This window comes from Triticum urartu, chromosome 1, assembly GCF_003073215.2.
Source record: "Triticum urartu cultivar G1812 chromosome 1, Tu2.1, whole genome shotgun sequence".
Lineage (NCBI taxonomy): Eukaryota > Viridiplantae > Streptophyta > Magnoliopsida > Poales > Poaceae > Triticum > Triticum urartu.
The window spans coordinates 540,549,604-540,620,250 of record NC_053022.1 but is presented as its reverse complement, the minus strand read 5'-3'; the positions used below and the strand labels follow the sequence as shown (position 1 = coordinate 540,620,250).

At 46.7% G+C, this 70,647-nt stretch overlaps 6 protein-coding genes and 1 pseudogene across 8 annotated transcripts; 4 read left to right on the top strand and 3 right to left on the bottom strand.

Moving 5' to 3' along the window:
• Positions 1–171: 171 nt before the first annotated feature.
• On the bottom strand, positions 172–814 carry LOC125538235. Its single transcript, XM_048701512.1, has one exon. The coding sequence runs from the start codon at positions 713–715 to the stop codon at positions 473–475; it is 243 nt and encodes an 80-aa protein (XP_048557469.1). The 5' UTR covers positions 716–814; the 3' UTR covers positions 172–472.
• Positions 815–5,552: 4,738 nt separating this feature from the next.
• LOC125538225 lies at positions 5,553–6,230 on the bottom strand. Its single transcript, XM_048701501.1, has one exon. It carries the CDS (start codon positions 6,083–6,085, stop codon positions 5,843–5,845), a length of 243 nt encoding a protein of 80 aa, XP_048557458.1. The 5' UTR covers positions 6,086–6,230; the 3' UTR covers positions 5,553–5,842.
• A 2,440-nt stretch (positions 6,231–8,670) lies between these two features.
• LOC125538214 lies at positions 8,671–9,299 on the bottom strand (annotated as a pseudogene).
• Positions 9,300–17,819: 8,520 nt separating this feature from the next.
• On the top strand, positions 17,820–23,203 carry LOC125538201 (putative disease resistance protein RGA3). The gene is made up of 4 exons (XM_048701484.1): positions 17,820–17,955; positions 18,278–19,342; positions 20,139–22,274; positions 22,429–23,203. The coding sequence occupies exons 2-4, from the start codon at positions 18,308–18,310 to the stop codon at positions 22,774–22,776; spliced, it is 3,519 nt and encodes a 1,172-aa protein (XP_048557441.1). The 5' UTR covers positions 17,820–17,955; positions 18,278–18,307; the 3' UTR covers positions 22,777–23,203.
• A 420-nt stretch (positions 23,204–23,623) lies between these two features.
• LOC125527814 lies at positions 23,624–33,970 on the top strand. 3 transcript variants are annotated; one of them, XM_048692332.1, is made up of 4 exons: positions 23,624–24,012; positions 25,970–27,480; positions 27,665–27,690; positions 33,228–33,970. In XM_048692332.1, exons 2-4 carry the CDS (start codon positions 26,046–26,048, stop codon positions 33,828–33,830), a joined length of 2,064 nt encoding a protein of 687 aa, XP_048548289.1. In that variant the 5' UTR covers positions 23,624–24,012; positions 25,970–26,045; the 3' UTR covers positions 33,831–33,970. The 3 variants fall into 3 exon arrangements, with proteins under 3 accessions (XP_048548289.1, XP_048548297.1, XP_048548284.1); XM_048692340.1 differs by lacking the exon at positions 23,624–24,012 and adding an exon at positions 24,020–24,747 and having other exon boundaries at positions 25,970–27,360; XM_048692327.1 differs by lacking the exon at positions 23,624–24,012 and adding an exon at positions 24,021–24,747.
• Positions 33,971–38,839: 4,869 nt separating this feature from the next.
• LOC125527804 (CRM-domain containing factor CFM3, chloroplastic/mitochondrial-like) lies at positions 38,840–43,462 on the top strand. The gene is made up of 9 exons (XM_048692318.1): positions 38,840–39,716; positions 39,845–40,322; positions 40,418–40,548; positions 41,175–41,519; positions 41,760–41,916; positions 41,998–42,290; positions 42,378–42,437; positions 42,819–42,896; positions 42,991–43,462. The coding sequence occupies exons 1-9, from the start codon at positions 38,988–38,990 to the stop codon at positions 43,051–43,053; spliced, it is 2,334 nt and encodes a 777-aa protein (XP_048548275.1). The 5' UTR covers positions 38,840–38,987; the 3' UTR covers positions 43,054–43,462.
• A 17,509-nt stretch (positions 43,463–60,971) lies between these two features.
• Positions 60,972–62,871, top strand: LOC125538192 (adenylate isopentenyltransferase-like). Its single transcript, XM_048701477.1, has one exon. The coding sequence runs from the start codon at positions 61,287–61,289 to the stop codon at positions 62,454–62,456; it is 1,170 nt and encodes a 389-aa protein (XP_048557434.1). The 5' UTR covers positions 60,972–61,286; the 3' UTR covers positions 62,457–62,871.
• The last annotated feature ends 7,776 nt before the right edge of the window (positions 62,872–70,647 follow it).

Below are 70,647 nucleotides of genomic sequence, written 5' to 3'. Positions count from 1 at the left end.
TTCCAAATCTTGCCTCCTGAAAATTAACATCGCGAATCCACTTCAGTCCCAATATGTGTGCATATCAAACAGCTTAGCTACACACCAACACTACATTGGTTTCATCTCAAGAATCAAATGACGGCGACAACGTGAGAAGCACCAGTGCTGAGAGTGTATTCTAGGGCGGCATAAACATAAATTGCTGAAATCCCATTCCATTGTGTCAAGTGACGGCTTGCAGACTACATAGAAGCACATAGATACACTGTCATTTCGTTGGCAGTTTCAGGCTTTCAACACTAAGCAACTAGTGTACGAACAGTACTTTCTAATACTAGTACACTGGGTATTTTCCAACTCAACTTTTTTTACTAATACACTGGTAGCTGAGCTAGAGGAACAAATCACCAGCCTCGAGCCGTGCTCCAGCCGGGCGGCAAGTAGAATTGAAAAGAAGAAAAAGAAGAAGAAGAAGACACTGCGGGTGTTGCTAGAGGCGGTGGGCAGGGACGAGGCCATCGTCGAAGTTCTGGGAGTAGCTCTTGAGATCGTACCCAAAACTCACGGCACGGCGCTTCGGCCGCAGCACGGCGCGCCTCATCCTCCAGAAGAGCTGCCTCACGGGCGCCGGCGCCTGCGGCCACGGCCGCAACCCGCCGTGGCTCATCCCCTGCGTCATCTTCCCGCTGCCAATGCTTCTCGTCCCGCGCAATGATCCTCCCAAAAACGCCATCGGTCGTTGGTGAGTGATTAAACACGGCTCTGGTGCGCTCTTCTTTCTTGATTTGGTTGCTCCTGATCTGAGATGGATGGTTTGCACAATGGGGCTCCTCAGCAGCCGTTTTATAAGCTCGCAGATTGGACGGGGCTCCAACGCCGACGGTGACGACGGCCAGGCCCGCCACCACCCATGCGCACTCATGGCTAGCTGACGAGAAAAGTCCACTTTACACAACGGTCAGCCCATGGCAAAATCACATTTCGGACATCTTTTCCCGTTGTGACCCTACACTACACACGTGGTGATGAAATCTCTCTCCCATAGAAGGCAAAGGTGCAGTATCCTAGGAGCGAGAGGGTCGGTGGAAGCCTCGTGCCGTGTCAACACAGATGCATACTCAAAAGTAATTTCGCTTGAGCCATCCATAGACAACCGTTGGTGCTTGCCATACCCATAACACGACCAGTGTTTTTTATAGTTCTAAATAGTGTTGTATCAAAAGGTCACAAGGAAGAAGCACTGGATCGCATGCTGGTCTCAGGTTCGGGTATCTCCCGATTTTAATTTGGCCGTCCACATTACCGGAAAGATTGGCACGTAGGAAAATACTCTTTATGTGTTAATAAAGATACGATGGAACCATGTGGTCTTGGTTAGTGACAATCCATTATCCACAGTAAGCACTTTCTACTTTTGTACAGACGTACCACTTTTAACTTTTGTACAGACCTAGCAATCGACGTAAAAAAACAGATATTCTAACAGCACTGGTACCTACCGGCACATCTGTTGCCCTTCGTCTCCGCGTCAAGATTGTTGTGCTGAGTTGCAGTATAAAGGTACCAAATTTTTTGCTGCAGAAATACATTGCAATACACTCCGATAGAAGTCCATGATGGTAGTTTTTCGTCTGGTAAAGGTAGAGAAAGACGGAGTGCTGCATGCACATACTCTCTCTCTCTCTCTCTCTCTCTCTCTCTCTCTCTCTCTCCACCCATAGAGAAACTAGCTTTTCATTTTTCTTGTGAAATACTAATTCATTGATATCTTTTGAATAAAAAATTATTCAAAAATCTTTTTAAATATTGGAATTCCGGGCGACGAGATCGTTAAAACAAGATCAGATTTGAATATATTTTAGATGATTTAAAAATTTCATGAAACATATTTCACTCCTTTCTTAAAAAAATAGATTTCATTCATTAATTAAAAACACTGATTTCATTTCAATATTCAGAACACTGATTTCATGTCAGAAACATTGATTTCACCCACTTCAACAGAATTGTTCCATTTAATTCAACAAGAATAATTTCACTCATTTTCAGAAAGACCGATTTCACTAGTATAAAAATACATATATCATTCATTTTAAAACACCGATTTCACTTTTTTAAGACAACATATTTTACTCATTTCAAAGACAAAGGATTTCACTACACTAGTTTATGAATCATTGTAATTCAAAGTAATTATTTCACTCAACTCAAAAAATAATTTCACTTATTTCAAAGAACCGATTTCACTATTTTTAAACAACATATTTCACTCATTTCAAGGGAAGAGATTTCACAAGTTTATAATCATTGATTTTGGTTAATTCAAAGTACTGATTTCAATCAACTCAAAAAATTATTTCACTTATTTCAAAGAACCAATTTCACTTCACATAATTAAAAGAAAGATACCAATGTACAGTCTACGTTCCTCAACTCCTCTTTACTAGTAGAGATACCTGTTCTAGGTTTGATAATGTTGGTCCCATGGTTCGTACAGGAAATTGATGGTTTTAGTAGTCATTCCCAAGGTTTTTGTGATGAGACGTCTCTGATATTGCTTATACAAGCTAGATATCATCATGTCGTGTTGGTGTGCATCTCTAAGTTCATGTTCATCGCCGTTGGGTAACTGGCTCTCCTGCGACTGCTCCTGATTTGCTTGGTTGGACTGGACGAGCTTCTTGCCTTCAGGTGGTTTTCTGCATACTTCTACTAAAACCGCCCGAGGAAAAAATGGAGGCCAACTGAAAGTTGGAGGGGCAAGTGATGACAACCCGATGTGGTGGCAATGTTGTCGTTTGAGAACTATTCGACCCTATATGGTCTTGAAGGAAATATGCCCTAGAGGCAATAATAAAGTTATTATTTATTTCTTTATATCATGATAAATGTTTATTATTCATGCTAGAATTGTATTAACCGGAAACATAATACATGTGTGAATACATAGACAAACATAGTGTCACTAGTATGCCTCTACTTGACTAGCTCGTTGATCAAAGATGGTTGAGTTTCCTAGCCATAGACATGAGTTGTCATTTGATTAACGGGATCACATCATTAGGAGAATGATGTGATTGAAATGACCCATTCCCTTAGCTTAGCACTTGATCGTTCAGTTTACTGCTATTGCTTTCTTCATGACTTATACATGTTCCTATGACTATGAGATTATGCAACTCCCGATTACCGGAAGAACACTTTGTGTGCTAGCAAACATCACAACGTAACTGGGTGATTATAAAGGTGCTCTACATGTGTCTCCGATGGTGTTCGTTGAGTTGGCATAGATCGAGAATAGGATTTGTCACTCCGATTGTCGGAGAGGTATCTCTGGGCCCTCTCGGTAATGCACATCACTATAAAGCCTTGCAAGCAATGTGACTAATGAGTTAGTTACGGGATGATGCATTGCGGAACGAGTAAAGAGACTTGCCGGTAACGAGATTAAACTAGGTATTGAGATACCGACGATCGAATCTCGGGCAAGTAACATACCGATGACAAAGGGAACAACGTATGTTGTTATGCGGTTTGACCGATAAAGATCTTCGTAGAATGTGTAGGAACCAATATGAGCATCCAGGTTCCGCTATTGGTTATTGACCAGAGATATGTCTCGGTCATGTCTACATAGTTCTCGAACCCGTAGGGTTCACACGCTTAAAGTTCTATCACGATCGGTATTATGAGTTTTTATGTTTTTATGTACCGAAGGTAGTTTGGAGTCCCGGATATGATCATGGACATGACAAGGAGTCTCGAAATGGTCGAGATGTAAAGATCGATATATTGGACGACTATGTTCGGACACCGAAAGTGTTTCGGGAGGTTTTGGACATATACCGGAGTACCGGGGGTTACCGGAACCCCCGGGGAGTATATTGGGCCTAATGAGCCCTAATGGGAGAAGAGGAGGGGCGGCCAGGGCAGCCGCGCGCCCCCTCCCCCTCTAGTACAAATTAGACAAGGAGGGGGCGGTGCCCCCCTTTCCTTCTCTCCTTCTCTCCCTTCCTTCTCGTCTCCTACTCCTACTTGGAAGGGGGGAGTCCTACTCCCGGTGGGAGTAGGACTCCTCATGGGGCGCGCCATAGGAGGCCGGCCCCCTCCCCCTCCTCCACTCCTTTATATACGGGGAGGGGGGCACCCCTTGGAGACACAACAATTCATCATTGATCTCTTAGTCATGTGCGGTGCCCTCCTCCACCATAATCCACCTCGGTCATATTGTAGCGGTGCTTAGGCGAAGCCCTGCGTCGGTAGCTTCATCAACACCGTCACCACACCGTCGTGCTGACGAAGCTCTTCCCGGAAGCTCTACTGGATCGTGAGTTCGCGGGACGTCACCGAGCTGAACGTGTGCTGAACGCGGAGGTGCCGTACGTTCGGTACTGAGGATCGGTCGATCGTGAAGACGTACGACTACATCAACCACGTTGTTATGCATCACCATGATCTTGCGTGTGCGTAGGAAATTTTTTGAAATTACTACGTTCCCCAACAGGTCTATATGCAGAAATATGGTGAGGTGCATATTTTCGGGTGATGCTTTGGTAATATCAAATGGAATGACATGAGAGAGCAGCGGTGATGAGTTAGTGCTTCGGTAGTTAGTCAGGACCGTCCCATCAGTTCTATGCTTTGTCTGTAGCTTTAATTGGGTATCTTGGTCTATTTATCTTGGTTGTCATTGGCCTGTCGAAATAGTTTAGTTCAGCTTGGGAACCAACGAGGACCCAATCTGCTTGTGTGCATGAAGTACGGTTGTATGTGCTAAAGGTTGTTCTTTCAACATTAAATCAAGATAACAGTTGCATATGTATGCCCCTCTTAACAATCAAGCAAATAACTTGTAGAATATGTCAGATTTTCTTTCGAAGAATAATATATCTTGGTTTAATCAGAGTTTCCAAGCTATTTGCTAAATCTCACGGTGCAATGAGGCGAGCATAACTTTGACGTTGTAATTCAATGGTGCAGCAACACACGCTGATGCTTCTTGTAAGGATGGATCTCGGCCTAAATGACCAATTATCTACCAAATGGAGCTTCGAGGGGCCTGAACATTCTGGTTGCTCTCCGGCGGGAACCATGACCGCAGTGGTGGCTATACCTCTTGGTCGTGTGGGCGGCAAGAACACAGCTGCGGGTGGCTTAGGCGAGCCCTTTGTCTTGGGTGGTGCGGCGCCCCGATCAGGAGCTGGGGACCTGGACTCGTCGTGCCTCTCTTCAAGACCTCATGGTGGCATGAGGGAGTTGCTGAGCGCATGTTGATGCGTCTAGTAAGGATGGATCTCAGCGTAAACGATCAATTATCTACCAAATGGGTGTTTCGAGGGGCCTGAACATTCTGATCACGTGGAATACATTATAATGTTTCATAATAAAAAGGGTGAGTTTTAATCTCACTGTTGATCTACATACAGAGTCGTAAAGGGGGGGGGGGGGGGGTCCAAATCATGCCTCCTGAAAATTGACATTGAAAATTTAGTTCACTCCCAATATGCACCCATATCAAACATGAGAGTGAAAGAAGCCCCGGCGCAGAGTGTATTCTAGCACGTGCGACATAAACATAAATAGTTTATATCCCATTCCATCGTGGCAAGTAACGGCTTCCAAACTGCAATAGATACATTGTCATTTCGTTGGTAGTTTCAGACTTTCAACAGTAAGCAACTTGTGCACGAACAATAATGTCTAATACTATAGTACACTTCAAACTATGTGCAGTACGAGGTGACCACGCTTGAAACTCTCTAGCCTCAGGCCATGGTCCGGCCAGGCGAGAAGAAGAAGAAGAAGAAGAAGAAGAAGAAGAAGAAGAAGAAGAAGAAGAAGAAGCCCCCGCGGGTGTCATCTACAGGCGGTGAGCAGGGACGAGGCCGTCATCGAAGTTGTGGGAGTAGCTCTTGAGGTCGTATCCGAATCTCACGGCGCGGCGCTTCGGGCGCAGCATGGCGCGCCTCACCCTCCAGAACAACTGCCTCACGGGCGCCGGTGCCTGCCGCCACGACCCCGGCCCGCCGTGGCTCTTCCCCTCCATCATCTTCCGGCTGCCGATGCTCCTTGTGACGCGCAATGATCCTCCCAGAAACGCCATTAGTCGACCTTGATGAGATGATGCGGACAGGAGCTCACGATTGATTAAACACGACTCTGCTGCTCTTCTTTCTTGATTTATAGGGTAGATGGCTTCTGATCTGAGATGGACGCACTGTCTGCACAAATGGGGCTCCTCAACAGCCATTTATAAGCTCGCCGAATGGGCGGGGCTCCGACGACGGTCGGGCCCGGCACCACGCCCACGTGCACTCATTGCTGACTAGGGGAATCCACTTTACACAACGATTATCGATTAGGCCATGGCAAAATTACATTTGGAACATCTTTTCCTGTTGCATCATAAAAGAAATTTCGCTTCAGGCATCCATCCCATGTTTGCTCATGTTCGGATATCCCCCACTGCCCGTTGCGGCCGTCAACATTACCGGAAAGATTAGCACGTAGGCAGTACTCTTTATGTGCTAATAAAGCTACGTTGGAACCATGTGATCGTGTTTAGTGATGACTCATGTCCGATCACGAAGATGTAGTTATTTGGGACAAATCTTCATCATAAAAGAAACAAAAAGAAGTAGAAGAAGAAAGACGATGACTACATCGTGACGCTTTACACGCACGATGGCCGTGCCACATATATCTATTGTTCAGTTAAGTTTCAAGATACGGTGTCGGCTTCAAGTTCGCGATTGCAGTTACACATGCCACAACACAGAGCTTCCAACAGTAAGTACTTTCAACTTTTGTATAGACCTAGTGAAAAATCCTCATATATAAGCAGGTTAAAGAAATACGGCAATAAAAAAGATAGCGAAGGCCGCCGACTCAACGCCGCGCAAAATTATAAAAAACGCCACACCTAACAAGAAGTCACCGAGACTACCGAACAAGAATGAAACAACGCCGACTTGGAAACCCACTAAACACCATTGCACCGAACACACCAAACAGTCTCAGAGAACCCCTGATCCTATCCTGACATAAACAATGTAAACAACATTGCACAAATAATGAAGAGCAATGAAGGAGAGCTCCCAGCCAAGGTTCGTGTTTGGTGGCACTCGTTGACTGTGGACGCTCCTGAGTTGTGCCATGAGGCCCGGTATGCACGCCTGTGCGGTGTGTTAGACTGCTTGCAATGTTTTGACATTGTGATCCCTCGACGACACCTAACATCTAGGAGTGTCTTCTGTGGCGATGGCCCTTCCGTTTGCTAGCTATGTGTGCCTTGCATGGGCGTTGTTTGTATAGTTTTCAGCCCGACTTTCCTCAAAAACGGGGTCAATTTGTTTAGATTTTTTATCCGGTTTTCCTTGTAAACTAGATCAACGTTTTCTTCGAATGAGATTAAATTTAAGGGGGGTTTATCCCCCCCCCCCCTCCCTCCCCAACTCCCCCGATGACTGTTCAAAATCTATGATGACCTATCTATCTTCCAGGTTCAAACATCCTGGCTAAGGAGTGAAATAGTATGAGTGAACATATTATGTAAGAGCATCTACAACTGGAAGTATCAAAATCCGGTCCCGAAACTTTTGCGGATGCGCCTACGGATAGTGACCGGACATCACACAAAAATTGCCCACCGCAACCATGTACCTCAAACATGAAATCTGAAATCCATACTAACCATGCAGTTAAAAGAACCTACATACTACGTACATATGTGGACTACTCATCACTGGAGATGTCCACTATCTCCGTCCCTAGCTCCGGGTAGATAGGCGCATGTGGCAGCTCCGGCTCGTTTTCATCCAAACTAGAGGCGAAGAGCTCGTCAATCTCCGCCCTCTACTGCCGGATGAAGTGCCGGTTGGACTCCACGCCGCATCTTGGATGGATTCGATGATGGCGGTCTGTTCCGCTATCTCCACCGCCTGGGCGACCTCGAACTCCGCCAGGGAGTCCTCCATGCCAAAGCCTGCAGCAGGCTGCTCCTCCTCCAGCTCCGCCACGTCGTCTGCTCCAGATCCTCCTCCTCCACCGGCTCAAGCAAATCCGGAGGCAGCCCGGCACCGACATGAGCGGCGCGCTTGGACTTGATCTCCTCCTCTATCTGCAACCGGCGTTCCGGCATCAACATTGCATAGGTGGTGATCCTCTACGGGCCATGGTTGCGAGGTGGTGGGAGGAAGAGGGAAGCTGGCAAACAGCCTAGGGTTTTGTTGCCGCCGTCCGGCTTAAATAGACAGGCTTGCTCCCTTGGGCGGCACGCCAGAGCGGCGACACACGGTGCCATGAATGCATCCGCTCCAAGAACCGAAGGAGGCGCCCGTTGGACCGCCGATCTATGCGTGTGACCGCGAGGGCCCTAGCGGTCAGTCCAACGTGGCGGGCATTCCCGGGGCGTCTAGGATCTCCCCATATATATCCGCCCCCATATATGGGCTAGATATGGGGTTTACGGGGTTGCCGGTCAGTCCAGGCGTTTGGGCCGGGTATGGGGACCTCGGTTGCGTGCGTTTTTTGTTGACTAGGCAGCCCGTCCAGGCGTTTGGGACTAGTATGGGGTCCGGTGTAGATGCCCTAACAACGGTAAGATCTAAAAAAAAGTAGTTGATAAAAAATATTTGCTCCCACCATCTTCGCTAGCATAAACAGAAATAAATGACAGATAGCACGACATGAACAGAAATAGTTTAAATCCCATTCCACTGAGGTAAGTGACACGGCTTGCAGTCTACGTACATAAAAGCACATAAATACGATGTCATTTCATTGGCAGTTTCAGACTTTCAACAGTAAGCAACTTATGTATGAACGGTACTACTGTATAATATACACTCGTAGCTGAACTAGAGGAGGAGCAGATCACAAGGTGACGACGCTTCAAACTCTCCAGCCTCGGGCGATGGTCCGGCCAGGCGGCAAGTAAAATTCAGAAGAAGAAGTAGAAGACCCTGCAGGTGTGGCTAGCTAGAGGCGGTGGGCAGTGACGAGGCTGTCATCGAATCGAAGTTCTGGGAGTAGCTCTTGAGGTCGTACCCGAAACTCAGGGCATGGCGCTTCGGCCGCAGCATGGCACGCCTCACTCTCCAGAAGAGCTGCCTCACGGGCGCCAGCGCCTGCTGCCACGACCCTGACACGCCGTGGCTCTTCCCCTCCATCATCTTCTGGCTGCCGATGCTCCTCGTCATGCGCAATGATCCTCCTAGAAATGCCATTGGTCGACCTTGATGAGATGACAAGGAAGGGATCGAGCTCACGGTTGATTAAACACGGCTCAGCTGCTCTTCTTTCTTGATTAGGTAGCTTATGGTTGCACAAATGTGGCTCCTCAGCAGCCGTTTTATAAGCTTGCCGAGTGGACAGGGCTCCGACGCCGACAGTAACGACGGTTGGGCTCGCCAGCACCCATGCACTCGACTCATGTCCGACGAGAAAAATCAACTTTACACAACGATTAGCCCATGGCAAAATCTTATTTCGGACATCTTTTTCAGTCGGCACCCTACACTAGCTACATCTACGGTCAAAGACCGACACGGCATCATAAAAAGGCAAGGTACGACATCCAAGGAGCGAGAGGGTTGATCGATGGAGGCCTCATGTCGTGTCGACAGAGGCAGTTGCATAGTACCACAAACAGAAGTATTTTTGCTTGAGGCATCCATCGGCAAGTGCGGTGCTTGCCATATTTTGGCCCCAAGAGAGAAGCACCGCAAAGGCCAATGTTTATCTTGGTACTCATACTAAAACGGTTGTACGCATTTTTTGTTGATGCAGAAGTCGGGAAGGTAAAATCTATCTCATTTAATGTAAAGGTTTTGTTTTGGCAGTTATATTGGTGTGCAAGTCTCGGTGAGTTCGACCCGACCCTCGCGCCGTCTTGCCAAGGCCGAACACTCGCGCCGCCAAAGACCCTTGCGCTACTACTTCCCCATCTGCCGGCGCCGAAGGAACCGGGATCTAGACAAGGTGGTGATCTCCTGGTACGGCTGGAACATGGCCGGGAGGGAGTTGCGGGCAACGGCTAGGGCGGCGCCCTAGTCGTGCGGTGGCCGCGCTACCCTCTATGACCCGCGGGATCTGAGGTCTCCGGTGATGGTGGGCATGGCGGCAGGCATGGATCTGGATCCCACCCAGATCCGTCGTCAACTCTTCATGTGGATGGTCAGCGGCGCGATGAGGGCTCTGGTGAGGGGATGGAAGACCTTCGCTGGAGAATCGGTGGCGGCATACGTCTTCATGGCGAAGCTCCACGCAGTTCCAACCAGCCGTGAGATCGGGACAACGCGGCTTCCGATGAAAATCACGCCTGACTGCGATCTTGGCGAACGATGGCGGTGTCTTTGACACCGTTTCCTTCTCGAGACATCTTTGTTGCAGGTCACGTCAACTCGATCAGGATGTTCTGGGGGAAACCCTAAATCTGGGTCTACTGGATCAGATGATGACAAAGCCTTTGGTGTCATTCTCCACCCTGGGGGCATCATTTTGGAGCAAGTGCTGGCTAGATAGGACAAGAGGAGGAGCGGTGTTACATCTATCGCAAGTCCGACGGCGGATCCCGGCGGCATTGGCGATGTGGAGTTTCGGCGACGGGCGTGTGTGGATGGATACGCGCAGGACGGTGGTGTCGACGGCGGGCCTGGCAAGGTTGGTGCGTCAGTACCTACTCTGGAGATGGGTCGGTGAAAGACGGCGGCGCGCGGCGGCCTCTGAGAGTGCGTCAAACCCATTTGTGACCCAGTCCCGGGATTATGGTTTGGCTGAGGCATCCGGCTTTACATGTTAGACTTTGGTGCCAGGGCCGGGCCCATAGTGGTGCCAAATGTGCGGCCCGCACAGGGCCCATAATTTTGAGGGGCCCCAATTTTTTTATATAGGCCTAGTATTTCTGGAAAAAAAAACGTAGCAGCTGCAGCACTAGGCCGGTAGGCGCTGGAGCTGGGCCTAAGTCGAGGCCATCGAGCGCTGGAGCTCGTCGGCTCGTCGCTTGAATCGATCGATCTTTTCCAAAGAAAAAAGGGAAACTGCTCTCTAGCGATGAAAACGGAATCGTGGGTCAAAAAAAGGGATCGCTATACCAGTCAATCAGGATTGCCTCGATCTGGAAACTAACAGGCCAACGACAGTCCCGTCGGCGTCGCTACAGGAGTCAGGAGACGAAAAAAAGAGATGAGATCGTCTCGTCGGTCGTGGTCTTTGCCCCATCAGAGCGATCGGATTCAGGCCGCTGCTGTTGGCTTCGTGGCTTCCTCTCCTAATTTTCAGACTCGTCGTCTCATCAGATCAATCCGTGGCCGACTAACCGACTCCAGCCTCCAGGTGCTTAGCGAATCCTTCATTTCCTATTCCTAAATTCTAATTCTTAATTTAACTTTTGGCGGGGATCGTTACTTCGGTAGAGATTGGTTCTTACCTCCTCAATTAAAGATCACAGTGTAGCGGTTCAACTGGACAGTGATAGTGCCTCTGGATCGATTAGGCTAGATATTTCGGTGGTTCTCACCTTCTGCTTGTGGCTCGAGGAGCTCCTGGTGCTGGCCATGGTGCCAGTGCCGGGGACGGCATTGAGTAGTGGTGGAGGTGGAGCTTCCATCGCTTCAGTGCCCCCCTCTGGATCGGATAAGGTTAGGAATAGGGAACGGTGGCGGTGACGAACCTCGTACCATGTGCCCCTGGTCCCTACCTCCTCTTTATAGCACTGTGCGATAGGGGCCCACCAACCTTGCTTGGGCTGGACGCCCCCGATCAGGGCGTGGGTCAAAGACCCAATGAGCCGTTGGGCCCATTGGTGGAGAGATCAACCTAACAGACAGGACCCAAAACTAGGTGAGTTAGACCATTCATCTAATTGCAAAACATTGATATTATATTATTTACATTATAAAAAATTTCTGTGAGATATATATACTTTTCATTATAATTGCTCGTTAATTTTCCCTGCAATTTTTTTTGCGTGTTAGTTCATTTTTTTAGCGAGATAGGGCCCAATTTTTTGTTTCGCATAGGACCCCGGATTTTGCCCGCCCGGCCCTGTTTGGTGCGATGTCTGTTTGATATTCGGTTCGGACATTTGACACCCCTTCATCAAGGGAAAATGAGTAATGAAAGGTGTTGCCAACATAGTGGCTTCAGGCTTACTGATCTACTCCTATTACTTTGTAAGGTTTTTATAAATAATTGATAAAATGGTTGTATGCATCACCCATATACAGAGGCAGAAGTATATCCTCCTTTTTCTAGAAGAGAGGGAGAGAGAGAAGCACTGCATCACATGCTGGTGCTCAGGTTCGGATATCCCCGTTGCCCTTGTGGCTACGCGTGCGTATCCCAGTCTTTGGCCGCCCACATTACCGGAAGATTGGCACGTAGGCAGTGCTCTTTATGTGCTAATAAAGCTACGATTGGAACCATGCATGTGGTCGTGTTTAGTGACTACTCATATCTGATCATGAAGATATTGTTTTGGGGGACAAATCTTCGTCGGCAAAGAAACAAAAAGAGGAGGAGAAGAAAGATATTGACTGCATCGCAAGGCTTTACGCACATGGCGGTCGTGGCACATCTATCCATTGTTCAATTAAGTTTCAGGATATGGTGTCGGCAGCGAGTTCGCGATTGCAATGACACATGCACACCGCAACACAAAGCTAGCAGCAGTAAGCACTTTCAACTTTTGTACAGACCTAGCACTTTCAACTTTTGCACTGACCTAGCGATCGACAAACCTCTTCGTCCCGAAACAGTCTTGGTGAAGAAATTCTCATATAAGCCGGTTAAAGAAAAACGGCAACCGAAAAAATAGAGAAGGCCACCAACTCAACGCCAAGCAAGATTACAAGATCCGCCACGTCTAACAAGAAGATGCCGAGACTACCGAACATGAATGGAACAACGCCGACTTGAAACCCCATTGGACACCATTGCACCGAGCACACCAAACAGTCACCAGAGAACTCATGATCCTATCTTGACATAAACAATGTAGACAGCATTGCACGAATAGTGGAGATGAACTGGCAAATTAAAGCTCTTGCGGTTGCGGTGGAACAAAGCTTCAACCTTTTGATTCTGCTTTAGTTCTACCTACGGGCCTATAGCGATGGTAGTAACATTACATATAGGATATAGCACTATCTGCTCAGCGACCAACTTTTCGACGTCCTACTAACCTCGTCTCGAAAATAGAGAGTTAAAGACAAAATAGTAGTGTTTGAACTGATATCTATAGGAAGCTGCCCACCCAGCATAATTCAATTGGCTAATCGACACATCACGCAAAGGACGAGGGTTGTTGGTAGTATGGGATGGTGGTGCATATATCCAAGTCATTTGTGATCTATGATGACCAGTCTTCCGAGTCTCCTAGCTAAGGAGCCAAATAGTACGAGTGAACGTATTCTGTAACATTTGTAAGATCTAGAAAAAAAATAGATGATAAAAAATATTTGCCCCAAAAAACTGCTCTAGACTATTCTATATATGAATTTTGAGTTTGCCAACCACATGTCCCATGCGGTTTCTCTAGACCATTCTCTTATTATTGTTTATCTATTAAAACCGTGCAATTTCAGCCCGCAAGACTAAAACTTCTAGCGACGACAAGAACATGTAGAATCACCTTTCAATTAGCAATTCTCATGGATTTGATAACCTAGGTCACCTATAGAAAAAAAAAAGGGGGGGGGGGGGGGTAGGACTATCTACACCCGAAACCGGATCAAAGGTAATGAGAATGCCTTGGGCATCCCCAAACTTGAACCTCAAACCCTTCTGACTGCTTGTGATTGTGATGGCATCCCTAATGAATTTAACCTCAAATACAAAGTATAGCTCAAGGTAGCGGTGAGTCCGCCTTAGTCCATAAATAATATAAAAATGTTCTATTTGTTGTATGTAAGGCATGGCAATATGGTAAAACATTAGCTAAGTAAAGAACACAATCATATGCCCACTTGATCAAGGAGGACCCAAAACTATGCAATTCTATAACAATTACAACAGTTGCACAAGAATCTATCAAAACATATCAGTAGGTAGACCCATATGTATTTGATGTCTACTTTTATTTAATGCAGTTATACATTATCCATATATAGAAGACATATTTTTGTATACACATTTATCATTTTTAAAACACATCATTAACATTTTTAATGCATGTTTGGAGGTTTACTTTCTTTTCATACAGATTGTACATTTTTCGTATGGAGTAGGAACATATTTTATACTCTTTATTTTTTTCAAATACATGGTTAATATTATATATATATATATATATATATATGTTTTGATGTCTAGTTTTTTCGAACAGATTATACATTTTCCATATACATAAGAAACATATTTCATATACACATTTAACATTTTTTAAATACATGATTAAATATTTTTCTAGATATATGTTTTGATGTCTATTTTTTCATACATATTGTACATTTTTTGTATACGTAAGAAACATTTTTCATATATAGTTTTAACATTTTGCAAGTACATGATTAACATTTGTTTAAATATACATTTTAATGTACACATTATACTTTTTATACATATAAAACATATTTTTATAGACATTTAATATTTTCAAATACATGATTAACTTGTTTTCATACACATTGTATATTTTCGTATGCACCTTAAACAATTTTTCATACACATTAAACATTTTTCCAAATACATTATTAACACTCTTTTGAATGGTATGCATACTTTTGAATGTTTGAACAGTTTTTTTTTTGAAAATTTCAACATATATAAGGAAAAAACAAATAAACAAACGACAGAAGCAACCGGGCGAGCGACCGAGCTGCGGAAATTTTTTGGGCTAAGCCCATGTACTGTGAGCTTGAATCGAGTGCTTCTTCCAACTGCCGGGCACCCCTATTTCTCGCTTTAAGCGAGCAGCGCTAGTTGCTCAATCCGTTGCTTGTTCGGAAGAATCCGCAAATGAAAATATTCTTTATTTCCTCTCGGACAGGCCCTCTTTTCATTCGAATGTACATCTTTTTCGGTATTGATCATCTACAACTGAAAGACTGACGTCTTCCTCTACTCAATCCTGACTTATAAAATCTCCCTCCACCTCAATTTTTATGAGCCTCACGTTGGGGGAGACCAGATGGGCCGGCCCAGCCTCGCCGGAGGCCGAGGTCTATTTTTTTCTTATGTTTTCAGTTCTCGTTTTTTATTTTTTTTATATTTTTTTGTAATTTAAAATATTCTACATAAATGTACACAAAAAATAATCTTCAAAAAACATTTAAAAAATGTTCAACAAGTATTTGAAAATCTTAAATAAGTACTAAAATGTTGAACAAGAATTTGAAAATTCTAAGTAAGTATTAAAAATGTTGAAAAAGTATTTGATAAATCTTGAATAAGTGTTAAAAATTGTTAAACGAGTATTTGAAAATTTTGATTAAGTATTTGAAATGTGGAATGAGTATTTGAAAAATGTTGAATGTGTATTAAAATGTTGAAAAAGTATTTTAAAATGTTGAATAAGCATTGAGACAATGTTGAAGATGTATACAAAAAATGTCGATCATTTATTAAAAAATATTTTTGACATATATAAAAATGAGTGAAAACATAAACAAACATAAGAAAATCAAAAAAAGAACAAAAAATGGATATGAAATGCAAGACGTGAGTTTGAAAGATATTGTTGACATATACAAAAAATGTAGAATAATAACCAAAAGAGCAAAGAAAATCGATAAATAGAAACAAAAGAAAAAAGTAACAAAATCCAAAAAAAATTAAAAAATAAAGCGATCAGCAGTCGCCGCGCTTCTGACTCACCTCAAGCGAGACGTAGCGCTGCCCAGATATGGAGACTTCGGCCTTAGTGGCTTAGTGGGCCAATTGGAATGCCCGGATATGGGGGCCTTGCTGCATTACCCCAGTACGAACGACCGAACGAAAAAGAAAATCCTGTCAAAAAAAATCCCTATCGCTAGTTTCAGCAGTCAGAACAGCAATACCGCCGCCGCATGCCCGCACACACCGTCGCATGCCTGCGTCCGTGCCGCCGCACGTCCATGTCCGCGCGCGTACGCGTGGCCGTCGAATAGATTTCTTTGCTCCCCTTTTGGGGCTTTTCCTTTTAGAAATGTATGTATACACCGCATTGATTTCTTTGCTCCATGGCCATGTTATTAGAACTTTAGAGCCTAGGACAGAACTAGAATTTATAATGTAGACTAATTAATTCAATGTCAAATTTTGATGTTGTCGAAAATTCGTCAAGTTTGTGTCCCTCACGTATTTAATCTAGCTAAAGAGAGGTCTTGGGAACAGGCTAGGTGATGATTGGCTCAATGATCTGATGGCCTACTATGTTGAGCGTGAGATATTTGCAAAAATCGAATACAAGCAGATTATGTTATGGTTTCATGCTTTGAAGAATCACCAATGCAATCTACCTTGACAACCTCGTGGGGGGTCTCTTTTTTTCTTGCAGGGACTCTACGACCTCGTGTTGTTGGATCGACTACAATTTAATGGTACAATATTATCTTACTGGAAGATACAAATATTATTACACTTGTGTTAAGATTTAGATTCATTCATTCATAATTGTTGTTGCCTCACATATTGTAGGCCTCACTTGGAATTTTGGGATGACAACATTGGATGCAAGCGCATTTGCACGACACACATGAGAAAATGTTAGTACTTCCTAAGTCTTTTTTTGTGTGTTTTCTCATGCTCTAGTAATTGTATTTGATGAAACTTTTTGTGAATCATTTGTTTGGTTGAGTAGACTTGCACTGTGCCTTACAAATTTAGACCTTAAATGTTCGCCCCTGTCCGGCTTAGCTCAAATCCTGGCTTTGACATGGGTTATTGGGGAAGAAAATGAAAAGGAAGGAAGAAGAGGGGTCTGTTTGCGCAAATGCCCAACGGTGGACGGGCACTATGTGAACTTAAAAAAAACATTTTCCGCAATGCAAAAAACAATCAAAAAAAATTGTACATACACAAATACACATATAACAGTTCAAGAAAATTTTCACAACAATATACTTTCGTATGTGGCGTAGACAAAAAAACAAATATGTACAAGAAAATGCCAAAATGGGCCAATCTTTTTTTATTGCTTGGCCGGGATTTTTTTTTTGCTGCATCTTGCAAATCATAATATTTTTGAACGGAAATTCACAGATCCATCGTGAATATGTCTAAGTTTTCACAGTTTTTTTTTGGTTTTTTTTAAACTTGAACATATGATTTTTTGAATCATTTCAAAAAAGAGAGCCAATGCCCTCGTCCACCAAAAAGTCGCTTCCGGCCTGTTTGAGCCTACTCTCCATTTTTCTCCTAGATTTGCCACTGGCCGGCAAGGGGTTTGAATAAATATGGTAAAATTCGTCGCACGTGTTTGGCAAACAAAATGACCTCGCTGGATGTCCTATTGTCCTGTCTTCAATACAGTCACTTGAAGTTTAGGCAGCTCTTGCTCTCTCGATTCAGGAAGGAAGCAGCCATGATGTAATGAAGAGGCGACAATTGTCCAATCACTAGTTTTGTATTCAATCAATCTGGCGTGCCAATTAGGCTTGCTAGTATGGAGAAAATATGCACCAGTTAATCTGATGCTTGGACAGACTCACTTCCTTCAGAGAAAGAAAAGTTTGATACCATGTCGAACCAAACAAGCACATCATCTAATTAAGAACGAAATTACAGACGCAAGAAGGAAGCAAGGAACTAATTCCTTTCTTGCCCTGCCAAAAAGGAAAAGGAACACATCATCTTTTGCCTTGTTCAATCCAAGAATCCCTTTCTTGCCCAGCCAAAAAACGAAAAGGAATACATACCCAGCCATGACGCCCATTTGTGAAAACAAAGGCATCATCTTCTGGATTTGTTCATCAAGCTAAATCTGGAGCTTCCACATGCAGTTTAGCCTACGGGTAGTTGGTCTGGAGCACTGAACTCCCCTATCGATTCAAGGTAATTAATTTCAGCTTCGCTAGATAACACTAGCTTTGTTGCTGCTTCGTAGCTATTTTTAGTGTAATGCAGATGGTGCCCTCTGTTTTATTTCGAGTAATCATTGTGATGTTCATTCGTGGTTCAATTTTGTTTTCACGTATAGCAATGCCATTCTTCTTTGCAAGCCATATTTTTCATTTGCAAGCTATTCGCTGGTGAGTGAATCCACAGCACGTTTGTTTTCAACAGTGAAATGTATGAACCAACTTTTAGAATGTGATTGTTGAATTAAAAAGTTGTTACAAAGAGGAGTAATTTTACTTGCATGCACTATTTTCAGTATAGCAGCTGCCCGGGCAAATCCTGCGATATGGCGGTGGTTTTGGGTGCTTTGGCATCGTACGTGACCAACATGCTCGCCCAAATGGCAAGCGAAGACATAGCCATGATGATCGGGGTCTCTAGTGAGATCAAGGAACTAGGCGTCAAGCTCGGGGATCTCAAGAATGTTCTTGCCGATGCCGATAGGAGGACCATCACCGACAAGAGTGTGCGGGGGTGGGTGGAGGAACTGAAGCGTGCCATGTACCAGGCCACCGACATCATCGACCTATGCCAGCTCAAGATCATGGAGCAAGGTCCATCCACGGACATGGGGTGCCTTCACGCGCTCCTCTTTTGCATCCGAAATCCCCTGCATGTCCATGATATCGGCACCCGCATCAAGAACCTCAATCAAAAGTTGGATGACATCTGCAAGTGGGGTGGCAGTTTCAATTTCATCAAGCTAGAAGCCTACCAAGACCGGAAGGCAACTCGATCTCTTGCCACTGATCGCAAAACAGATTCATTGATGGAGAGGTCAGGTGCGGTTGGCGAGAAGATCGAGGAGGACACAAGAGCACTTGTGGAGGTGCTTACAAGGGAGGTAGCTGGTGACAAGGTTGATCACCTCATGGTGGTCGCCATTGTTGGTGTAGGCGGGATTGGCAAGACCACTCTCTGCAAGAAGGTATTCAATGACGAGGCTATTGAAGGCAAGTTCGCTAAGAAGATATGGCTTAGCATCACACGAGATTTCAACGATGTTGAATTGTTGAGTACGGCCATCACTGCCGCTGGGGGAGACTTGCCTAGAGTGGGTGGGGCTCGAGACAAGGCCCTACTTGTCGTTGCTCTCATGAATGCCATCAAGGACAAAAAAATCTTTCTTGTACTAGATGACATGTGGGGTGTCAGCGAATGGGACAAACTGTTGATGACTCCCTTTAGCTATGGCGGCCCAGGTAGCAGAGTCCTCATCACCACAAGACATGACACTGTTGCCCGGAGCATGAAAGTTGTGTATTGCCACCATGTTGACAAATTAGGTCCTATAGATGCATGGTCATTGCTCAAGAAGCAGGTCAGTACTTATTCATACTCGTTATAACACTCGTATTTTAGCGTCACACTGTTAATTTGATTTTATATACACTTACATATCACCACATTGTTAATTTGATTATATATGAACTTGCATACGACTACCACAGAAGATTCCACATGTTTTTTGAGGAGGGGTGTGTCTGTGTGTGGAAGGGGGGAGGGGATATATAACATCCATTCATTTATCTAGCATTGTTCATTACAATCTAAGTGCGCACATGTTGCTATGTTAACTGGTAGAGGGTTCCGCCAAATGGCAGCCACTCCATTAAGTTGGGAAAACTCCGCTTTCTTGTGTGCAACATTGTTGTTATTTCTTCCCATCTTGTTCATCTCAATTAACTGTATTCCTCTACAAAGATCATCAATCTCCATGTAATATCTCTATACCCAACATGTTTTATTTTATTGACTTAATGCTCGTGATCACCGTCGAGCTTTAAAGTCCATATAGTTTTATTGATTTTTGCCTTAAAAAAACTGTAAAACGAGTTCACCAAGATGATAAATGTAAAGGAATGAAAATACATCGCAAAATATTTTGGTACGCCTTCATATGCATTATGTAATCCTTAGAAAATCAATATGAAGTTGATTCCACACGTATGTGTGGCAATCTAATTTATCGTAATGCATGCCTTTTTTATTTATTAGCTTATTTTCTCGGTGATCTAGTGCACTGCTTGTAGTAAATAAAAAAAAGAGCACACACCTAGTCATTGCCAACATATTATGCACCGCTCATTAACTTTATATGTTATAACTGCTTGCAGGTACTCACATCAGGAAAAGATGAACCCGAGCTTGACATGCTAAAAGATATTGGGTTGCAAATTATAGCAAAATGTGATGGTTTACCACTTGCTATAAAAGTTATGGGGGGGCTCCTATGCAAGAAGGAGAAAACACGACGTGATTGGGAAGACATCTTGAATGATGATATATGGTCAGTATCTCGAATACCAGAGGAGCTAAACTATGCAATACATCTTAGCTATGATGATTTGTCCCCTTGCTTACAAGAATGCTTTCTGCACTTCTCCCTTAAACCTAAAAAGACAATACTAAGTGTCAATGAAGTAGTGTCCATGTGGATTGGTGAAGGGTTGGTTAATGGAGGCTCGGGTATTCTAGAACTTGAAGGAAAAAGGTACTACAATGAGCTAATATTAAGAAACCTTATTGAGCCAGATACAAACTATCCTGGCCAGCTTATTGGAAATATGCATGATGTCATTCGCTCATTTGCTCAGTTTGTGGCTAGAGATGAATCGTTGGTAGCTCATAGTGGAGCTACTGCTAAAAACAAACTTAGATCACATAGTTTTCTTAGGTTGTCCATAGAAACCAAAGGAGCTGAATCAGATGAATTTGAATGGAGAGATTTAACAGGGCATAAATTATTGAGACTACTAATGTTATCTGGGAACTTCAAGATGCAACCCGGTGATTCCTTGGTTACCTTCTCAAGCCTACGAACTCTATTTATAGAATCCGCAAATTTTGCAGCATTGCTTGAATCTGTGTGTCAGCTGAAGCACTTGAGGTATTTGTCATTAAGAAGTTGCACAGATATATCTAGACTGCCAGAGAACATCCACGAGTTGAAATTCCTCCAACACATTAACCTTGAAGGTTGTGGAGGCATTGTAAAACTTCCTGATAGCATTGTTAAGCTACGAGGATTGAGGTATCTTTCAACTAATGACACCCATGTAAACAGTATTCCTAGGGGTTTCCGTGCTCTAACAAATTTATGGGTACTATTTGGATTTCCAACATATATGGATGGTGATTGGTGTAGTTTGGAAGAGTTGGGGCCTCTTTCTCAGCTTAAGGAGCTTGGATTAAAGAGTCTAGAGAATGTATTAGAGGCCTCGTCCATTGCAAAGGCTAGAGTAGGTGCAAAACAATATCTTACTGCACTTACCTTAGAATGCAGCAGCAGACTAGGAGATGATGGGTTGCTCAAAGCCCGAGTCTCTAACGAGGAACAACAAAAAATTGAGGTGGTGTTTGATGTGATATGCCCTCTGCCTTGCTTAGAGTATCTTGACATTAAAGGGTATTTTGGGCGTCAACTCCCAAGATGGATGATGTGGACAACAAAAGTACCACTCGAGAACTTGAGGACTCTATGGATGACAGATCTATCTTGCTGCACCCAACTCCCCGATGGATTGTGTCGACTCCCGTGTTTGGAGTTTTTACAGGTCAATCGCGCTCCGACAATCAAGTCTGTCGGTGATGAATTCTTGCAACCCCGAAGTCAGCGTCACCATCATTCATCTCAGACGATGGTTGGCTTTCCGAAACTGCACACACTGATTTTAAGTGGAATGCTGGAATGGGAGGAGTGGGGATGGCAGGAGAAAGTTCAAGCTATGCCCGCATTGGAGGAGTTTTTTCTGAAAAACTGCAAGTTGGGTTATATTCCTCCGGGTCTTTCCACCCATGCAAGGGTTATGAAAAAATTAACCATAGGTGGCGTCCAGTGCCTCCAGTCGCTGAAGAACTTCACTTCCGTAGTTCACCTCATCTTGTATGACTTACCTGACCTGACTAGCATGTCTAATTTTCCCAAATTGCAAAAGCTTTGGATCAACCACTGCCCAAAACTTGAGTTACTACATAAGATGAATTCACTCCGGAGGTTCGCGCTAATAGTTAACTACAACAAGAAACAACTCCCGATGTGCCTACGGACTATACAACCAAGTCATTTGTTGCTGGACTGCAGTCCAGAGGTGCTCGCTTCCATGGCTTTGGGGAAGTGTGGCCCCGAGTGGGATAAGTTCCGTCATATCCAGCATGTCGAGGCTTATGCAGATGATGAAGGGATTGAAAAAAGATGGCATCTATTTTACTCAAGTAAACCGTACAGCATGGAGACAAACATCGATATGCAGGTAATACACATTGTTGATCGTTGCTCTTTTCTAATATATATATGGTTAATCTTTGTTTTCTTAATCTCTAATCATCTTCCATTCCATTCTAGTAGTTCATCGCTATGCTAGTGCCTAATATATACAATCCCTACCATTTCATTTTGCTTGCCAGGAGTGGTCGCCCGGCGTGGCCGCCATCCAAGCTAAAGCCGAAGCAACGGAGAAGGAACGAGTTATGGCCACCGCCCGCGCTGATGCCAAAGCAGTGGAGGAGGCGCGCGTCGTGGCCACGGCACGCGCCGAAGCCATCGCCCTTGCCAAAGCCAGAACAACGAAGAAGGGGCATGATGCGGCCGCCGCCCGCGCTGAAGCCAAAGCAGTGGAGGAGGCGCGCGTCGTGGCCGCGGCACGCGCCGAAGCCATCGCCGTTGCCAAGGCCAGAACAGGTGAGAAGAAGCACGGTGTGGCTGCCGACCGCACTGAAGCCAAAGCAGTGGAGGAGGCCCGCGACACGTGCTAAAGCCGAAGCAGCGGAGGAACAACACGCCGCGGCCCGTGCCAAAGCCAAAGCAGCGAAGGAGGAGCACGATGCGGCAGCCTCCCGCGCCAAAGCCAAAGCGGTGGAGGTAGAACAGGCCATGGCCGCCGCCAATGTCGAAGCCAAAGCAGCGGAGGAGGAGCACAACGTGTCTTTCACAGACGCCGAAGCGGAGCCGACACCTTCAAAGACCACGCCGCCGCGCCGCCGACCGATGTATAAAGAGCCTCGCCTTTGTTAGCCAGTTAAACCATGTATAAAAGATGTCGATAAGCAATTTTTACCCTGTGTAGTTTAGTTCAACCATCTAAGTGTCGTGTGCCTGGCATTTTATCGTGCAAGTCCCATCTTGTCTATACATGAAGTGCGTGTAGTTTTCAGTTCTAAATTTGAAATTGCTGATTTGCAATGATGTCAAATGTCAAATTGTTGTGATGTACTCCCTCCATTTCAAAATATAGTGCGGCCGTGCTTTTCGAGGTCGAACTTTGACCATAAATTTAACGAACGAGACCGACTGCAGTGAGAGAAAAAGTTACATAATTAAAAACTTTTTTTGAATACGAATTCACTGATATAACTTTTGCTCCCGCCGTAATCGGTCTTGACAGTTAAATTTATGATCAAAGTTGAAGCACGTATCACTTTGTTTTGTTTTAAGATAAGAAAAACACGTGCGTGCTCGGCGGCACAGCGGCCGCCACGGAGAAGCCACGAACATCGCTGGGTAGGAGAGAGGGATCCGTCGATGTACAGGGACGACGACGCCGCCGCCATTGACGCGATTATTGGCCAACAGCCCGAAGGCCCCAGGGAAGTGAGGTTCGTCCGCCGATCGCCAGTCGCCATCCATCCATCCATCCTCATCCTGGGCTCCCCGGAGAGCGGCACGCCATGTGCTCCTCCGCGAGCCGCCTTCCCTCCCTCTGATCTACACGCACGCGTGCACTGTGCTGCACTGTGCACTGTACTCCCCACCGGAACGTGTTGACTACGGCTCGACAGCCAGCCTGCCAGGTGCCCCCTCCACGCCTCGCCCATTTCTTCTCCCAACTGGGCATCTGGCCGCGAGGGTGTGCGAGGAGTGGGAGCCCAGGAGGAGGAGGACTGGAGGAGGGAGAGTGCTCGCGGAACCCCCCCCCCCCCCCCCCCCCCCCCCCCCCCCCCCCCCCCCCCCCCCCCCCCCTCTTCTTCCTCGCCGTTGCGCGAATTGCGTGGGTGAGTGCTGTCTGCTTGCTCCCAAAATTTCTAGTCCTGGGGAGGATGCTCTGCCCTGCTTTCTGAAGATTGTATGTACCCTCTGTTCTGTTCAAAGCCGGTTCGGCCGCTAGATCTGCTAGATTTGTGTCGTCACTTTCAGCAGCTCGCATCTGAAACCATGGAGGAATTCCCTTCCATGCCTAGGCACACTCACCGCACATCACGCTGTAATAAATCGTGAGATAAACCCGGATGTGTCTATGCCTAACTCAACTACGGTCCTTCAACTGACGTTGGCCGACTGAGTGAACTACGTACGGTCCTTCAACCCTCATCACAGAAATTCCAGCTCCGCCAATCACCAATTCACCACAGTACCTTTCCCAAGTAAAAATCCGTTGCTTTCACATATAATTCCTGACCCTGAAATGTTTCTGCCACACCATCCACCCATACCATTGTTCTCTGCATATGAACAAACAGGACAAATTTATCAGTTCAGTGTCCGGACGAACTTTCCTTTCGTGCCTTTTTGGACCCAATTCCCCAAACCATGCCGCCTTTTGGGCTTTGGCAAGGAAGTAGTATACAAGTGCTCGTCGACGACGACGATCATATCTAGCAGGCTGGTACGTACGAGAGAAAGCATTCCTCCTTCACATCACAAGGAACATTCTATGGACGCCTTCTCTGGTTTTCTCAAGATCATCTTGCCCCGGGGTGTTTTAATATAGGAACTTCATTTATTACTTGGTAAGCTAACACTACTTTTGCCAATTTAAATCACCCTTTTGAGCTTGTAGTATGGGGTTCTGGTTGAATTGCTCTTCTTTACTGGTAACTGCTTAAAGTATATGTTAACATGACATGATATAATATTTTGGGACCCTTCCTTTATTCTTTGGGTTCAGTCATGTCAATTATAATATCCGATGGTCATGGTTTGATCCTAGTTACGGGTTCACCATGGTTTGACTGCTAAATTCTATTTCTTGCTTTGGAACTGTTTCTAGTGTGCTTCCCCTTTCTTCCAAGAGATTTTTAGTTTTTTTTATTTATGACAGCAAAGAGATTTTAAGTTTTAAACTTTTAATACAGCATCAGGAAACAATAATAGGTTCCTTCAAATCATCCTGTCCGCTAAAGAAATTAATTTCCGTTAAATTTTCATATATCTTTCCCGTTTAGAAGGGTTCGTTATGTGTATTCAACCAGACTGTTGCTGTTCTTGTCACACTTTCTCTGGTCAGAATGTTTTTTACACCCTCTTTTTCAGATATCCAAACTAATATAATAGCAATTGTACTTTCACCCCTTCTTTATGTGTATTTGTTACCGATGTGTGTATCATTCTTTTGCAAGGATTTAGGATTTAAATGTGTAAACTCATATATATCTCTCATGACTTGCTATGATATCTTGGGGACCCTTTCTTAGCTGAGTTCAGTCATGCCACATATAACACCCAGCTATCATGGGTTAGTCCTAGTTAGGTTTAACTAAATTGATTACTAGATGTTTTTGTTCATTTGCAAAAAGTTCTAGTATATTTATTTTTTCTATGAGATTTTTAAGTTTTGATGGAGCATCCAAAAAAAAGACTCCTTCAAATCATCCTCGTCTGTGGAAGAAACTCATTTTTGTTAACTTTTCAGATATATTTCCCTTTTTATAAGGGTTCATTGCATGTATTCAACGAAAGTGTTGATGTTCCTGTCACACTTACTCTGGTCAGAATGTTTCTAACACCCTATTTTTCAAATATGGAAACTAACATAGTTGCAATTGTACTATGATCCCTTCTTTATGTTTCTTTTTTAATGATTCGCATTCTTTTGCCAGGAATTAATTAGTACTCCCTCCGTAAAGAAATATAAGAGCATTTAGATTACTAAAGTAGTGATCTAAATGCTCTTATATTTGTTTACAGATTGAGTATTTCATTCTGTAAACTCATATTTATCTTTGCTTTCAGACTTTTGCAACTAGTACTGTAATTCTGTAAAGTTGTGAAGAAATGCTACTTGAGTTGTATACCCAGTAACTCAATCATGTCAGACTGCGCCAGGAATAGATTCAATGAGGAAGAAGACTTCCAAGTTGTTTTGGGCAAAGGAAATCCTGGAGAGTCATCTTGCCAGCAACATACCAAGTGGATGGCACACTGGACCAGAGCAAGCAGCAGTCCATATGGCAAGAGCTGTAGTCCTTTGGAGGATGCCAACAATAGCAATTGCACAAAAAATTCTGAGACTTCACCTTTTGAGCTTAGGAAATCCACCGTGGCTGAAAGGCTAATGTTGGGAAGAAACCATGAAGGAATTTCAATGAAGAATGTGCCGCGATTAGACCCTAACATGTGGGGCGTGGCGAATGATGCTTGGCAAGAAGCTGAACAGACCAAAATTGAATGGCGAGATGGGCATTTTCAAAGCTGTAAGATCCAGATGCAGAAAGATGAAAATTTCTATGCCAAGAGGGTAGTATCAGAAACACTTTCCGTTTGCAGGCTTTCAGACCTACCATTGAATTTTCAGAAACTTGTGAGCTCAGAAGAGAACCCTGATGATTCACATTGTAACCAGATTCCTATGTTGTCATTCAATCAGAAAGTGGAAAGTATAGTCAGCCCAAAGCGGAAGTATGCGACCGGTACTGTGTTCGATGATCTCTTTGTGCCACAACAAATTCCGAAGCTAAACGTTGCTCCATCTCGAATGACTGACATGGTCATGGATCGTTGCAAACCTTCGGGGAGCATCAAACATCCCCTAGAAGACCCTACCTGCCTCGTTTCTGATCATTCAGGGAAGAAATTAAAAGTTGACAATAACTCATCGTCAGATTGTCGAATAGATGAGCAGGATACAGTTCACTATTTTGCAAACCCAAATCAGGAGCCACCCAGCAGATGTGGTGAAAAGCAGTTCAATCTTTCAGAAAACAGTGACAAGGGCCAAACAGTTGGAGGTGCCCCTCAGAATCACAAGTCAAGAACACCTACTAGACTCAGAAAACATGAAGTTGCTGCAGGAGTCATGCTTTCGACGCCAGTACTTGGTAAAGAATACGAGACCATACCAATCAATTACTTTATGAACAGCAAGCAGGATGATGAGGATTTTTATGTTGCAAGTCATTTGATATCTGATAAGCACCATGATCTGAATACCCACAGAATGGAATATGCAGCGAATGTAACGGACTCCTGCATGTTCCCTGATCCAGCTGCAAGCATACTGGCAACAAATAGTAAGGGTGGCGCAGTGACCCGTGAAAGACAACCAGTGGACAGATTTACAGATTCTGTTGAACAAAACGGTCCCTGTTTATTTGAAATGCTGACAATCCCTTCCAAATCACAAAGTACGTACCCGATAGATTTGCTGTCTTCTTGCAGTCCTTTATTTGGAGCCCAGAACCAATTCTCACCTAAAGCTAAAACAATGCATGGAGATTCACAACATGTGTCAAAGTCCTCAGCAGGTGAGGGATTATCCTCAAATAATGTAATATAATAGTATTAACTAAGAGTATTTCTTTGGTACACAGTGATAGCTCAAACTCGTGTCAGGTCATTTTTGCTGTCATAATGTGTTTGTTGGTAATATTGAAAATTGAAGTATCAGTCAAATAGTATCGCTCAGTTTCTTGTTCTGGAATTTTGCAGGCACCGATTCATCGTTGATGCAAAAGGTATCAGTGCTGCACTTGCATATTGTTGGATGAATGGCAACTAACATTACTGAGGGCCAAAGGCCAATACATATACATGTGTGGTGAAGTGCAGTAAACCCCTTATACAATGGGGATATACCGAAAAGAGACTATACACATCTAACACCCCCCCCCCTCAAACTCATGGTGGATCAACAACACTGAGTTTGGAGAGGAAAAAGTTATGCTGCGCTCGAGTCTGTGCCTTCGTGAAGAAGTCAGCCAACTGTAACTCAGAGGGCACGTAGTGAAGAGCGAGAGTCTGATCCTGCACAGCAGCACGCACAAAGTGGGCATCCACACCGATGTGCTTGGTGAGCTCGTGCTTCACCGGGTCACGTGCAATACTGATAGCACCAGTACTGTCTGACAGTAAGGGAGTCGAGGTAGTAGCAGACACACCAAAATCCTCAAGTAACCATCGTAACCAGATCACCTCAGCTGTCAACATAGCCATGGCACGCAGCTCAGCCTCTGTGCTCGAGCGAGAAACTGCAGTCTGTTTCTTGGTCTTCCAGGCAATAAGAGAGCCACCAAGAAAGACACAGTAAGCAGACAGTGAGCGTCGATCAGAGGGATCACTAGCCCAGGTAGCATCAGAGTAAGCCTGGAGCTCAAGAGAACTAGAGCGGGGAAAGAAAAGGCGCTGAGAGAGCGTGCCACGAAGATATCGTAGAACACGGAGGAAGTGACTACAGTGGACAGAGGCGGGGGCTGAAACAAACTGACTCAGGATGTGAACGGGATAGGAGATGTCAGGACGCATAACAGCAAGATAGACAAGGCTACCAACAAGGTGATGATAGCGAGTGGGATTAGGAAGGGGATCACCATCAGAGGCACGAAGCTGAACGTTGAGCTCCATAGGAGTCACAACAGTGTGGTCATCACTGAGAGCAGCTCGAGCAAGAAGATCCTGAATATATTTCTCTTGAGAGATGTAGAAGCCATCGGAGGTCGAGGAGATCTCAATCCCAAGAAAATAGCGAAGAGGACCAAGATCAGTCATGAGGAACTGGTCATGAAGGCGAGCCTTAACAAAGGCAATGTAGTCGGAGTCGTCACCAGTGATGATCATGTCATCAACATAAAGAAGGAGAAGAGTCCGACCACGAGGAGACGTGTGAACAAACAACGTGGGATCATGATCACTGGGCAAGAAACCAGCGGCAGTCACCACAGAGGCGAAACGCTCAAACCAAGCGCGAGGGGCCTGTTTAAGACCATAGAGGGAGCGGCGAAGTCGACAGACCATACCATCAGGAGCATAATACCCCGGTGGTGGCTGCATGTAAACCTTCTCACACAGCTCGCCATTGAGAAAGGCGTTCTGGACATCAAGTTGAGAGATAGACCACTGACGAACAGAAGCCACAAAGAGTGCGGACAGTGGTCATTTGAGCCACAGGAGCGAATGTCTCATCATAGTCGCGTCCCTGCTCCTGCTAAAAACCACGGGCCACAAGACGAGATTTGTAGCGCTCAAGAGAACCATCGGAGCGAGTCTTAATCTTGTAGACCCACTTGCAGGTGATGGGACGAACACCGGAAGGGACGGAAAAGGAGGGAAACCAGCTCCCATGTGCCAGAGCGCTCAAGGGCAGCAAGTTCTTCGGCCATCGCAAGCTGCCATTCAGGTTGAGTCATGGCAGTCTGATAGGAAGTGGGCTCAGAAATGACAGAGAGACCATACCGATCAGGAGAGTAGCGATCAGGCGGGGGGCGAGGCCGAGCCCGGAGGTTGTGAACCGGGGGAGGCATGAGAAGAGTTGCACCAGAGGTGGAAGGCACGTCAGATGAGACATCCTCAGGACGAGGGCGACGAGTATAGTGGAGAGGAAACGGTGAGAGAGGGCGACGAACTGGTGATGATGGTGAAGAGGTGGATGAGAAGGATGGAGAAGGTGGGTTCGGTGGTGAAGGAGAAGGAATGAGAGATGGCGGAGGAAGAGATGACATAGAAGGCACATAGCAAGCTGTATCGGGAAGGAGAAGGAAAGAGAGATCATCCACAGAGAAGATCGAGGATGAAGGACGTGGGTAGTAGGAACGAGACTCGTCAAAAGTCACATCACGCGAGATGCGCAAGCGACGACCCACAGGATCCCAACAGCGATAGCCCTTGTGCTCATCACTGTAACCAAGAAAAACACACTCAACCGACTGAGCAGTCAGTTTGGTGCGTTCTCGGGGGGCAAGAAGAACATAGCACACGCAGCCAAACATACGGAGAGCGGAGTAGTCAGGAGAGCGACCGGTGAGACAGTCCAGAGGAATACCACCCTGCAAGGCAGTCGATGGCTAAATGTTGATGAGATAGGTGGATGCAGAAACAGCCTCAGCCCAAAAATGGGGTGGAAGAGAAGCAGCAATCATCATCGCACGAGCGGTCTCAAGCAAATGACGATGCTTACGTTCAGCAACACCATTCTGAGCATGGGCTCCAGGACAAGAGAACTGGGCAAGAGTACCATGTTCCGTGAGAAATCCACGCAACAGCTGGGAGATAAATCTCTCCAGCGGAGTCAACACGAAAAGTACGAATGGACATGGAAAACTGGGTGTGAACCATGGCAGCAAATCGTTTGTATATAGAGAGAACCTCACCACGAGATTTCATGAAGTAGAGCCAAGTGTAGCGAGAGAAATCATCAATAAACAGTACATAGTAGCGATGACCACCTTTCGAATTAAAGGGAGCAGGACCCCAAACGTCAGAATAAACTAAGTCAAAAGGACACTGAGATACCGACTCACTGGTGGGATAAGGTAACTGTGTCTGTTTGCCCAGTCTGCAACCATTACAATGTAAAGAAACATCTCCAGATACAGACCCTAAGAGGCCCTGACGGACTAAGGAAGACAAGCGAGAGCCACAGAGGTGACCAAGGCGATGATGCCACTGTTGGAAGGACGCAGACGAAGAGGCAGCAAAAGCATGGGAGCTGGCAGCGGAAGGAACACAAAGCCAGTCGACCTCCCAAAGACCCTCTGACTCACGGCGCCGAGGGCCAGCACCAACCAAAGCCTTGGTGCGACGATCCTGAATAGAGCAAGAGTCGGTATCAAGAATGACACGACAACCAGAATCAGTAAGTTGGGCAGCAGAAAAAAGATTCATGGTAAGACGAGGAACATGTGAAACACTTGGAACCGAAAAGGAAGGAGTGGAAAGAATGCCACGACTAGCAACAGGAAGAGGTGTGCCATCGGCGGTAAGAACATTAACAGGCGAATCAAGAGATCAAAGAGAAGATAGAGTGGAAGAATCAGAAGACATATGAAAAGAAGCTCCAGAATCAAGAACCCACGAAGATGTACCTGACTGTGTAGGTGGCTGCGATGGTGATGAAGGGGATGCAGTCACTGCAGCAGCAGAACCAGTCGACGAGGAGCCGGATGAAGCAAGTAGACGCTTGAGTCGTACAATGTCCTGATCAGTGAGGGACGGAGTCGAGGAAGACACAGGAGTCCCGCCGGAAGGGGAGCGCCTCTGGTCTCGCTTCTTCTGGCGACAATCAGACTCTGGGTGACCTGACCGGGAGCAGTAACCACAGAAGGTGTCACAGCGCGACGGGCCCTTCTCAGCATAAGGAGGATGGCTGACCCCCCCTGGAGGAGTAGGCAGGAGCGGTGGAGCAGTGAGGCGAGCAGACGACACAGGAGCTCGGGCGGCCAGCACTGACGGAACTAGAAGCAACCCAGCAGAGCGAAGGCGAGACTCCTCAATACGAAGCTCGGCAAGTACCTCCGAGATAGGAACACGACCACGAGCAAGCAAGTGAGCACGTCAAGGTTCAAACTCAGATCGGAGACGAGATAAGAACTCATGAACACGCTGAAACTCCAGATCAGACCGAGTAGTCTGACAGCAATGACAGATTCCACAAACAACTGTCCGAAGAGAATCAAGCTGGCACCAGATGGCAGAGCACTGTGAATAGAACTCATCAACAGAGGAATCACCTTGCTGAAGTGCATGCTCCTGACGCACCACAGATAGGTAGAGAGCATCACCAGAGGGCTGATAGCGCTGACACAGATAAGACCACATCGCTGCAACCGTGTCAAGTCCCATGAACTCCGAAGCAAACTGAGGGAGAACACTCGCAGTGAGAACAGCAGCCGCTCGAGCATCATCATTGCACCACTGAGTGTAAGCAGACAGATCATCCCAGTAGACAGAAAGAGCATCAGAATAGGCAGATACCTGCTGATCATAAGTATCAACTGCAGCATCATCAAGAGTCTTGGCTGCATCCCGATCAGCCTGAGAAGCATCAGCAGCAATCACCGACGGTACTGGCGGAACAGGCGCCACCGGAGCAACAGGGCACGGCGGATAGGGTACCTCGCCAGAGAGAACACCCCACAGCAGGAGGCCGCGCATATGAATACTCATGAAACCGGCGAACTCAGCATAGTTGGTGCCATCAAAGATCACCGAGCAGCGAGGAACAGCCACATAGCCCGAAGATGACATACTGAGGTATCCTTTTTTTGGAAGTCAACGGGTACAGGACAACCCAATCTGGATCGAGGGAAACACGAGCGCTCGCTCACGCCTCGGGCCAGCGACTCGAGCTCGAGCAGAGCCGACGGGTTGGGGACCCCCCCCCCCCCCCCCCCCGGGAAGCAGAGCAGCAGCTGAGCCAGCCCGATGGAACAGCACCCGGGCGGAGAGCTCAAGCGGCGGCCGGCCTCGAGCAAAGCCGAAGCAGAGCAGTGGAGCAGCAGCGGCCCCGGGCAGCGGGGAAGGCCGGGACGGGCAGAGCCGCGGCGAGTAGGTCCGGGGCGACCAGATTTGCCGAGAGGAGAGCCAGGACGGCCGGAGCCCAGCGAGAAGGTCCGGGGCGGCCGGATTCGCGGAGAGGAGAGCCGGGACGGCCGGATCCGCGGGAGGAAGAGCCGGACCTGGCAATGGGCGAATCGGGGAAGGAGCTAGCACGGAGTTACAGCGTGCGGGAGAGAAGGGAACCTAACATCTGATACCATGTTGGATGAATGGCAACTAACATTACTGAGGGCCAAAGGCCAATACATATACATGTGTGATGAAGTGCAGTAAACCCCTTATACAATGGGGATATACCGAAAAAAGACTATATGCATCTAACACATATCACACTCATGGCCTGTCTTGGGCATAAAAATGAATCACGCTGAATTGTTTTTGCTTGGACCTGCTGTTATACTGTTATTTATTATATGATGAAAACTCATAAGACTTTTATCTTGCATGCAATTTTTCTGCATCCTCAACTTTGCTTCTTAGAATTAGCACTTTGGTCGAGTATATATCACAACTTTCTGCCTGGAGTATAATTCTACTTGCTTGGACTGTATCATCTTGCACCTTGTATGCTTGCTTACGTATTACCTCATATGGTTCAATATGTCAATTCCTCAAAGGCGGTGTACTTCTCTGTAGTTTTGGACCTCTATCAATTAATTCACATTGGAAGGGTTACCTTTTATTGATACTGATATTCGCATTATGAACAAATGTACTACAGGACAATGGGTGCGCAGAAAGAGCAAATGAGCAGCTGGCAACTCTGTCCATTGAAGGATCACCAAGATACAACAAAGAAAACATATTTCGCAAAGTCAATGCCAATCACTCGATGCCGGAAACAGAAATCATGGACTTGGACCCCCCGCTGTTCCAAAGCAGCACAAGAAATCAAGTCCCCAACGACACGGATCGATTGTCGGCGGGTGCCGATCCAAGCGACAAATGGCTCAAGCGCCTGCTCCATAACACCACAGACCCTCATGTCCACCGTTCCAAGAGGCCCAGAACCGGAGACTATCGTCCGGTTGGAGGAGCAGGTGGAATGTCCGGCACCTACATTGCCGACCATGTTGAAGCAAGGCGTGTTCGCTGCTGGATAGGAAGATTGTGCCGGGGTGGCGTCGCCCCTGTTTCGCACGGAGGACCAGGGCAGGGAACAAGAGCAGCAGCGGAGCCTGACGTCGCGGCCAGGGAACTTGGAGGCCATTTCCCGAGCATCAAGGCGATGGCGATGATCGGGCGGATGATGAGCAAGGTCCGGCCATTTGATTATGAAAGGAAGGGACCTTGTGTTATGTGGAAGGCAGAGGAAGGAGCCTGAGTGGCTGGCTAGCTTTTTACTTCTTCTGTTTTGTGTGGTGTACTGGTGTAATATTTGCCGCTACATGTCATGTGGTTTGTTCTAAAGATTGTATAAATAAAGTGTATATATGTATGTGTAATGTCAGCTATAGCTCGTCATATGACCACTTGTTGTTATTTTCTGAAGGGAGATCAGTTAGTAGAAGGCAAATTGGGTAGTGCTCCCTCCATTTCTTTATTCAAGATCAGCTCGTATTTTGTGTTTATCTTTGATCAACGAATTGATCAATAAAATATAAGGTATATGCTACAAAGAGTATAATTGTGGACTCACATTTAAATAAAATGTGAATCATAGACATTTTAGTGCATATAACTCATATTTTGCTGGTCAAATAGATAGTCGAAGTTAGACTCAAAATACGAGGTGGCCTTGTAGTGGAAAAATAGGAGTAACAACTCAGGGCAAATCCAACGTTAATCATGATATGGACATCATCAAATGTTAGCAGACACATCCGGGTGTGTCCATGGATAGGCGGGTGGGAAGTCTGCCATCCAACTGAAGTCACCAAAAAAGGGACAGTGATTTTTCATTCATTTTTTGAATTAATTTTTACATAGCAAAAAGGATCCTAAAAACAACTAAAAATCCTAGTCTACTCCTCTTCGTCGGAGGTGAGCTCAATGGGTCTTGTGGTGGACTCTGGGTGCCCGGGGTGTCAAGTGGGATAAAACCCACTCCAGTTCTCCGGGGATCCGGTCTCATCAAGAGAACCGACCACTTGTGCCAGAGGTCTGCGATTGCGAGTCCAGGTGCCCGGGTGACCAGAACCATTCTGACCACTCCAGGTGCGAGGTCTCTAGGCTCCGGGGACTTGGGGTCCCAACACTAGCACACCTTTACCAGGTCAAATCCCTTCTTTGAAGATTTGAAAGGTTTGGGGAAAAAGTATATGAGTAGGTATCATGTTTCCCAAGTTGTCAAACACCTCGACCCCTCTTCTTACTGTGGTTGTTCTATGACTCAAATAAAACAAAAAAACTTTCGAGTCTTCAGAAAACTCACGCCTTTTTCTTTTTCAATTAGGGGTCACCCACGTCCGTGGACGATCGCCAAGAGGCCAATATCCTGACATAAACCTGATAACCGATATTAAACCTCACTGACCCTATTGTCACCAACACCAAAATATCATTGGGGAAGCAATGCACTTCTAGTACTAATGTTGATATTTGGTATGATGCTGGTTATGCGCTAAATATGTTTGAGTGCTCAACACGGGATCAATCTAGGTCACTGGATTGACATGGTTCGATAGACGAGATTAGTTTGATATGCCCTTTTGGGTTTTTTATATTGATATAGATACACAGAGATCCAGTCTCAAAGATATGAAGCAAACAAGGTCGGACCCCCCCCCCCCAAAAAAAGCAAAAAATAATGTTGAAAGAAGACAAACCGTATAAATTACTAGCTTTTTTTAACTACCCATGTATTGCAACAGTGGATACTTATTTTGGTGATCCTCCCGTGAAACGCTGAATGGTATTTTCCATAATTACTGTGATCCTTTCATCAAAATAAGGATACTCTCCCATTCAAAGAATGATACTCTACAATGTGATCCTTTCGTCCAATGCTTGATGATATTTTTCATAATTAACAAAATCTCCCTTCAAAAGAATGATATTCTACATAATTAACGTGATCCTTCTGTCCAAAGAATGCTAGTACATAATTAAGGCGAAACAACAAATAAAAATTTGGGAAGATAGTTGGATCCCACAATCTCCCACCAGGAAAGTAATCTCTGTTAGAGGGAATCATCTCCTTTCTCGGGTGTCAGAGCTTATAGATCCAGTGTCAAGTGACTGGGATTCGGGGCTGATAAACCAAACATTTTGCAGTGTTGATGCTCAGAGAATTCTTGCAATTCCACTACCAATATATGAAATGACAGACTTTTTAGCTTGGAGTTTCACTAAAACAGGCGGGTTCACCGTAAGATCAGCATACCACGCTATCTGGGAGTCAAAGTTTGGGCACAATCTGCAAGGTGCAGCGAGTTCTTCCTCGCCAACACCTACATGGGATTCGGTGTGGAGCTTGAGCTGCCCAGCAAAGGTAAAAAATTTTGTTTGGAGAGCACTTCTTAGTGCTGTTCCATGCCGTGCAATATTGGCGGATAGACATATCAAGATCAAACCAAATTGTCCCGTATGTAACAAAGGACCGGAGAGTATCCGTCACCTGCTTTTTGTATGTCCAGTTGCGATTCAGGTTTGGAAACTGCTTGGAGTGTGGGATGTAATACAGAGGGGATTGGCGATGAATACTTGCGGGGAGGTTATGTTGGATTATCTTCTTAGCCTACCGGACGATCATATCCATGTGCTAAGATTGCCAAAATTGCGAGAAACGGTGGCTACATGCTGTTGGTACTTGTGGTGGGAAAGGAGAAAAATTACACATGGAGGTGACCCACAAACGGCGCCACAGATCAATCTTGCTGTACGCTCCTTGGCAGAGAACTTTATAGCAGCGAATTCACCACGGCCAAGAGTTCATTTGGGAGGTTGGATGAGACCAAGGACCGGGTATGTCAAGCTAAATGTGGACGCGAGTTTTGATCAGGACTTACTTGAAGGTTCAGTAGGTGCTGTCATTAGAGACCACAAGGGCAAGTTTATAGCTGTAGCAAATGAAAAACTTGGAGTCTGTTATGATGCTTTTACTGCTGAGGCAATTGCAATCAGATTCGGCCTAAATCTTGCTCGCACAACTGGATGTAGCAAAGTTGAGGTGAATTCAGATAATTCGGACGTGGTTGAAGCGCTGAGAGAAGGCTACTCAGCTTCGGTAGCCAGTGCGATTTTTGATGACTGTTATTTCATGTCTTTAGAATTCAGTCATATTGTTTATGAGCATTGTTTTAGAGAGAATAATAAGGTAGCACATGAATTAGCTAGTCTAGCTAGATTCAATCCTCCTGATGTATGGTTGGATGATCCCCCGTCGGCTATCATCCCCTTAATTGTATCAGATGCTACTATTGTAGCCAATTAATAAAGGAGGTGTTTATCAAAAAAAGGTGAAAACAACAAACGTACGAAACAAAACCAAACTTACCATCATGACCAGAGACTCCCCTTTAAGAGTAGAGATGTTTTGTTGTTCTTGTGTTCGAGTCATGGAACTACTGTGCAGCCGATGCTCATTGCATGATGAGTGGACGATGCTTGATCTGGCGGATGCGCTCCATCTTGTGCCATGCATGCACGGTTGGATCGATAGGATCGTCCAAAGTTCGGCTGCACCTGTCGTGTGTATAGCAGCGCTCTATTAGGAAGGGATACCCAAAGGATGATGTGTGGGAATCAATAAACCTACAACCTATATGAAACCTTGGCACACACATAGATCCAAGGGAAAAATCCAGTTGGTAGACCCACATGGGATATGCTGGTTTGCCATTGAGTTGGCCCAGAAGTGAATGGAGCTCATGTTTTGTGGGCTGAGACTCTCGAAGACAAAGGCGAGACTTGATGTCGCGTGGTGCTTCAGTTGATTACCACCTCTCCAACAGAGATTAGCATCACAACGGGCGTGGACTTCGGTATACATCTCGCATGTCCTTTACTTTAATTATTTCCTTTCCAGAGTCTTATACTGTGGTCCTTATTACTTGTTGAACAAAATACACTAATCCTAAAGCCATTCGAGAGGTGTCAAGTTAGTCCTAATACTATGAAAATGCACACATGGGTCCTAGAAGGGTGCTAAGTATGTCACCCGTAGTCCTATTCGCTCTGCTTCAGCTTTGATTTGCATGGGTGGCAGGTTGACCATTGCCATGTGGCAACTTTTTGCACAAAACCACCCCCAAAGGTCCTCTCATCTAATTTTGTGGCCCTCTTCTTTGCACAAAACCTACGCGGATAGGGCCTGGCCATCATTTTGACCAAGCCATCCATCCTAATACCTCGATTCTCTCCCATGACCCATTCATCGCCATCCCATCTGTGTTTGTCGTGGTCCCTCTCTCCCACATGAGGGCCGGGACACCCTCCCCACACAACGGCGCTTACCTTCCCCGAAGAGGGCGGCAGCAGTGCACGCGGGAGGGCGGCAATGGTAGGAGGCAGGCTTCAGGCTCAGTCCTCCTCCTTCCATCCTGGCACGTAAATCTGGATGGCTCCATCCCTATTTACCTCCCAGACCAGACGATCCTTCCTGAGCGGCGAAGGTAGATACATTAGAGCGGTTCTAGTGTTGTGCCAAAGGAGTTCATCACGCTCATGATTTTCGGGCGCTGAGGTGGACTGTAGCCGTTGGAGGTGGAGAGGAAGGCAAGAGAGAAACTGTGTGCAAGGAGGAGGGCCATAAAATGAGAAGATATGAGCTTTGAGGAGTGGGGGGGAGGTTGTCACTCACACCAGTCAACGTATCCCTATGCAAGTTAAAGCTCATGCAACGTGGATATGTGTGTGGATGACACACTTGGCAATCTTTTATGACTTATATATATGCATTTTTTATAGTATTAGGACTAAGTTGACACCCCTCTAATAATTTCAGCACTTGTGGTGTATTTTACTTTTACTTATTTGCCTGTTTACTTTGTATATCTAGCTAGTGAGCTCACCATTTTAGAGTGTTCCACTTAATTGCACTTTTAGAGACACTATTATTTAATAACTCCCTAAAAACCAACCGAGAAATTTAAAATTAGTAGTCGCGCATTTACTCATCCCTTTGATATCCTTTGGCGTGCGTCGTGTTGTAAGTCTTCAATGCGAGCATCATGCCTGAAGCCTAATCCCTCGAGCGTAAAAGCGATTCACAAAAAAAACATGAAGTTTTATATATAATCTTACAAATCAAACGATCTTTACATGAAACAATTCCCAAGAGTTTATATCCTGAAAGTGTAATTCAAATTCAAATCAAAGAGCCGTCCACTCCTTTAGGTGCTCAAATCCGTTTAAATCCACAACAAAAGCCCAAACCCGCTAAAAAAATATCCCCGCCCTGTTTCCCTTTCCACCTCCACCTTATCCGCCGCCGAGCCAAGCCGGCCCAAAACCTCCCACCCCCATCCATGGCGCCACCGCGCTAGGCCAAACCCCCACCCGCACGGGTCAACCAACCACCGCCACCACCTCCGCCGCCATGGCGCTCTCCGAGCTGCCCCTCCACCACTCCTTCCGCCTCTCCTCCCGCCCGCTCCTCCCGCTCCGCCTCCTCTCCCTCTCCCGCCCCGCCTCCTCCTCCGCCTCCCCCACCGCGGCCGCCGCCGCGCCCTCCTCCTCCGGCCGCAACCGCGCCCCTCCCGCCCCCAGCCGCGGCGGCGCGCCATGGATGCAGAAGTGGGCCCCCGCCGACCCCTCCGCGCCCGCGCCCGCCCCCTCCCCGGGCCACGCGCCCTCCACCTCCATCGACCGCATCGTCCACCGCCTCCGCAACCTCGGCCTCGGCACCGACGACGACGAGCCCTCCTCCTCCCCCGCCGACGCCCCGCTCGACGGCAGGGAGCGCCTCGGCGACCTGCTCGACCGCAGCTGGGCGCGCCCCGACCGCCAGTTCGCCGCCTCCGGCCTCGACGAGGCCGTCCTCCCGTGGGAGAGGGACCGGGAGAGCGACGGCGAGGAGGCGGACGGGGTCAAGAGGAAGCGGGTCAGGGCGCCCTCCCTTGCGGAGCTCACCATGGACGACGTGGAGCTGCGCCGCCTGCGGGGCATGGGCATGACCCTCAAGGACCGCATCACCGTGCCCAAGGCCGGGGTCACGCAGGCCATCACGGAGAAGATCCACGACGCCTGGAGGAAGTCGGAGCTGGTCCGCCTCAAGTTCCACGAGGACCTCGCCAACGACATGAAGACTGCCCATGAGCTTGTCGAGGTACTCTGCCCCTGCATTATCAAATAATGCAGCACTAGGAATGTTCAGTCTCATTATTGGTTGTCGCAATTGGACCTGCAATCTTCTGTTTGTTCCAGTGAATTTGATGTCCAGTCTTTATTGGTCAGAGACGAACAGGAGGATTGATCATATGGAGGGCAGGGAGTGTCATGGTTGTCTATCGCGGGAGCAATTACACGAGGCCTCTGAAATCTCAACCTTTGGACGGTACCTCGTCACTGAGGAAGGGTGAAGATAGTACATTGTTCATCCCCGATGGCTCGAGCACTGCTGAGAGTGATAATCAGGGGAAGGATCTAACTGCTCAACATGATAATGCACCCATATTGGATCTGCACAATACAGAGGACATGACGGAAGAAGAGCTGGAGTTCAATCAAATGCTTGATGAGCTGGGCCCTCGTTTTGTGGATTGGTGGGGAACAGGAATTTTACCTGTGGATGCCGACTTGCTGCCTCAAACAATTCCAGGTTATAAAGCGCCATTTAGAGTTCTTCCAACTGGAATGCGTACAAGCCTTACCAACTCAGAGCTCACTAATTTGCGAAAGTTAGCAAGGAACCTCCCTTGTCATTTTGCTCTAGGTATTGCTTTTCGATAGTGCGAATATCATTCCCTCATCACAGCTTTTACTGCTGGCATTAAACAGCTGCTTATTGCTTCCTAACCTTCATTGAAGGGAGAAACCGGAATCATCAAGGCTTGGCCGCGGCTATTGTTAAGCTTTGGGAGAAGAGTTTGGTGGTGAAAATAGCTGTCAAACGTGGAATCCAGAACACAAATAATAAGCTGATGTCAGACGAAATAAAGGTTTGGATACCATCTTATTGTTGTTCCCTCTCATTGATAGGCATGGCTACTTTGTAAAAGTTGCATCAATGGACCTTGGAAACTCTTGTTCTTATCAGACTGTATTTTGTCCTTGGTAGCTAAGCTGAGTCCCAACTGAATATCATCTAAAGACTTTTAATGCATGAATAAGTGCAACTAAAAGACTGTCCCAAGACAAGTTTCTGGTTCAATCTCTTATGAAATTTATCTTTTTACTACCAAAGCAATTAGCAATATCAAGAGTTCCTAAAAATCACCACCAGAATTCAGCTCAAGTAAACATGTAGAAAGGATTAAACCATGTCCAGCACTTACTGAATCATAAAATATTAGCAGCAAAAGTGTGTTACACATAATAGAACTTGCTTCCTGGATCCTGTACCAATAAAATAGGCTTGCTGATGAAGTGTTCTGATAGAGCGTCATGCATCAATAAGAGCATCTTTTCTTTAGGAACTTGCACAATTTAGAATTATATTCCCATGTTAGTGTTTACATTGAGTTCAAAAGCATGTTTCAGGAGATCATTTTCGTCCTTCTATAATTTTTGTAACCTCTACAAGCTCTGGTGCATTTGCTAATGTTTCCCAATTTTGTACATCCAGAATCTAACAGGGGGTACCCTGCTTCTTCGAAATAAATATTACATTGTAATATATCGTGGAAAAGACTTCCTCCCAACGTCTGTTGCTGCTGCCTTGGCTGAAAGAGAGGAGTTGACAAAAGATATCCAGAATCTAGAGGAGCAGAGAAGATCCATTTCCATTGAACACTCTCCGGAGGATGGTTTTGATGGGCATGCTCTCGTAGGAACTCTTGCTGAATTTCAGGAGGCGCAAGCCCGTTGGGGAAGAAATGTAACTTCTAAGGAGCAACAAGAGATGAAAGAAGCGTCTTTTAGATCAGAAAAGGAAAAGCTTTTCAGAAGACTCGAACACAAGCTTTCCATTGTAAGCAATTTATATATGTTGTTCTTAAATAACAACTGTAGCTTAAGAAAGCAAAATGGGCTTCCACTTAAATTGGAATATTTCATTTTCAGTGTACATATCATTGTATTGAAATGTTTATTTGTATTGCTCTTGTAATTATGAAGTTGAGTTTGCTTATCTTTTATAGGTATGCTAATGTGACATAATCTTGTAACCTCAGTTATTTGTTCTTCCTTGATTTCTTCTTTAAATATACAGGCTCAAGCAAAAATACATAGAGCAGGGAAGTTATTATCAAAGATTGAAGCTTCTATGGTCCTTGCAAACCCATCCGATGACCGAGAAATGATCACAGCCGAGGAGAGATCTGTTTTCCGTAGAATTGGTCTGAAAATGAAAGCATATTTGCCTGTTGGTAAGTTTCTTGAACAATCACCTCATAACATGATTAACCATTTCTATTGAGTAATTGATTTATCCTATTTGTTTATATTAGGAATCCGTGGTGTCTTTGATGGCGTCATTGAAAATATGCACTTGCACTGGAAGCACAGGGAAGTTGTCAAATTGATTACAAAGCAAAAGACCTTGGCGTTTGTTGAGGAGACAGCACGACTTCTAGAGTATGAGAGTGGCGGTATACTAGTTGCAATCGAAAGAGTCCCCAAGGGTCACGCACTTATTTTTTACCGTGGAAAGAATTACAGGAGGCCTATTAACATAAGGCCTAGAAATCTCTTAACAAAGGCTAAGGCATTGAAACGGGCAGTTGCAATGCAACGCCATGAAGTAAGTTCATGTATATTAGGTTGCCATAAAAGAGTGGACTTCCTTATGATTTTCTTTAAACTCATGACTTGTCATGCACTCATGCAGGCCCTCAGCCAGCATATAGATCAACTGGAATTCAATATGAAGCAAATGAAGCGTGATTTGGTATGTAATGTTTCTATACAACAAAGTTATTCTATGTCCGTTAAGACAGTATGTTTATGTTAGGCCATACCCCCCCCCCCCCCCCCCCCCCCCCCCCTGCCCATAATTGGCTAACTGTCTCATCAAAATGTAGTAATTTGTTGTTTGAGTTGTAGAAAAGACACATCATTGTTATATAGATGGGATTTGCACACTGGCTTCCATGCCAGGTTCATATTCACTTGTGCACTGCATAAGGTTTTGGGGCAACATAAATTGCATAAAACTAGAGTCAGTGAGGCAGATGACTATACTTACACTAGTATTATGTGTCCTATCTGTCTTCCTAGTACATCTCATTCATCGATTAATGACTCCCTGATGTGATGCAAAACAAAATAGGGCATGGAGGACTACGATGAAGAGGCCGAGGATGCGTCAGATTCAGAAAGTGAAGACGATACAGCGGGCTATGATGAGGTAATTATTATGTGCCTGTGTACCCTATCATGCCTTCCTAGCACATCTTGTTCATTGATTAATGATGTCCTGATATTTATGCGGAACAAATTAGGGTATGGAGGACTATGATAAAGAGGAAGAGGATGAATCGGATTCAGAAGATGAAGACAACTAGGTGGAATCGCACGCTTCGCCACGCCGGCGATTTTTTGAGATGTTCAGATAGTCTTTTTCTGTTCACAATATGGACTGCATGGTCCCCAACAATAGAGCAATATAGAGTAAATGGTGTGTGGTTTCATCTTCACATATCAGCCTCAGCAATACACAAACGGATCAACTATAACTACCGGTCGTGTAGTCATGTCCTTCTCTGGATCACTATATCAGGAGGCCTGATCTGAAGCCTGTGTAGGTTTAATTTGAAGCAACATTCAGGGAAGAGGGAAGTGCTAGCCTCCATAGGTGGGTGCTAGTCATCAGACGGATCGCTTCTCACTTGTGGACCCTCACGATTAGCCTTTGTAGGATCTGTACAAACATTTGGTATAGCTCGTTATTACAGAACCAGTTATTTGTGGACATGTGTTTTTTTAATTGTACTATACTATAAACATGTTTTTAGTCGCGGATTACATTCACCTTACATGTATCAGAATCAGGAAGAGAACCTGCAAGTCCAGAACCTGAAAGGTGAGGGTTGAGCTCCTAGCCCAGTAAGATGCTGAATGGTGTTATTACAGGTCAAAAAAATATATACTGAATGATGTTTTCTTGTGAATTGTTGACAGACAGGGAACAAATGTCATGCAGAAACCAGTAGAGATTTTGGTAAGGGTAAACCTGGTTCGACTGCAAAATTCATACCTTTACCCCGATTTGCATCGTTTGTGTTGCTGCCTAGATCATGGTATGAATAGCCAACCAGTTTTGCGCGGTGAGTTGATCAAATCTAGAGCGGCTCCATAGCCTTGGATTTGTTTGAAGAGAAGAACATGGGCAAGGTAATCTGCGGATTTGTTTCAGTCAATCAATAGAAAGGAATGTGAGCAAGATGACTGAACGTTCTGAATGTTTCAGATTCGACGAAATTGGATGCCTAGGTGAAGAAGCTGGTGGCGAGATACTTTCCTCGCTCAATCGTCACGATAAAAAGTTACGCAATTCTACTTACTAGTAGTACAACTAGAGTTGCTGCAATTCACGATAAAAAGCACCCCTACAGGCTACAGAGACTCAAGGGTTATCTGCTCCGATCAAAACCGACATGTTATGATATATTTTCCGTTGTGATGAAAAACAGACAATTAGGCAAAGGGAGCCGATAAGCGTGTGAGTACGGTACGGATCACAAAATCAATTGCATGGGAGGGAGAAGAGAAGACGGGTCCAAGCACAAGAGGGGCAGCACAGCGCATCAGTGTCTACTAATACACGGCACTACACTAGACTACAACCAGTGCTGGCTCCTCCTACCCATCGGCTTAGCTTAATTTGTGCGCCGAGAGGGAGCCAGGAACATGCCAACGCATCCACATGACGGCTGCCTCCCCTCATCAGTCTCAACGGCGAGCCACTATATATATATATATACCAAGACCGGCCTCATCCGGAGTTGACCTGTTCCATCAAACCTTTTCTTCATCTTGTTGGCGCTCTATTTTATAATGCGGGCCTCTATTTCCATCTGCTTTCTTCTTCTATGGAGAGTCAACGGTGTTCTTAAACGGATAATCCGTCTTCTGAAATAAACAAACATATGTGTACGAGCTGTCGTCGATAGGCGATTTCGTTATGCTTAACTAACTGGCCAATCATTTCCAATAGGAGTCTTAGCCGCGCATTTTATATACTTAGGGCGCCTCTAGCAGATTCCTTATCCTAAAAGTCTAAAACTCTTCCTCTATCTCGAGAGGTCAAACTTTTTGAGGGAATATGTCACCGAATGTCCCATTATATAGTGACATTTTTTGTGTGCGCCGTCGTTAGGAGTAATTTGTGATGGGGATTCCGTGACGATGCTTGTGACGCCCATAAAACGTCAATGAGGGATAATTTGTGACATTGTTAGCTATTCAATGACATTTTTTCGGCTCTTCATAGTAGGCCCGATCTCTTGATTGCTGAGATTAATTTTTATTATCTCAGCATCGTACTGTATTCTACCATTGTTTCATAGTGGGAAGCTCATTGACGATTGGCAAGATATCTCTACACTAGCAGTTTATGCATTTTGGTGACAACACGTTGTGTCCTAAGAGTCAGATTTGCTTCTTTTTTCTTTCACTTTTTTCAGTTGGATCATTACTTGTTCATGTTGTTGATGGAAGTTTTATCCTTAGTTCAAAATTAAGATGTATGCCATCATATGCCATGCTTGTTGTCAGCTCTTGGCTTTATTTATTTTTTTGCCTTATTAACCGTTCTTCGCTTATCTGTGGCGACCCAACACAAGTGAGGAGACTTGTGATAACATACCCGTATAAAGGAGATGAAGTTTCATGTAAACACCAAAATCAATGTATCACAGAATCCTCACGATTCAATTCTGTTGAAGATGGGCCTAGAACTTTAGATCCAGCAGTGAAGAAGAGAACATCTACACTTGCAAAGAATTTTGTTAAAACAAACCCTAGCTATCTCCAAGCACTTGGTCAGACACATGCTGGCTGGAACCCTAGCCACCCACCCACTCTCAAGTACTCTTAATTATTAGGCTTGAATATTCATGATTTCTCAGAGTTCATGCATAGTCCCAACAGTCAGGATGCCTGATCTGAAGCATGTGTATGTTTGGTGTGAAGCTTACATCCAGAGAACTGCTCACATCAATAGGCTGCTGCAAGTCGACAGGTGGACTAAGGTTGTGTCCCGACCACAAGGCGGTTAAATTCCATTGGTGCTTGCTAGCCAGTCAAGAACGACTCGACACAGTTATGGATTCTCATGATTAGTCCTCGTCGGATCTGCACAAACATTTGGTATAGCCCATTTGTTCTTAAAGAACCAATTATGTGTGGACATAGGGGTTCTTAAAGAACCAATCCTGTAGGCTCTGGTAGTCACGTCACTTTCGGGTCATGGTGAAGCCAAAAAGAAGAAAGACAGAAGGCCCAGATCGAGACCCGGCCCCGAAGGTGCCCGCTCTCACATGGGCCCTATGGGACAACTCACGAAGAGGCCCATGAGAGGCTTTCCTAAACTTGAAGAGCACGATCAATATGAGATAAAGTAGGATACGCGTTAGGAGTACGACCCGGATGTTTCTGTAAAACTAGGGACTCAACATGTTATATAAAGGGGAGTTCCTAGGACCCAAAGACTAAATTACAACCTCTCGAAAGCCAGGTAGCGAAAGCGAATTCTTGTAATCGGGATCATCATCATCCACCGTGAGGAGTTGAACCTGGGTAAACTCGTGTCCTTCCTTTTTCGATCAATCCCGTTCAAGCTATCACATAATTGTGATGGCCTCAAGACTTAGTCCTTTGACGAGGACATCTTCCGTGAAAAAACCACAACAGCTTCCTTTATCGTATTTATTACTACAAGTACTAAAAAAATTAGACGCGTATTACCTTGACCAGAATCTTGAAGGTGAGTGAGGGTTGAGTTATACCTGGCCATTCCTCGGGCCGGGCCAACCAAAGCCCGACGCAAAAAACCCAGGCCCGAGCCCGGCCCGGCCGTCGGGCCTAAAAATCAGGCCCGAGCCCGGCCCATCACACTAAAAGCCCGTCGGGCCTCGGGCCACGGGCCGGGCCTCTTCCTTAAATGGCAAAATCGACCGGCCCGGGCTTTGGGCTCAAAACCTAGGCCCGAGCCCGGCCCATGGACAAGGTCGGGCCGGGCCGGGCTGGGCTGCCCATGGCCAGGACTAGGGTTGAGCTCCTAGTCCAGTAAAATACTGAATGTTGTTTTATTGTGAATGGTTGACAGGGAAGAAATGCCATTTAGGAACCTGTAGGGATCTTGGTAAGAGTAATTGAGTAAACATGGTTAGGTGATTACGGAGTTTTACGAGGCTGTGAGTTTTGAAGAATTCTTTAAAAAGCAATCCCAAGTTTTACGAGGCTGTGAGTTTTGAGCTCCTATTTGTAACTCATATTTGCTATGTCCGGTTAGGTAATTACGGAATTTTAAGAGAAGGACGTGGGCAAGATAATCTATGGATTTGTCTCAATGAAAACGAAGGCGAGCAAGAAAACTGAACGTTCTGAATGTAGATTGGAGACAGAGAAGCTCGTAGCGATGCATTCCTGGCTCTATCGCCACGATAAAGGTTACTGAATTCTGCTTACCACCAGAGTTGCTGCAGTGCAGGTCATCAAGCGAGCACCCCTACAGAGACTCGAGAGTTATCTGCTCCGATCAAGCCCCCCTAGAGATATATAGTACCTTTTCTTTCTGGAACAGAGACGACAAAGGGAGCCGATGATAAAGCGGGTGGCTACGGATCACAAAATCAATTGCCTGGAGAGAACACGGGTCCAAGCACAAGAGGCAGCACAGCGCATGAGTGTCTACTGTCCACTACTAGTAGACGGCAGTGCTGAGTGCTCCTCCTACCCACTGATCGCCGGCTTAACTTTGTGCGCATTGTGTGATGTTCCGAGATGGAGCCAGCCTTCCCCAGGGACATGCCAACGCATCCAGATGACGGCTGCCCCCACTGGCCCGACTCAACCACTTATACTAAGACCGGCCGGCCTCATCCGGATCATATATGGTTGACCAGTTCCATCAATCTTCTTCTTCCAGTTGGCACTCCTCTGTTTTATAATGCGCGCTTCTCTTTCCATGTCTTTTCTTCTTCTGTGGAGAGTCAATGGTGTTCTTGACTGGATAATTCGTCTTCCAAAATAAACAAACATGTAGGTACGAGCTGTCGTTGATAGGCGTTTTTGGTATGCTTAACTAAGTGGCCAATCATTTCCGACCGGAGTCTTAGCCTCTCATTTTATATACTTGTAAGAGCATCTACAACCAGGCGCCCTAAACCCGTATCATATATTTGGACGGGCCGCCCGGTCACTGACCGGTCATGAAAATTCGATCCAGACGGGCGCTTCAAACAGGCCCCAAACGCGTAGGCTAACTGACACCCCTTATATCCATCCCAAACATAAGGTGGATATGAGAGCGCCCAGACACGTCCGCCACGTCGGACTAATGTCGGGGTCCCACGTGGAATCACCTAGAAACTCGGCGGTCCGAAGTTTGTTTCCTCCGTCGGACCGATGTCGCCGTGTGTCGTCGCTCCGGCGGGCCACGTAGTGCCTAGCCCGGCTATTTAAGCCGACCATCGGCACCTCCCCCGTCCGCCACCACTAGTACTCATGCCCACACGTCGCTGGATAAGGGGCTATCCATTTCTAACGTTGGAGCGGCCGCAGCAACTCCTTAAGCAGATCCGGGCAAGGCGCGAAGCCCGGAACTCCGCGGGGCTACCTTCGGATGCAGTAGATCCGGAGGAGAAGGAGGTTGAGGAGCATGTGGGGGACGCTGGGGACGTGGATCTGCAAGCGGAGCAGCAGACCATCCTCGATTTCCTCCGCTCATAGTCGGATGCGAAGGCCAGACGCTGTCGCCGACAGAAGATGAAGGCGCAGCATGCCGCGGAGGAGGAGGAGATGCTCGCCTACATGGATATGGCCGAGCAAGAGAAGGGCCGGAGCCCTCCTACACGCCCATCCACCCGGTGCTCGGCACCCACGACGTGGTCAGCTCCGACGGTGAAGCTTAGCTAGGGTAGTGCGTAGGATTTCTTTTGCATGCTTTGCATGGATTTAAGGGTTGAAATATGAGAGACTCAGATGCAGAGTAGCTAGTTTGAGACGTGACCGGTCACTGTCCGCGGACGCACCCGGTCGCGTCCGCAGGCGTTTGAAGGATCGAATTTGTCAAGTCCAATTATAGATGCTCTAATTACTGGTAAAGTAAACAACTACCAGTACTATAGGGGATCAGCACAACTAGAAAGAGACAAGGATGGCCAAACTATGGGGCCTATCATCTTTTCAAGCGTGATCCCAAGACCGCATCTCGCCTTATTTTTTTCAAGTGTCAGCTTCTCTGTGCGGATTTGGAACATGATCAAACTTTGGCCTGGTTGGCATGACCTTAACCCCGCTTCTTGGTAGTGCGTCGATTCTGTCTTTGAGTGGTTCAAATGCTGTTTCTCTGTGCGGATTTGGAATATGATCAAACTTTGGCTCGGTTGGCATGGCCTCAACCCCACTTCCTGGCAGCGCTTCGACTCTATCTTTGATGGTGGGAGGCAGTCTCTCTGACCGCAATGCTACCTTTCTAAATCCACCGCTTCAATCCTTGTGCTGGTATATTCAAAAAATTTGAAACAAGCGTAATGCTAGGGTCTTCCGGAACAGGCTCACTATGCCTACCACTATCTTCTCCCACATTAAGAAAGAAGCAACGCTTGTCTGTACTTAAACCGCTTGCCCTTGATAGTGAAATATCGCAAACCTTTAGCCAGTTTTCTTCTTCTTCTAAATAATGCCCTCAGAAGGATAATCTAGACTATATACTTTACCAATCAGCTAAATCGGTCACGCTAGCTCCAACTTGGTTCAAAAGCTTGTGCATCTTCTTTTCTAATAGATGAGTGCCAGTGTACGCTCGACACTTGAGGGAATGATGGCCACAGTTAACTAGGCAAAGCGATCTATTGCCGTCACAAGCCATTAGCAAATAGCAACTTCCATATTCTAATCCGGGCACGCTTGGCTTGGCCTAGCTGCTTGCATCGATGCACATATACTATACTACTAGCATAACACCGGACACTTGTCAGATAAATATTGCTATTTACGAGACATGACGGTGCATGCAAAATTACAAAGTAATGGCTTCAACTGCAGCCCGCACGCACGCATGCGTACGTGACATCGATCCATCGATCGGTTAGCTAAATATATAACTACTCAAAACTTCAAAAGGAAGAAAATATCTGCAACTTTTGTCATCTTAACTGAATTACGCATGCGTGATGCAGACGTGAGACTTAGATACGTACCGGAAATTATTATTCAATCCGACATGTAATTTTAGTTTGTTCCGTGTGCTTGTCGTTAACAAGAGCTTTCACCATCCCATCAAATAATAAAAATGAAGAACGAAGAGCTGCTTTCAGCAAGTTGAAGCTAGGGCAAATGCTACATTGCTACGTACGTCGAATAGATTCATATATCTATCAATCTATCTATCTATCTATCTATTCTGGATATGTGCGTATCGACCCGTGTAAACTTTGAGCTGGTGATCACAATAATATATGGTGTACCAAACATTTCCCGAAAATAATTTGTGTGTGGTTGGACTGGAGCTGTACGTACCCGGTGTTAGAAAGTTATGTTTAAGTTTTCCTTACCTCCACTTTGTAATCTCAACCAACATATCCTCTATTTCTCTCTCTCTCGTAGTTATCCTCTGTACCGACCTGATCTCATACGATGAGTCTCTCGTCTTGTACGCCAAGGCATGGCTATTTGCCACACATCAATATAAATCAAATGCGGCTCCTCATCGAGGAGTAGGAACGCTTCCTAATTTAATATGGTATCAGAGCCACCTCTTTCAAATACATCTAGCCACAACAAAATCACAAACCACAACCGCCGCCGCCGTCGCCATGTCTTCCTCGTCGTCCGCCTCCCTCAACCTCGGGTCGCCACCGACGGAGAAGCTTGCGAGAGGAAACTTCATCCTCTGGGAGGCACAAGTCCTCCCAGCCCTGCGAGGCGCACAGGTGACGGGTCTACTGGACAACAGCGACGCAGCTCCGCCCAAGATGGTGGAAGCCGCGCAGGCAGACAAGACTACGGCCATGGCGCCGAACCCCCAGTATGCGACCTGGATTGCCAAAGATCAACAGGTGCTCTCGTATCTATTGAACTCCATGACTCCAGAAATACCTGCACAGGTCATCGGGAAGGACTCCACCTTCGAGTTGTGGACTGCGGTGACAGCCATCTTCGCCTCCCAATCGCAGTCTCGGATCACAAATCTGAGAATTGCGATCACCAACACCAAGAAAGGCACCATGTCAAGCTCTGCCTTCATGGCCAAGATGAAGAGTCTCGGCGACGAGCTAGTAGCCGCCGGACGTCCCGTCTCTGATCCGGAGATGGTGGACTATATCCTGGCAGGGCTAGACCGTGACTATGATCCTGTAGTTGCGGCGATCGGTGCCATCAAGAACACAATCACCCCCGATGACCTCTTTGCCCAAATCTCTGCGTTTGATCGGAGATTGGAGATGTTGGGCGATACTTCCTCTGGTGGCTTTCACACTTCTGCAAACGCTGCCTACAGAGGCCGCGGCCAAGCCCGAGGGAAACCCTACCGTGGGCGAGGCACAAGGGGGCGCGGCCGTGGAGATCGGCAGCCGTCTCCTGCTCGCGGTGGGAACAGCTACAGAGGACGCCAGCGACAGAACCAACCTCAACAGGCGTGTGATCAGCAGCAGCGCGACAACCCCGAGTGCCAGATATGCCTCAAATATCATCCAGGGGGCACGGCTCTGTTGGTGGCGCTATGAAGATGGAGAGCCAGAAGAGAAGGCGACGCATGCAGCCACCTACGGCGTAGATACCAACTGGTACGCCGACACGGGAGCCACAAACCATATCACAGGAGAACTTGATCAGCTGACGATGCGGGAGAAGTACAACGGAGGCGATCAAATCCACACGGCAAGCGGTTCTGGTATGGAAATAACACATATTGGTAGTTCAATTGTTAAAAACCCCATTAAAAACTTGCATCTGAAAAATATTCTACATGTTCCTGAAGCAGCAAAAAGTCTTCTTTCTGTTCATCGATTCACTCGTGATAATCATGTTCTCATAGAGTTTCATCCCTATTTTTTCTTGGTTAAGGATCTGGCCACCCGGAGAATCATTCTTAGAGGACGGTGTGTGGGAGGTCTCTACCCACTCATATCATCATCATCATCATCCGCGTCAAATAAACAAGCGTATCTCGTCGTCAAGCCATCTTCAGCAAAGTGGCACAGTCGCTTGGGTCATCCGTCCTCAGTAGTTGTTAGACATGTCCTTAGCAAAAATAAGCTCCCCTATGAGCCTAGTGTCGAGTCAGTTTGCGATCCGTGTCAACAAGCAAAAAGTCATCAATTGCCTTACCCTGTGTCTACCAGTGTGTCCACTGCACCTTTGCAACTCATATTTTCAGATGTATGGGGGCCAGCCCCCACTTCTGTTGGTAGATTTTCCTATTATGTAAGTTTTATTGATGACTATAGTAAATTTACTTGGATTTACCTGTTAAAGAAAAGATCTGATGTATTCCAAGTTTTCATCAATTTTCAAAACCTTGTTGAACGCAAACTGAGCTCCAAAATTATTGCTATGCAAACAGACTGGGGAGGTGAGTATGAGAAACTCAATTCATTCTTCCAAAAACTTGGCATCTCTCATCATGTTTCTTGCCCTCACGCTCACCAACAAAACGGGTCTGCTGAAAGAAAGCACCGTCACATTGTTGACGTAGGGCTTGCGTTACTAGCTAATGCATCCATGCCACTTAAGTTCTGGGATGAAGCTTTCTTAACTGCTACATATCTCATCGACTTGCTCCCTAGCAAAGTCATCAAGCTTGAAACACCCATCACACGAATCCTTGGCATAACACCAGATTACGCATCACTTCGCATCTTTGGTTGTGCATATTGGCCGAACCTTCGACCTTACAATACACGCAAACTCGCCTTTCGTTCAAAGAGGTGTGTTTTCTTAGGGTATAGTCCCATGCACAAAGGAGTCAAGTGCTTGGATGTCCCTACAGGACGAGTCTATATCCCGCGAGATGTTGTATTTGATGAGTCCATCTTTCCTTTTGCATCTTTACATCCCAACACCGGTGCCCTGCTTCGAAAGGAAATTCTCCTCCTTCCTGAAAATCTCCGGAGTTTTGATCAAGGGGGAGACAATTGCACTAATCAATATGATGATAATATTGCTAGCACTAGTTCTGCTCTTGTTCCTGTGCAGGTTGGCAGTGAAAACGGTGCACAAAATGATGTACAGGATGATCAAAACGAGGGGTTATTTCATGTGCCGCAAGAAGACGAAATTGGCGCTGAAAACGGAGCTGATCTAGCGACGCCAGCAACTCCTGTGCGCCTGTCAGCCTCGGATCGCGGGACGCAGTCGTCCTCGGATCGTGGTCCTGGCGGGCGCGGGCGCACTTCCTCATCCAGCCAGCCTCGCGCCGCCACGTCACAGGCAGGCGGGGCCGTATCGCCCTCGTGCTCCACGCCACGGTCCCGCGCCTCGCCCAGCCAGCCTCGCATCGCCACGTCATCAGCAGGCGGGGCCGCATCGCCCTGGTGCTCCGCGCCGCGATTCCCCTGCATGCATGCACCAGGTGGAGCGGGATCTTCTGCATCCGTAGATCCTGTGGATACTCGAGTGATTCATGGAGACGGGGCCACACCGGACTCTACAGAATCATCTGCATCAACGCCGTTGGGATCTTCTGTAGCCGATTCTCTGGTGCAACATGAACAGCCGGTGGTGTCTACACGTGTCATGACGCGTCTACAGAAAGGTATTAAAAATCCAAAAATACGTACTGATGGCACAATACCGTATGGCATGTTGTGTATCTCAGGTGAACCAACAACGTTGAATGAGGCACTTGATGATCCAAGGTGGAAGAAAGCCATGGATGAAGAATACTCAGCACTCATGAAAAATAAAACTTGGCATCTCGTACCAGATCAGAGAGGTAAAATATTATTGATTGTAAATGGGTGTACAGAGTTAAAAAGAAGGCAGATGGAACCATTCACAGGTATAAGGCACGTCTGGTTGCAAAAGGATTTAAACAGCGCTATGGTATAGATTATGAAGATACCTTTAGCCCTGTTGTAAAAGCTGCTACAATAAGACTTGTTCTAGCTATTGCTGTATCCAGGGGATGGAGTTTGCGTCAGCTGGATGTAAAGAATGCGTTTTTGCATGGTGTTCTGGAAGAGGAAGTCTACATGAGACAGCCACCTGGGTATGTGAGTAAGAAAACACCACATTATGTATGCAAACTTGACAAGTCACTTTATGGATTAAAATAGGCACCTAGAGCATGGTACTCTAGGTTGAGCACTCAATTAAGATGTCTTGGTTTCTTTGCATCAAGGGCTGATACATCATTGTTTATTTACAACAAGGCAAGAGTAGTCATTTTTCTGCTCATCTATGTTGATGATATTATTGTTGCAAGTTCATCACAAGATGCTACTAATGCCCTTCTGCATGATCTAAGCTCAGAATTTTCCTTAAAGGATTTAGGAGATTTGCACTTCTTTCTAGGTATTGAGGTTAATAAAACTCAAGATGGTATAGTGTTGAATCAAGAGAAATATGCCAATGAGCTTCTGGCTCGTATGGGAATGAAGAACTGTAAGCCTGCACTTACTCCATTGTCCTCTTCAGAAAAACTTTCAGCTTATGAAGGAGAGCCCCTTCAAGAGGTGGAAAGCACAAGGTACAGAAGCACTGTTGGAGCATTACAATACTTGACACTTACACGTCCAGATATTTCATTTGCTGTTAACAAAGTTTGTCAGTATTTACATGCTCCTACCACTGCACATTGGTTAGCTGTCAAGAGAATTGTGAGATATGTAAAGCATACTGTAAGCTTAGGCCTTAACTTCAGACGTTCCAATTCTACACTTGTCAGTGCATTCTCTGATGCTGATTGGGCAGGCTGTAGTGATGACAGAAAATCAACTGGAGGCTTTGCAGTATTCTTTGGATGCAATCTCATATCTTGGTGTGCAAGAAAACAGGCAACAGTATCAAGGTCAAGTACAGAGGCTGAGTATAAATCTTTGGCTAATGCCACTGCAGAAATCATTTGGCTGGAATCACTACTTGAGGAACTGGGAGTTAAGCTGAATCGTGTCTCATGTCTTTGGTGTGACAACTTGGGTGCAACATACTTATCTGCAAATCCTGTATTTCATGCCAGAACAAAACATATTGAAATTGATTTTCATTTTGTGCGTGAAAGGGTTGCAGATAAGAAACTTGAGATACGATTCATTCCGTCCAAAGATCAAGTAGCTGATGGATTCACCAAGGCGCTACCAACAAAACCGTTTGAAGAGTTCAAGAGGAATTTGAACCTAGGATAGTTGAGATTAAGGAGGGTGTTAGAAAATTATGTTTAAGTTTTCCTTATCTCCACTTTGTAATCTCAACCAACATATCCTCTCTTTCTCTCTCTCGTAGTTATCCTCTGTACCGACCTGATCTCATACGATGGGTCTCTCGTCTTGTACGCCAAGGCATGGCCATTTGCCACACATCAATATAAACCAAACGCGGCTCCTCATCGAGGAGTAGGAACGCTTCCTAACTTAACACCCGGATCTTGGCCGCTTTCACGGCCGGGACGATGTTCTGTTTAGTCGACGGAAATCATGCTCCAACAACACCACCACCAACAACAAAGGTGAAATCCTGATAAGACATCCATATATAGTTGAGTCAAGGCAGAGAAATTATTTTTCTAAAACGTGTCTCAGTGATAGTCACGTGAGCGACGATCCTGCAACGAGAAGAAATTGACATTCACATCTCGATTCCATTCCATATTGGATTGGCCGCACAAAACAAATTGGGCCGCAAGGAATCATAGCCATTGTACTCCCTTTTTGGCGATGCGTGCTTTAGCACTTGGATCCATGGCTAAAAAGCAGCACATGCATAAATACCATGCACCATATTCTCTATTACTGATGAACATGAAAGCAAGGCCTAGCTACATCGGTGATCGCATCATATCTCTCGCTTTTCGTATGATCGGATCCGTGTACGGGCACGGTCTTTCCACATGAATTTTGGTACTAGCATAATTTGTCTGCCGAACACCACAAAATATTCCCCGCATGCACGCGTAGATGTCCCACTCTGGAGATTTTTAGCAGTGCTTAACTACTTACGCCTCCTTTGGTTTAGAGGAATTTCATAGGAATTCTAAAGAATAAGATTCTTATAGAATTTTTTTCTTTAGAGCCCTTTGATTCATAGGAATGGATTCCTATTCCTACATAGGATTGGTTCCTATCCTCCACATTTTATAGGAAAATAAAAAAGAGCCTAGACTCAATGGAAAAATTCCTTTGGTGTTAACCAAATGACATTTTGTTTCCTATTCCTACTCATAGGATTTGAGATACATGTCATCTCATTTCCTACAAGATTTCTATTCCTATGATAATCCTATCCTATGAACCAAAAGAGGCCTAAATTTGTGGCGTATGAACACTTGCATTCTCTCTTCACGACTAATTATGTACTACGCGCATTTTGACTGTGTACCCTACCTAATTCATAGTAGCGGTACTAGATTGCCTCCAGGTTCCAACTTGGAGGGCTTTTTGACCCTGGCTTTGGTGTTATTCGCTCGCATGTATAGATGCTACCTCTTCTCTCCTTTTCCTGCCAGATATCGATACCGTGCTAGATATGCCCAATTTGGTTTCCAGCCAAGTTTACGTAAAATTTTCAAATGTTCTCCGCGTGACGGACGCTGCTTCTTGCAAGTGCGGTAGTACGTACCATGTGTTTGTCGGCCCTCGAAAGGTCAACAGGCACAAGTCCTCGCATATCTCGTCTTGCTACTTGCATCATCATCTTGTATGATGCAGTAGAATGAATTACTACCTAATATTCCACTTTATAGGAGGGTTTATTTTGTCACCGTCGTGCAAGTAAAGCAGTATACTAGTATACTCTAAATTAAAACAATAACCACGGCACTCGTGCAGTCCCATGGTTTTAAATTTCAGTTCGAGAAATATTTCAGCACCCACCGAAATTACTGAATTTCAGTGTTTTCGGTTTGCATTTCAGCCAAAGGACTGAAAGACTCACTTGAAATTCAAAAAAAATTGACAATATTTGAATTCTTGTGTACAACTGAAATGACTGTTATATTTTGGCCGAAACGTAAATATGCCAGAGCCTACTAAAATTATTGAAATTCATGGAAATCTCATTGAAAGTGAAAACGACGTGCTAATGTGAAAGAAACACTCCGGTACAAGCTAGGGTCGGACCACCAGTAGAATCAGAGGCTCTGGGACTTGTCTTGCGTAGCACAAGTGCAGAACACATGGGCATAGGCATGGGCATGGCCGAGAGCCCGCGTGGCCCGGACCCCCGGTGAGCGTACCACCCAGAGGACGAGGACGAGAAGCAGCATGATACCCTTCGAAACACCTGTTCCGTCGGAGGCATCTCCTTGATGAAAGCTGAGAAAGCTGACCACATACCACTGCCAGAGCCAGAGCCGGAGCCAAGAAAGGTTGAAAGGGGTCAGTGCTACTCCCTCCCTTCCTAAATAGATGACCCAACTTTGTACTAAATTTAGTATAAAATTGGGTCATCTATTTTAAAACGGAGGGAGTAGCTAGGAGAGCCTAGGGAGTGTTGTAGCAGTACTACTAGCTGGCAATGGCTTCCGATCGGGAAAAGGCTTGGCCATACTCGGATGGGAGTAGGGGTAGAGTAGATCGTCGCCGATCCACCAGTAAAACTTCCCCCCTCCCTGACTGAGTGCCTGCCTTGCTGCGGCTGCGGCCTACGGGTGCAAGATTTACTTTCATCTTTTTCAACTAAACGGGTGCAACAATGAATAGGGGCTGGGCATCCACGTGAATGAATGAATGACTGTGTAGTGTAGCGTAGCGTGGTGTCCTGGGAAAACACGAAGTGATGGGTCCGTGCGTAGCGTAGCATCGTTCCGGGGGCTCGTCGGAGAAGCCCAGATTCTTCCACGCTTGCTTTCTTGGGCAACTTTTCCCTCCGCCGTGCGCCGGCCGGCCTGCCGCGTGCAGCGAGCCTCAGAAGGATAGGCATCTACGGGCTTCTGCACGCCGGTCAATGGCCAGCCGGCCTGCTCTGTTGAACGCACGGAATCCGAAGCCTCCTGCACGCCCTCACGATTCCCTTCTTTGGATCGCCCGCCGTCGGAAAAGCGACTACTCATCGTGGAGTAGTAACTTTTGTTACTGCCGTGTTGATGTGCCTTTTTTTGTGGGGACTGCCGTGTTGATGTTATAGTCTCTTTTTGTGTCAATTCGTGCTCTTCATCTGGGCTCCTCACCGAATTTTGTCCAGTAGATGGTTTAAATTTTTTTGTTACTCAACATTGTATCCACGGACTTTTGCCAAAAAGAAAAAAACAATTGTATCCACGGACATAAAGTCGAGCGGGGAGGTATTCTCTTTCATAAAAAGAACCACAAACAAAAAAAAATTAAGCAAGCAGGCGAACTGAGTCACTGAGTGTAGCTCGGATGGTTAGGTTCCTTGTGGTGGAACCAACCTACCACGGTTCAAATGCTAGACCTGGCTTTGGTGGTTGCATTTTTCTGGATTTAATTTAGGCCTTCCAGCGATGCGCGCTCAGTGGGAGTAAAGTTTTCCGACGACCATGAAGGCGTTTGTTGCAAGTTCGTCAATCCGAAGATGGTGTGCCGGCTTTAGTATCAGAGGTGATCATAGGGGTAGGGTGTGTGTGCTCGTGTTCATATGGTTTGAGTGTATGCGTGTGTATGTGAGCGTATGCGTTTGTACTATGTTAAGAAAAAAAATCGAGCAGGGGTCAGTGATAGTTTTCTTCGACCAAGCGATAGAAACACTGAAATAAAATACTTACCCGATGATCGTAAACAAATGGTATGTTTTTATATCAAATCAACTGTTGTTTAAAGGAAAATGTCAAAAGTTGATACTCATACCTGTTCACAACGCCTAATGACGAACAAATCAAATGCAAGGTCCCCAGGATATGTCCTCGAGAGCCAGGTGGGCAACTTTCAACCTAAGTTAGCCTTTTCCTCTCTGAAAACACGTCGATTCCTCTCATTATGTGCATTTCACACGACTTATGAATTAGACAAGCACTGCGCATGTGCATAAGGTTATTGTTAGCGTGATTTAGAGCCACCTCCAACCAAACATCAATCAATGGAAGGTGCCAATGATGCAACACAAAAGGAGTTGATAGTGCGCCCATGTGAGAACGGCCCGCTAAACCTCCCTAGTAAATGGGCAATCTCTACACAAAATAGGAGGCGGTCTCGAAGCCCTAGGGTAAGATTGATCATATGGAGGGTCATCCACTCGTAACCAGCATAGATATCATAAGGATCCTGTTGTGCAAGAAAGGCAAGAGAAGAACTTTCATTTGGGTCAAAACACAGAGCCCTCCAAACTAGAGTTGGCGAGGACCGTGCGGGGGCAACCAGGAAGACATTATGTCAAGATTTAACTTTGACTAACGGTTAACCTGATTATTTATGAAATGTTTGATACCAAACCGACACTATTTTTCTTCCCGTGGGGGAGAAGAGTTTTTAAGTGTCTTTAAAAAAAGTACATATTGCATTGCATGACAAACGATTGATCAAAGATTAATACAAGAAATTTGTGTGTCTTATACTTTTAGGTGCAAGGTTTAGTATTTTCAAGTCTTGTGCATGTACAGTCTGAAGAAACGTGCGGGTCTCTGTATTTCTAGATGTGCGGGTTAGTATTTTTTTCCTTGTATTTCTAGATTGAGGGATAAGTAGCATTTCCAAGACTTTTACGGGTAAATGCATGCAAAGTCTACTCCGTATTTTTTTTTCTTTTACGCGGGAGAATAGTTTTTCGGCTCTTTTTTCTCTCAACATACAAAATACACGTATTTGTTGCATAATCAATGCTTGACCTACATTAAAAAAAATCAATCCTTGAGCAAACACGAACGAAGAAACGTGCCTTGTATTTCTACTAGAAGACTAGATGGAGTAGAAAGACTGGACAGACCATAGATGCAGGGATAAGTATTTCTGAAGACTTGTACTACGTGTACAATCTTCCCTTAAGAAACGTGGGATAAGTATTTTCGGTCCTTACATTTCTACTACTACTAGATGAAGAGATAAGTATTTTTTCCAAGACATGTAGGGGCCAGAATTAAGAGCACCGCCAGGGGAACGTAGGCAGAACGGAAAGGTTGCCCAGACAGACTTATGCGAATCCACCCACCAGTGGCAAGCGAGGGTCGTCGGAGAATTTGGACCTCGGCGGTGGAGGATGTGATACGATCCGCCGGTGGACCATTGTAGCCAGGTCAAAGGCAACACAACACAAACGGTATCCATCACCGTCACCGACCGACCGACCGACCGACGGCGAGAACCCAGCCAGGAGCCAACCAGCCGAGGAGGCCGCACCGCTCGACGGTGCGTTGCCTTTGCTTGCACCGCAAACAAAGCCAAGCAAGGCGAGCGTTGGCTGTCGCGCTCGGGATGGCGGGAAAACGGGCGGCGTGTTGCGGTGCAAACGCGGGAGACCGAATGCGAGGCCGACCCGGCCGGGGAAAGCGGCGACCTCCATGCCAACTTGGGCTCGAACCGAACGAAATTCCGTCGGGACCGCCCGTGGCGCAGGCACGCGGACCCGACACGACGCCAGTGGGGCGCCACCCAAGTCACGCAGGCACGCGCGCCGTAGGTTCGCCGAATCCAACGCCGCACCGCAGGCACGCCGGGCGGGGACATCCGTGCCGTGCCGTGCGTCCGTGCGCGCTCTCGCCGGGAACAGGCGAGGCCGGTTAAACAACTCCGGCCGGCCGCCCGGCGGGACATGCGACACCGGCCACCGCACGCCCTGGATGGAATGTTCCCGCTTATTTTAACTGGTGGCAGTACGTTTTGTTGGTATCTTCTCCCTCCCCGCCCGGGTCACGAGCACAGAAGCTGCCCGCATGGCCCGGCCGCAATAATAACCAAAACATGACAGAGCGATGTGTTTTTGTTTTGTTTTCTAGGTTAAGATCCCCGATGCGTACTGCTGGCTTGTCACGACGCTGTCCCCGAAGCAAAACTCTCCCTAACACTGTCCCCTCCATCCATCCATCCCTTTGTCTGACACCGCCGCCGGCCGCTGTCCAGTCTTTTTTCTTTTCTTTTTCTGAAGCTCGCTGTCCAGTCTTTCGGTGTATATATACACGGACGCACGAACACGACCCAGCAGCCGTGGCATCCAATCCACAACAGCCCCATCCCATCCCATCCCATCCATCTCCCCTGCAAAACCCCCAAAACCAAACGCAACGCCCCTGGCTGGGCTGGAGGGAAAATCGCCGGGAAAGCAGCAAGATCGGGCGGGTGCGCGCGCGGCAAAAGCAAAAAATCAAACGCCAGGTGCGCGCTAAATCAAACCCGGAAGCGGAGATTAGGCGAGCGAGTTTCGATCTGCGCGTCCAGGGCTGTGAGGGGGCGGCGTATTTAGCAAAGGACAAAACAGGGTGATTCCCGGCTAATCAGGATCCGTCGAGGCCCCTGGCTGCCGCATTAGCCACATGAACACCCTCGCTAATCGGGTTATTACCACCACCGTCACCACCGTCGCGCGCGGAGGCGGAGGACGACCGCCTGCCACTTCCCGCCGCCGCCCATTGCGGATCTGGCGCGCCGCGGCAATGAGCTCTTCCTCCTCTTGTTCGTCCTCCTCCTCCAGCGGCGGCGGATCGGGGTGGGGGGAGGAGGGGGAGAGGGCGAGGACGCGGCTGGTGGTGATCGTCGGCGCCACGGGCACCGGGAAGACCAAGCTGTCCATCGACGCGGCGCGGGAGCTGCGCGGCGAGGTCGTCAACGCCGACAAGATCCAGCTCTACGAAGGCCTCGACGTCACCACCAACAAGGTGCCGCTCGCCGACCGCCGCGGCGTCGAGCACCACCTGCTCGGCGCCGTCCCCCCCGAGGCCGGCGCGCTCCCGCCGTCCTCCTTCCGCTCCCTCGGCGCCGCCAAGGTCGCCTCGATCGCGGCCAGGGGGCTGCTGCCCGTCGTAGCCGGCGGGTCCAACTCCCTCATCCACGCCCTCCTCGCCGACCTCCCCGACGACGACGGCGCCGCGCTCCCCGAGGACCCCTTCTCCCTCGACCGCCGCTACCGCCCCGCGCTCCGGTACCCGTGCTGCCTCCTCTGGGTGGACGTGGAGGAGGCGCTCCTCGCCGAGTACCTGGACCGGCGCGTGGACGACATGGTGGGCGCCGGCATGGTGGAGGAGCTGCGGGAGTACTTCGCCGCCACCACCGCCGCGGAGCGCGCCGCGCACGCCCCCGGGCTGGGCAAGGCCATCGGGGTGCCGGAGCTGGGCGAGTACCTCGCCGGGCGCAGGAGCTTCCGCGCGGCCGTGGACGACATCAAGGCCAACACCCGGCGCCTCGCCGCCGCGCAGGTGTGCAAGATCCGGCGCATGGCCGACGGCTGGGGCTGGCCCGTGCGCCGCCTCGACGCCTCCGCCACCATCCGCGCGCGGCTCGCCGGGGCCGGCCCGGCCGCCGAGTCGGCGTCCTGGGAGCGCGACGTCCGCGGCCCCGGCCTCGCCGCCATCCGCGCCTTCCTCGCCGACCAAACCTGCTCGCACGGCGATGACGCCACCGCCATCGCCATCGCCAAGGGCGTGGACGAGCCGGCGCCGCTGCTGATGCGGCTGCCGCGGATGCAATGCTGCGACATGGTGGTGTGAGCCGCTGCCGCTGGTGCGTTTCTGGGCGAGAGAGACGGACGGAAGGGGGGCTTTGGGGGAGGAGGGTTTTGACCGCCGATTTTTGCAGAGGGTCCCGGCGGCGCCCGCCCTCCGACACCGCCCGGTGGGGCCACGCGCACCGAGAATCCGAGATCGACAGCAGAGAGAGAGAGGAGAAGAGAGAGAGAGATAGGCTAGTGTAAAAAGTGACAGCAGGAGGAGGGCTTGTGTGTAAGTTAATTACTTACAGTACTGATTACTGAACTGAACCGAAGGGTGAGTGAGTGAGTGAATTCTTTTCTTCTTCTTGATTGGGAGAGTTGGAGTATTTGTTTCGTCTGCTTCTCAACCGCACCACTGTACGTATGCATGTATGTGATGTATGTAGGCAGTCGTCATGTACTGCCACCACTCATCACTAATCCACTCCGCTCCGTTCAAATTTTGAAACATATATGGGACCCTAGCCACACCACACACGGGTAGAGTCTGGAACCTCCCAAAGGCGCAGCTAAACCGCACCGGAACCATCCATCCACCACCTGCTCCATCATTTGTGAACCGGTGACGAAATGCTGTGCGTATGATGTGGCGATGCGCTTTGAGGAGGAGGAGGAGGAGGAGGGAAAGAGCGTGGCGTGGCCGGGTGGCATTGCATGCCATGGTGGACTCTTGACGTGTCCCGTCCAATTCTGGCAGTTGGGATGATTGGCTGGCCATGCTTACTGTGTGACCCACTGCTGATTAGGGGGGAGGAGGGAATGCGTTGGCCGTGTGTATTGGTAGGTGCATACGCACGCGCCCGGTGTTCTTGCTGTTGCCAGCTAGGAAAACACGCAGGCCAAACCCGGTCTTCTCTCTCGCGCGCGCGCGTCACTGGTGACTGACTGGCTGGCTGGCTGGCTGCCTCCGGAAGCCCGGGTCCGGTCAGGAACCCCAAAAGCATGCAGCCAGCCGGAGGACCCGATGGACGGCGTCCGAGGACACGGGAGATGGTTCTCATGCACGGCACACGTACCGTGCAGTGCAGTGCCGGCGACCAACACGGCTCAAGTATTTTGCACCACGCGTCTTATCAAAGTAGTATTTGTACTGTGCTACTGTACGAGCGACAGAGTGATTGTGTTGTGTCGTTTCTATGCGCTGTACGCGGGTCTACTCTGGTCCAGTGTCGCGCACTGCTGCGGTACGGCGCGGAGCTATTTCATGCAACTAGTAAGCTGGCACACATGAAACTCATATGCATATTGAATTCTGAATCCATATTCTAGAAATTTAATAAAACACAATGACTATAATGTCTGATGATCCCTGGCTGTTTAAAGGTCATATAGTAAAGAAATTTAATACAAAGCCCATCAATGCTTGAAGAGTCGCAAGCTTGATCAGTGTGTCGGTTTTTAGGACCATTTTTGCCCCCATTCTGAGTTTCTCTCATCTCCTGGAGTGCAACATTCATGAACAAGAAATGAAGGAAAATTAAGATTTTTTTTTGTATGACATGGATGGCATGCAAGCGGCAAGCCACACTTTCTCTAAGTTAATCTTAGTTCTGGCCAGATTAACCATGAATGAAACCTGTCCTATCAACATACAGTTTATTGCATAATAAAAGGAAAAAATATAATATTTTATTTTCTTGACACAGATCTCATCAATGAAAAAGCCATGCTTTTATTACTCTCTATTACTAAATCATGTAGTGTTTATAGGGTCAGCCTGTTTGAGCATCCTCTACTTTTTCTTCTTTTCTTTCTTTGCCATTAGAGTATGGTGATTGTTGCATCCCAAGTACGGGAAGGGCCTAAATGATCATATCATGATGTGAATATTTAATATGCACATATAAGATGCTATTAGATAGCAGGCAATATATGTTCACTTCTGTTTAAAAAAATACCAGCATTATCACACATTTAATCGAGATAGCATAAATACCTATATAGTATTCTCATGTATGTTTCCGAACTAACCTGCACTTTAAGGCCATATTTACCAGCATGTAGGAGATCAACTCTAGAGAAATGCCACTTCAATGCATCGGAAACAGGATGTTGAAATGAACAACAATACCTGGCAAACTCTATACATAACATGCCTGCTGTATTTGGCTCCTGAACTTTAGCCCCTCCTCCGTCCATTTTAGAGTCCCCATTCCTAAAAGCAAAACATTTCATACATGAAAATCTTATATGTCTCCAAGGGATAGTGGTAACCACAATGTTTAATTCAGGAGCTATTATCAATATAAAATATAAGATGAAAAGTGAGAAATTTATTGTATGTGCTAAAAGTGCTTTGTAAGTAGAATTAATAAATGGTGCAGATCTCTAACTCATAATTGGGAACCTAGAATACTCGCCGATGAGTGTTTGTATGGCATCAAGGGACGAATAAGGTCAGGGGCTAAGGCAGGTGGTCGAGGATTGAACCTGATCTTGCCTGTCATCTGATTCTATGACTCTCGGGGCTGAGCATCCCCATGCCTTCTGCTTAACCGTATCCTTGTCTGTGCCATGCAGTTTACGCAGCTCAGCTCGAGGAACACAACCGTTAATTCCCTCTATCAATGGAATAATACGCAACCTGTGTATTCACGGAAAAAATTAATCTCTTCTTTTTATTACCATCTAGATGTTCTAACCAAATTGAATAAAATGTAGGAGCAAGCTAGCGCTCTTTATACAGTAGTTAAGCACGCAAAATGCACATCTTGACTACTATAAATACAAAAAATATAAATTGTAAGTGTTAGGAGTGTAAAAAATACATATGCGTTTAGACTAAAAATAACCTCTCTAGAATTATGCCAGCCTATGTGTCATGCTTATAGGTGAAATACGTACATGGCCAGCCACAGGATAATGCAAGAGATTGTCCATCACTTTCATAATAAAATGCTCGGTTGTACCGAGTGCAGATTTTTTTACCTATATGACATATTAATGATCTATCATCAAAAGATTCAGGCAGGTCAATGAGGTCATGTATGAAGGAAATATGCCCTAGAGGCAATAATAAAGTTATTATTTATTTTCTTATTTCATGATCAATGTTTATTATTCATGCTAGAATTGTATTAACCGGAAACATAATACATGTGTGAATACATAGACAAACAGAGTGTCACTAGTATGCCTTTACTTGACTAGCTCGTTAATCAAAGATGATTATGTTTCCTAACCATAGACAAAGAGTTGTTATTTGATTAACAGGATCACATCATTAGGAGAATGATGTGATTGACTTGACCCATTCCGTTATCTTAGCACTCGATCGTTTAGTATGTTGCTATTGCTTTCTTCATGACTTATACATGTTCCTATGACTATGAGATTATGCAACTCCCGTTTACCGGAGGAACACTTTGTGTGCTACCAAACGTCACAACGTAACTGGGTGATTATAAAGGAGCTCTACAGGTGTCTCCAAAGGTACATGTTGGGTTGGCATATTTCGAGATTAGGATTTGTCACTCCGATTGTCGGAGAGGTATCTCTGGGCCCTCTCGGTAATGCACATCACATAAGCCTTGCAAGCATTGCAACTAATGAGTTAGTTGCGAGATGATGTATTACGGAACGAGTAAAGAGACTTGCCGGTAACGAGATTGAACTAGGTATTGAGATACCGACGATCGAATCTCGGGCAAGTAACATACCGATGACAAAGGGAACAACGTATGTTGTTATGCGGTCTGACCGATAAAGATCTTCGTAGAATATGTAGGAGCCAATATGAGCATCCAGGTTCCGCTATTGGTTATTGACCGGAGACGTGTCTCGGTCATGTCTACATTGTTCTCGAACCCGTAGGGTCCGCACACTTAAGGTTTCGATGACAGTTATATTATGAGTTTATGAGTTTTGATGTACCGAAGGAGTTCGGAGTCCCGGATGAGATCGGGGACATGACGAGGAGTCTCAAAATGGTCGAGACATAAAGATTGATATATTGGACGGCTATATTCGGACACCAGAAGTGTTCCGGGTGATTTCGGAGAAAACCGGAGTGCCGGAGGGTTACCGGAACCCCCCCGGGAGAAGTAATGGGCCTTATGGGCCCTAGTGGAGAGAGAGGGGCGGCCAGGGTGGGCCGCGCCCCCCCTCCCCCTCTGGTCCGAATTGGACTAGGAGAGGGGGGGGGGGCGGCGCCCCCCTTTCCTTCTCCCTCTCCCCCTTCCTTTCCCCCTCCTAGTAGGAGTAGGAAAGAGGGGAGTCCTACTCCTACTAGGAGGAGGACTCCTCCTCCTTGGCGCGCCCTAGGGCCGGCCGGCCTCCTCCCCTTTCTCCTTTATATACGGGGGCAGGGGGCACCCCTAGACACACAAGTTGATCCACGTGATCGTTTTCTTAGCCGTGTGCGGTGCCCCCTTCCACCATACTCCTCGATAATATTGTAACGGTGCTTAGGCGAAGCCCTGCGACGGTAGAACATCAAGATCGTCACCACGCCATCGTGCTGACGGAACTCTTCCCCGACACTTTGCTGGATCGGAGTCCGGGGATCGTCATCGAGCTGAACGTGTGCTAAAACTCGGAGGTGTCGTAGTTTCGGTGCTTGATCGGTCGGGCCGTGAAGACGTACGACTACATCAACCGCGTTGTCATAACGCTTCCGCTGTCAGTCTATGAGGGTATGTAGATCACACTCTCCCCTCTCGTTGCTATGCATCACCATGATCTTGCGTGTGCGTAGGAATTTTTTTGAAATTACTACGTTCCCCAACAATGTATACCAGGTTGCCACCAATAGACGATCGCCTAGGCTTCTTGGTTTATCCTTTTCCTTCAAAAGCTCCACATAGTCACCTGTCGGAAGAACACTTCAGTATACCAAAAAATGAGTTAACGTATTTATAGTTAAACATCCCTTCATGATCATCTATTCACTTATTAGATTTAAGAAAAATACTCAGATGAGTATTAGATCAATACTTTGCAACCACAACTGAATTGGCATTGCCATCATCATTGTTGCAGACCTGCAGTCCTCATGCAATCACACACACCACCGTCATCACAATGACATTCAAGCCATGGTAACTGTGTTGGTCGATGCCATTATTCTGGTTTCGTGTTTACAGAATACAATACATACCATCTCGTTGAACCAACATATTCTATCAGAACTAAATATTTTCATTTACGGATCTTCTCGAAAGAGAAGCACACCTTTACTTCCCCTTCATTCTTTCACAATAGAGACATAGAACAAATACATGTTAGATGGTGAAACAAACACAGTTAAGAGATAAGAGGAAGTACATATACAGATCATGTGTCCGTGACTCTACTTAGCACAAAAGCATTTCAGAATTGGAAAGCAGATTCATAAAACTGGAACACATCATTAACAGGAAGAAATCAACCAGCAACAAACTTATATATTCAATGAGTTAGGTGCATAGTAAAATGTTGGTAATCCATATTTTAACACTTGGCCTACATATCCTTTTATCGTAGTGTACTTTAGGCCTTGTTTTTAATCCTTTTCTATTGTTCTTGTGCATTGTTTTTTTAAATCGCATGTCATAAAGATAAGCAAGGAATATTGTTGAGGATATAACTACTAAGGGTAAACCGCCCAGGAGGGGCCGGTTCACCTTCACCTATACTGAAGCCCAAGGAAACCCAGAAGATGGCGCTTTATGGATGAGGCTTAGAGGCCCGGAGCCCGCAGGCGATTTAGGGCCCATGATAGTAAACCGCCATGATTGTATAAGCTTGCATTGTAAGATAAGAAAGAAGAGACCGAGGCGGACACTTGTATGAGCCAGCCTCGGGACTCTGTAGACCGGCCGGGGTCCTCCTGAGTATATAAAGGGGTGACCCGGCGGCGGTTCAGGGACAGAAAACAACAACTCGAGAGCCAGACAAAGCGGATTCGCTCCCCGGCCTTCGAAACCCCAGCAATACCAATCACAACTAGACGTAGGCTTTTACCTTCATTGAAGGGGCCGAACTAGTATAAAATTCCCGTGTCCCCTTGTTCGGTTTAACCCCTTCAAGCTAACCCATAGCGATGGCTCCACGACTAAGTCCTTTCATGAGGACATCTGCCGTGACAATTCCACGACAGTTGGCGCCCACCGTGGGGCTATCGCACGGTGGTTTGGAGTTCTTGAAGGGCGGCTTCGATGGACTCAAGGGATACGCCGTGGGCCGGATGACGAAAAGTTGCCATGGAAAGCTCTACATCGACAACGCAGGATGGGGTCCCGAGGCCGATTCAATCAAATACGGGTACCGGGTCCCCTTTGGTGGGATTCACGTCTTCATCGGCAAGATCGGTGAACCGGCCCCCGAGCCGGGCACCTGCACCGACATCATCGAAACGGCTCGGCGTGCAAGTTCTTCACCGGTTCAGCCCGAGGCAAGGCATGTTTTCGTAGGTGTCGTCCATGGTTCGGGGTACGAGGAGGAACCGGTCTCCGACGGAGAAACCATAGTCCGCAGCGGTGACGAGTCTTCTGGAGAAACCGAATCGCTTTACCAGTTGCAGGACGGCCGGATTGAGGGAGGATCCGAGGGCAACAGTATTCTGGATTCCCCTGGTCTGCCAAACCGGGCCGCCATCTTCATGGTCGGCACACGACCAGCGCCTTATTCATCTACCGCAGCAGCAATGCTCTCCGTTTCAACGATGGCCACGCCGGCAGGGGCAGGAAGCTCGACGCCGCCTCCGGCCCAAGTCTTGTATGATTTTTTTGACACTCTAGCGGCACTGATGTCCATGGAGGTAGACGAAGCAGCCAGGGATCAGCATGATGCATAGATTCTAAAGGTGAAAGATCAGATAGCCCAGGCTAAAGCGAACCTGGCAGCAGAGAATGCTAGTATGGCCACAGAGCGGGCCGAGTTGGAAGCACAGGCTTATCGGATTAGACTGGATCAGAATGCTTCAGAAGAGGTCATGAGAAGAAGGTACCGATCACGTCTCCCGTCGATTTATGAGCCGCAGAATCTTTTCAACACGCCAGGTGCAGGAGCTGGTAACCAACCCGCGCCAAACCGGGCGGGGGCACCGGAAGTAGGAGCACCGGTTCAGCCACACGCAACAGACCTGCCTCGCCAGAACAACATTGTATAACGCCGCCCGGGCATTATTCCAACCCGTTGGATAATATTGTGGCCGCCGCTTCGCGCCTGGCGGCTCTCCCAACCGACGGCGAATCACCAGTGGCAGTGGAAGCGCGTCGGGCCAGGGATCTCCTTCACACAGGACTGAATCAACAGCAAGCGTATTCACACAGCCGTGAGAGGATTCATTCCACTCCCCGTCCAAGCCGGAGTTACAGCAGACACGTGGAAGACGAACCAGCCATGTCTAGTAGTGTGCGCCACCGAGATTCGCCACGGGGGAACAACCCGGCCGGGGGAGGTGCTAATGCGCAAGATGTTGTGGACCACGGCCACGCACGACGGGAGGCCGAGTTGACAGCTCGACACGAAGCACGACAACATACTACGGTTCACCCCACTGCCTCTGTGGAGCCAGGGGTAATGTTCAGTTCCCTAGGGGTACCATGTTTAACTCCCGCATTGCGTAATGTGCGATTGCCCAAGGATTTCAAGGGACCTCGTAAGGTACCAAATTACACCGCCGATTTGCAGCCAGAGGCGTGGGTGGAGAGCTATGAGATGGCAATGGAGATGTTAGATGTGGATGAGGCGGTATGTGCTAAATATTTCACCATGATGCTGGAAGGAACAGCTCGCACTTGGTTGAACAGCTTGCCAACCAACTCTATCGATTCATGGGCCGAATTAAAGCGCCGGTTTATCCAGAACTTCAAGGATACGTGCAAGCAGCCGATGTAGATTGTAGATCTGGCCGCTTGTGTCCAAGAGGAAGGGGAGTCCACGAACCATTGGGTTAAACGGGTCTCGACGATTTTGCATTCATTAGATCGTATTAATGCAGACACCGCAACGTTAGAGGGCAATTGCCGTTTCAAGCCGTTGAAACAGAAGTTGGGAAGGCTCAAACATCATTGCAACGACATGTCAACACTCATGGCCACTTTAGTTAAGTATGCCGATTCAGATAATACCAAGGATCCGGATTCAGAGGAGGACAAACCGGAGGAGGGAAAGAAGAACGGCAGTGCAAAAGGGCAGCACCACAACCAAGGGGGCCATGGGAATAACAGTAAGCGTAAAGCGGATAATTCAGATTTGGTGGCTAA

Excerpts from the sequence above, each read along its gene's own strand:
- LOC125538235 (XM_048701512.1), bottom strand. The coding sequence starts at position 715 with ATGGCGTTTTTGGGAGGATCATTGCGCGGGACGAGAAGCATTGGCAGC.
- LOC125538225 (XM_048701501.1), bottom strand. The coding sequence starts at position 6,085 with ATGGCGTTTCTGGGAGGATCATTGCGCGTCACAAGGAGCATCGGCAGC.
- LOC125538201 (XM_048701484.1), top strand. The coding sequence starts at position 18,308 with ATGGCGGTGGTTTTGGGTGCTTTGGCATCGTACGTGACCAACATGCTC. Across the intron at positions 19,343-20,138 it reads GGTCATTGCTCAAGAAGCAG|GTACTCACATCAGGAAAAGA; the intron begins GTCAGTACTTAT and ends AACTGCTTGCAG. Across the intron at positions 22,275-22,428 it reads AGACAAACATCGATATGCAG|GAGTGGTCGCCCGGCGTGGC; the intron begins GTAATACACATT and ends TTTGCTTGCCAG.
- LOC125527814 (XM_048692332.1), top strand. The coding sequence starts at position 26,046 with ATGTCAGACTGCGCCAGGAATAGATTCAATGAGGAAGAAGACTTCCAA. Across the intron at positions 27,481-27,664 it reads TGTGTCAAAGTCCTCAGCAG|GCACCGATTCATCGTTGATG; the intron begins GTGAGGGATTAT and ends GGAATTTTGCAG. Across the intron at positions 27,691-33,227 it reads ATTCATCGTTGATGCAAAAG|GACAATGGGTGCGCAGAAAG; the intron begins GTATCAGTGCTG and ends AATGTACTACAG.
- LOC125527804 (XM_048692318.1), top strand. The coding sequence starts at position 38,988 with ATGGCGCTCTCCGAGCTGCCCCTCCACCACTCCTTCCGCCTCTCCTCC. Across the intron at positions 42,291-42,377 it reads TTGCAATGCAACGCCATGAA|GCCCTCAGCCAGCATATAGA; the intron begins GTAAGTTCATGT and ends GCACTCATGCAG. Across the intron at positions 42,897-42,990 it reads ATACAGCGGGCTATGATGAG|GGTATGGAGGACTATGATAA; the intron begins GTAATTATTATG and ends GGAACAAATTAG.
- LOC125538192 (XM_048701477.1), top strand. The coding sequence starts at position 61,287 with ATGAACACCCTCGCTAATCGGGTTATTACCACCACCGTCACCACCGTC.